The sequence below is a fragment of the Pinus tabuliformis genome, chromosome 2_1 (assembly GCF_031772625.1).
Source record: "Pinus tabuliformis cultivar Carrire ecotype Pingquan chromosome 2_1, CPIR1, whole genome shotgun sequence".
In the NCBI taxonomy this organism is placed as follows: Eukaryota; Viridiplantae; Streptophyta; class Pinopsida; order Pinales; family Pinaceae; genus Pinus; species Pinus tabuliformis.
In genome coordinates, this window is record NC_142299.1 from 976,412,868 (window position 1) to 976,484,956 (window position 72,089).

Below are 72,089 nucleotides of genomic sequence, written 5' to 3' on the forward strand. Positions count from 1 at the left end.
GTTTACAATAAAATAAGTCTCCATTTCATCAATGAGCCTATAAATCGATGATTTAGTCAAGTTGAGTTATTGTAATGATTCCTCCAAGAGACTTTTCACTCACCTATGATAATAATGTGCCAACCATGGTTACTCTAGTTTCAATTTAACCATACTGAGGTAGAAATTATCAATAAGTAGGACCCTCAGAAACCCAACATTCGATCTAATAAACCCAAGGGATATGATTTAAAAAGGCTAATTATGGCTTCAAAGTGAATCTACCATTAATGAGCAATGATTTTTCAAATTCAAGGCTACACCAGGTGTTTTATTTTATTCATTTACACAATTATCTTAATATAAACATAACTTTATCCTTCACAAATGATAATACAAATCCATACAACAACATGCACATATGAATTAACTAACTACTACTACAATCCAACAACCAAAATGCTATCTAAATACAAATATAGCTAAATACAAAGAAAAACACATTTAATCTTAGTGGTCAGCTACAAATAACAAGATAGCTGGTGGATTAAGATTTGTAATAAAAATGATTGCATTAAGAGAAGAAGATAATTTTCATGTATAGCAACTCACATATACATTGGTTATTGTGAAATTATTGGGCCGAGAGGCTCGTTCTACAACCCAGTGTGATGTTTAGTACATCCATCATCAAAGTTGAAGTTTTGCTCATGTTGGCTAAAATAAAATAAATAAAAAATCTAGAAAAAAAAAAAAAAAAAAACTATATAAAAAAATTAAATAATATTTACTTATAGAAAAAATTTGCACATGAAAAAATTAAAACCTTCTCAGCTCATAATAGGTCCGTATTTAAAATGGATTTATACTAATATTATTATAAATACATAAAATAATTAACATTATATATATATATATATAATTTATGAGTTACTAAACCCATTACACACTAATTCTAAACAAATAAATTAGTAATACAAAAAATTTCAACAATATTACCCAAAAAGAAGATATTGGAATAACTCTTAAGAATTATTACTCTTATAAATAATTACTTTAAGATAATATGAAATATCTTTCTCAATTATAGTTTTTAATTTATTTTTCAAATTCCTAAATAATAGATAAAATTAAAAAAATTTCTTACCTATGATGATTTTTGAATTATGATTTTTAAACAGGTTATTTCTCGGAAAAAAACTAAAAGGTATTTAGATCTAATAACTCATAATGCAACCACAATTAATTTGTTGTGCACTGATGGGAAAGAATGTGATATAGAACCAAAAGCTTCTTCAACATTTATATATAGGTCACTAGTATACACTACAATAAAGCAACCTTTATTGGAAGGAGTTTGTTATACTTGGATATATTCAAATTGAATACCCTACGAATTAGTCCTCTAATTTGTATACTTTGATACATACAAATTTCACATAACATGGACCAGCTCTAATCTGAGGAGACAAAATGTTGTAATGTATTGCCATGTAAAAAAAATACATAAAAATTTCCCATAACATGGACCAGCGGTAATGTATTGTCCTGTTAAAAAAGTACATACATATTTCACATAGCATAGACTAGCACTAAGCATCTTACAGCATTTAATAGTATAGTTAAGTGGAATCAGTTGCATTTCATATTGTGGTGATGATGCAGGAGCATGAGGCTTGAAGACAAAAGGCTTCAAATTTATTCCAAAAATACAAAAAAAGTTTACAAGAAAAGGAGTGGGATCCTTTAGCTGTCAATGTACAAAGTTTTCTAAATAGGATTTGAGCTAGAAATTAGGGATTGGAGTAATTTTGTAATTAATTTAAGAAGTTTAGACTTAGTTGAGATTCTCGAGGAGAATATCAAGTAGATTAGGTATTTTCTAGGATTAGGCAGATTTGATCCATTAATCAAAGATCTAATTGTTAGAATGAAATGGTATTTATGTAAGTTCTGAATTATTGTAAAGGGATTTTGACTGATTTTGGTTGATTTGGTTGTATAAGATTAAGTTGTAGAAATTGTATCTCTGTGTGTGTAACATGTATAATTCATCAATCCCGAAGGTTGAATTCCTTCGAATAATATCTTTGTGTATTACTGAATTTCAATTTGTCCTGTAAATTTAGAGTTCTATATGATCTGGTGTGATCACGTTTAATTCCTCTTTCGTTGTGTATTAAGTTAAATCAAGTGTGTTTCAAAACACAGAGCTTAATTAGCTAAGCTTTGAATTACATAGAGTAGATCTAAACCTGGTGGAAGCGCTAAAATCATAGCAGAACAGAGGGAAGCCTAACAAAACCATGCTAAACCCCAAAGAAGAGCAAGAGTTGTTTGATCTACAGATCAAATAGATCTAACGGTCATCGCGCACCAATAAGCTCATGCGCTAGTCAAAGAAGAAAAGAAATTTTATCAGTGAAGTTGTTTATCCGGTGAGGAAAAAGTGGTAAGCGGTCTTTTAAAATTCTAAGCGATTCCATTAATTGACCGACGCGTAGGACTCAGGTGGAGAGAGAAAAACACTTTATCGTGCAGTAACCATCATGCAAGTGGTCCACCCAATATGGTTGTGAACCATTGGATCAAACGGAGGTGATCAATAGTGGAGATCGTCCGATTAGTTTTGATTGGGTGAAGCGTCAACCGTCAGATTGAAAGGTAAGATCAACAGCAGAGAGTTAGCGCGATAATGTTTGTGGAAAAGGCGGACGCGATAAGAAAATAACCCAAATTTTAAATTCCTTTTGATTCCATGGCAATTGAAAGGTTTGTCTTATTCCGGGTAAAATTAAGAAGTTCTGCTAAATTAGCAGAATAGCCTAGTTTGGAGGTTGATGACTGAAATCCCTAAAGAAATTGAGGAGCAACTCTGTTATGAAACTAGCTCACAAAAATATAGAAAAGATAGATTAATGCCTTAGAAATCAGCCTCTTCGAGGGGCAACCTCCTTTACATTACAAAAATGAACAATTCTTCAATGATACAAATGACAAGACCTCCTTTCTATATATAGGAGTCTAAGGGGTCATAATATAATCAGAGCCAACATAATAAAAATAATAATGTAAGGCCACACTAATAATAATAGTGGGATTCTATGGGGCACAATAATAACAATATGGGGACTACATGGGCCAACAATATAATAAGGGGGTTATACTAATAACAGTAAGGGGTTACACTAGTAGTATAGGGACCTATAATGCCCCTCTCCTTCAAAAAGAGTTGTCCTCAACGCTTGAATAGTTATTGATGCTTCTGTATAAAATTCTTGTCCTCCCATGTGGAATCTTCAATGGGTAAGTTCTTGATCGATTTCATAGCTCTCAAGTTCTTGTTTCTATGACTGCTCCAGGCTCCAATATGACTTTTCCTTCCTCATCAAGTTTTGGCAATATTGTTTGAACTCAGACCTTCTACAACTTTTGAATGAGTGACCACACTTCTTCGTCCTTCTTCCATCCATCCCTTGTTTCGTTTATTGAATTTGGTTGGATAATTCTATCAACCTCTAGCATTTTTGTAACCATATGTTCAGTTTTACTCCTTTGGGAATATGGATATTTGTAAGGCTTGATGTTTGGAGGAACACTTCCTGGTATCAAATAAATAGCATGATCATGATCACGAATAGGCGAGAGGCCTTTGGGATTCTCAAATAACTTGGAATGATTGTCCATGACTTTTTGAAGATCTGAAGAAATAGATGATTTCGATGTGGGAACCTCTAGAAAACCTAATTGTGAAATTACACCTCTTTGTTCTTTCTTTAGAAGCTTTGTCATTCTGTTAGAGATGATTATCTTTCCCGGTTTCCCTGTGATACCCCTTAATTCAACTTTATTTCCTTCCGAAGAAAATTTCATGAAAACTTCTTGAAAATTAAAAGCTATTGTACCCAAGGATTGTAGCCATGGGACTCCTAGTACAACATCAAAACCACCCATTGGAATGGAAAGCATTGGCTATTCAATACATATTCTCCCATGGATAGCTTGATATTATGGCACTTTCTAGAGGAATTTATGGTTCCTCCATTTTCAACCATTACTTGATACTCTGGTGCTGGATATAGGAAGAAATTAAATACTTTGGCTATCTTACAATGAATAAAATTATAGGTACTGCCCGAATCAATCAACACTATTACCTTTTTCTTCTTGATATGTCCTTCTATCTTGATAGTTTGAGGAGTGGTAATTATGGCCAATGCATTACAAGATATTTTTAGATTCATTTCTTGATGCTCGACGTGATCTTTCACTTCTTGAACCTTTTTCTTCTTGATATGTCCTTCTATCTAGAGATTTTGAGGAACTATAATTTCTGCCAATGCATTACAAGATATGGTCGGATTCATTTATTGATGCTCAATGTGATCTTTCATTGCTTGATTTTTTTTCTTCTTGATATGTCCTTCTATCATGAGAGTTTGAGGAGGGGTAATTTCTTCCAATGCATTACAAGATATGGTCAGATTCATTTCTTGATGCTCGACGTGATCTTTCACTGAACATTTTTCTTCTTCATATGTCCTTCTATATTGAGAGTTTGAGGAGTGGTAATTTCTTCCAATGCATTACAAGATATGGTCGGATTCATTTCTTGATGCTCGATGTGATCTTTCACTTCTTGAACATTTTTCTTCTTGATATTTCCTTCTATCTTGATAATTTGAGGAGGGTTAATTCCGGCCAATGCATTACAAGATATGGTTGGATTCGTTTCTTCTTTCTCGATGTGATCTTTCACTTCTTCAACCTTTTCTTCCTCCTCTTCATAATCTATGTAAAATAATTTTTTCTCAACACACTTATGACCTTTAGTGAATTTTCTATCACAATTGTAACAAAGCCCTTTTTCTCTTTTTTCTTCCAATTTTTGGGGTGTAACCCTTGTAGGTTGTAGAAGGCTAGGAAAAACAACACTTCCATCTTTATAGTTGTGAGGAGTAGACTTCCTTGTTGCCATAATTTTGCTTTCCAATTTGTAAAAAAGCCATTTTACTCTTTTTTTCTTCCAATTTTTGTGGTGTTGCTATAAAGAAGGTGTTTCTCTTTGTATACTCATAATGTGCTATAATTTCCTCCGTGAAAATTGACCACATAACAAGTGGTTTATGAGAAAAAATCCCTTTATACCATAAAAATTGATCTTGTTCTAAATATGAAGATGCGATACATACCTTTTATAACAGTGGTACACCATGTAGATCAAAATATTTCTCCATATGTAGTATCCAATTTACCAAATCCTTGCCATCAAACTTCCTCATCTCGATTTTCTTTATTTTAGTAGCTCGATCTTGAAACGACTGTAACTCTATAATTTTAGATCTTCTAATTCTCAAATCAAGATCTGCAGTAGTCCTCTGCGTCCTCTTTCTAATGCCACTAGTCTGATCGAAATTGGATTCTCCAAGAAAGGGTTATGCACAATCTCCCAAGATGTCCTGATTATACACCTTTTCAGAATAGCGAACTTGTATGACATGCCACGCGTCACTATTTTGACCTTCAGATCTGAGAAATACACACAAAAAACTACACTTTTTCCTCTTACAGTAACTTCTTACGAAATTTCAATCTGATGCTCAGAGAGAAAGTTACGATGATTTTCCCAAGGTCACCTATTTAGGATGTAATTTGGAAGTCTGCAAAAACATTAACTTCCTCAGATCATATATCCAAAAATATAGCAAGACAAGATCTGAAACGCGAACCCAAGATGTAGAATGATTTCTTCTCAGATTAGTTTTTTCTTTAGCTTCTGAAACTTTGTAGAGAAAAGGTTATATGAAAATACCACGATGACCTATTTTAGATGAAATTATGGAGCTTGCAAAAATGCTAACTTCCTCATATCATATCTCCGACAATATAGCGAGACAAGATCTAAAATTTGGATGCACGGTTCAACAAGATTTCTTCTCAAATGGGTTTTTTTAGCTTCTGAAACATCACAGAAAAAAAGTTAGAGTGAAAATACCATGATTACCTGTTTGGAGCAGTGAAACCCTAGAATCCAAAGCTCTGATACCAAATGTTATAAAACTAGCTCACAAAGAGATAGAAAAGATAGATGAACGCCTTAGAAATCAGCCTATTGGAGGGGGCAACATCCTTTACATTACACAAATGAACAAATCTTCGATGATACAAATGACAAGACCTCCTTTCTATATAGGAGTCTAAGGGGTCATAATATAATCAGAGCCGACATAACAACAATAATGTAAGGCCGCACTAATAACAATAGTGGGCTTCTATGGGGCACAATAATAACATTATGGGGACTACGTGGGCCAACAATATAATAAGGGGTTTGTACTAATAACAATAATAGGATACACTAGTAGTATAGAGACCTGACAAACTCCCACCTGAACTTGAAGCAATTGTTTCTGGATTTGAATGATTATCCATTACACCCGCACCCACACCACCAGGTGCAGTTCTTTTGATAATAGTATTTATAAAACAAAATAAATAATATTTATTTAATCTTAGAATTAAGATTAATTATATTTCATTTTTATTTTAAAATAATATATATATATATATATATATATATATATATATATATATATATATATATATATGAAATATTTATTGCTATTTCAAGTTAATTGGTTTTTAATTAAAAATTTAAAATATATATAATCAATATTTAAATTTAATAGGACTAAATATACAAATAATAGATGTTTTTAATCAAAATTTAATCTACACTTAAGTATAAGAGAGAGATATTGTCATATAATATTATATTAAAGTAAATAAAATAATAACTATATTAAAATATATATATATATTATTAATAAAAACCTTTCATAAACATTAAGTAAAAATATATATTTCAATGTCAGCCATAAAAAAACATCTGGAAATATTTTATTGCTTCACTACTCAACATAAAGATTCTATATTAAAATATTATTTGATATGAAAGAAACTTGAAATGCATTCCCCACACACACAGACATATATATAATTGAAATAAAAAATTCCTTATATTTTTATTTTTACACAATTTCCTATTTAGTAAACATAATTATATAGAAATAAATATGTGTGAAGACATGAATGATTAGGTACATGGCCCTGGTCTCTACAGGAAATTCTGACCAATTCATCTCACATCCTCCCTAAATACTAGTCATTTGGGTTCACATACTCCAGAAATGCTAGTCACTTGGGTTCCTGGATTGGGCATGTTGTTGATTTCCTCGTCATGTCTTCAATGAAGATTTTTAAGTTATGAAAGGATGAGCCTCTCGGTAGCACCGTCCTTTCTGCAATATTATTGAAATTGATAGCGTTTTCTCTCAACTGATTGGGAATACACACCAACCAAATTTCGTGGCCTTGATGATCAGGATGGCCACATCTGGAGATGAGGGAAATAAGAGAATCAATCATGCGTTTTTGGATTCATTCAGTATTGAAGAAGGTGATGAAAAATCCTCGCACAATGAGTAGTTGTGCCAAATCCATGGTCACATTAACATGACTTGGCTAAGGAAACGACACAAGCACTTTGTAACAATTTACATGGATTTGTGGGTTCCCATTTTCAATATCCATGATAGATGTTTAATAGCCCACTTTCCGTGAATGACAGGTGGCAAATCGGGTGACCTAACTTCCTAAGGAAGTTGGAAAACATTTTCCACCACTCTTTTTATAAAAATTAAATCTATACCGGACCAACAAACTAAATATATACTTTAAAGTTTTTAGCTATGAATGAATGATATTTTAACGAGACTAAAAGTAGTTTATGAGACTACCAGCGTCCTTGTTTTTTTTCTTTTGAAATTTAATCTTTTTCTTACTCAAATTGATGATGAGTTCACTCAACCTTCTAACAGTCCACTCACTCAAAAGACAATGCCAAGGAATTGATGCTAACATACTGCCATAACTGTCTTTGATGTCTCTAAAAGCATCACATTCCAAAATGAAATGTTTTTCCAATTCCACATCCCCAAAAGGGAAAAAAGTACACACTTTTTCTTCCCAAGATTCTTTAGGTATTTTCTACCATCTTGTTTCACACCGAACTTGATGTGAGTTTGTTCTTAATTGAATAATAAGGATCTTTTCTCTCCATGAAATTTTGGCTCCAATGTACTCTTTTTGTTGGAGATCACAAGTGGGGTTGAATTCTTGAATAGGGTACTTCTTCTTTCTACCCACATCTTTTCCCCATATACACTTACGAAACTTCTCCATAACAAAATTTTTTAACTCCTTGCTATTTGTGGGACATGCATTGAGGTAAATATTCCATTTTTTCATCCATTTGTTTTTTTGTCTCATCCATGGTTTTTTTCTTTCACTCATGTCTTCATTGAAGACAACTTTCAACCATCTACCTACACCTATTTTCTCAATTATTTTTTGATACATTATAAGATGCACCATAGCAATTGCTTCAATGTGAGTTTCTCCTATTTCACTCAACATTAATGCATAAGGAACCAAAAATTTTATTTCAAACTTGGTCATGATCAAGCATTTTTGGATTTTCTTAATTTGTTTCCATTTTGAAACAAGGATGTTGTTAGCCCACAATTCACACCCATATAATATCATTGAACAAACTAGGAGTCCAAAAAGAACTTTAATCATTTTCCAATCCCATAAATCTGCTTCCCTACATTTGTTTTGACGTCCATATAATTCTTTCCACCCTCCTAAAATTCTCTTGTTATACGTCAAAATTTTGCCAACTATTACACGTCATTTTGTCGCATTAGGAAAATTATCGTCAGTTTAGATATTTCGCTATCCATCAAAGTGTTCCAAATCATCCCTCGATAAGGCTAGAACCCAAAATATCCCAAAGAGAATGAAATTCCTGGATCCCAAGTCTCAAAAACCTGTTTTTGGCTTCCTGCATAGTTCCCTAGCCCATTTCTAGCATATGCGGAAGAGTCCATTATAAACTGTGCAAAAGTGCACTCGGTCTGAAACTATGACTTGCACACATGACTTAACACAATCAAAAATAAAAAGTAAAGCCTAGAAGAGTTTTTAGTGGAATCTTTCCCAACTAACAAGCTTCGAATGGATGCATATTTAGCCCTGATCCCTCCCATCATGGAGCTACTTCTCTCTCTTTATAGAACCCCTATCCCACATTTATGGATCTCATCCCTAAGGAAATGGTTCCTAAACTTCCTCCTTTTGGCCTATAAAGCAAACACAGGCTAGAGGATTGGGGAGGACCATCGAAGGTAGGCTTATGTTGCAGAAATAAGGCGAGAGAGGCTTTTCATCCAAGGAGAATGTTGGAGATTGTGAGAAGAGGCTTGTAACATCAAGGATTTGAGGTTGTAAGTTTGTTCTCCATTTTACTTAATAAGAAAAAAATTATTCTTTCCTAATCATGTCTTCTTTCATATCATTGTGGGATTCCTTCATCTCCCACATAGGTTATGATTGATTATTGATTCAATTTATGATATATGTTGAGTTAATTATTTCATTTATCTTTTATTCTATATACTTGATGCTTTAATCCTTTGTTTGTTTATGTCTATGCTGGTTTCCTTCGAGACATCATGGAGAAGTCGTGGAAAGAATTGGAACAATTTCTAAAGCATCAAGGGGATGTTAACTTCCGAAGGCAAGGAAAGGGACTTCATCAGGAATTTTGATAAAACAGTAAGTGATCTATCTCATATTGTTTGTTTCAATCAATCATAAGCCAAGGAAAGGTAACAATTCTTTCTTGTTTGTTACTAGATTTCTTTAAGGTCTAGGGAGATCCATCTTTTTTGCAAGAGGTATTAGATCACTTAACAAATTGGAAACTCCACTAGGATCGTCTCACTCTCCTTCATTCTTTTTGTTTTTACCTTTGATGCTTTTGTTGTAGCCCTCTCTGAGTGTTCAGAAATGTTGAAAATCTAGATTTTGTGATTTATTTGACTTGTTTTTATTTTTTCTAAAAGTTCCCTACATGCGCACTTTAGCTTTAGGCACATGCCATATTTATGTGCACTTTTCTCTTTGCAACAATGCGTATGTGTATTGGATTATTCTATGACTTGCATACACATCTGGAATTTTTTAAATTTCCAGTTTTTGCCTCATCAACTCTAGAGATTTTGGTTTTTCCTATTTAGTTACACGTGTCTATGCCTTCATTGAGTCTTTGTCACTCAGGTTGAGTGTTGTGAAAGACTTTGCTTGTAATTTTTTTGTTTTCACAAATTAAGGTAAAACTACATCTGGTTTGTGTTTGATCTATCAAAATAAAGATCAATTGGTCTTGGTTTGTTGTCTTGTTGTCTTTCTTCTTTCAAACAGATTAGATCTTGTGTTTATTTTTATCTTGTGTGAAATATTGTCTTGTGAATGAAAAGCAATGATTTACAAGAATGAGTATTGTTTATGAAAAGTGCTACTTATGTTGGTGTTGAAACAAAAAGTTATTTTTCTTCCATTGTTGAAGTGTTGTTGAAATGTACTCTTGATTGCAGGGAATTCATAGCATTCATTAGAAAAAAATTCATTTTAGTGTTGATTGGTTTCTTCATACATTTTAGAAAATTTTCAAGTGATTATATGTTAAAAAGGAATTTTTCTTGATTTTTTGAGTTATTTGGAAAAGTGAAATTTTAAAAGTTAATTTCAGTATTTGGGTAATTCAAAATTGAAGATCTACACGTGGAAATAGGATATAGTGGGAATTTAATAGTTTTTTTTATTTTCTTTGAAAGATTGAAAATAATTTATCCTTACCTCAGTTAGAAATTCACTGAAAAGAGAAATATTACATTTCATATTTGCTTACATTAAGATTTGCGTCAAGTCATAATTCCATCAATTTTACATCCATTACCTTTGAGTAAATAACGTCTCTTAAAATCAATGCTAATAAAATCAATCTATAATTTTTTATTATTTTAAGGCTCTTTTCCACCTACATTAGATAAGGTTGTAGGGCTTTGCAATAGGGAAGTGAGTTAACTTTCCAAATCTACAAACAAAAATTAGCATCTTGCGATAGGGAGTAAATCTATTTACTACAATTTGGCTCTGGGAAGCTCCCATTACAAAGGAGTTAAGCACGAGATCATGTTAGACCCAATGGAGTGATCAACCCCACTTCATTAGTTACGATAGATTGATTTACACTTATTAAAAATGGTGTCAAAAGGAAATTGGGAGTCACTTGGAAGTAAACCCTAGATTAACCATGTTGAGGAACTTTCAAGGGGATTAAGCTTTGTTACTCTGCCTTTGTGTGTACGTCTGATCTCCGACAACCCCCCCAGGTTAAATTGTTTTATGTGGTAACCTTGGAGACCATAATCTTAGGGCTATTACCCAAGTTGTCGATGGAGGGGAAGTCTCTGTTTTACTTGGAATAGACATTGGATAGACTCACTTGAACCTTTTTAAAGGGTATTCTTCATTCGAGATGGCATAAAAGAAGTTTACTTGCACCATATCATGTACATTAAGTAGGTTGTTAGTGTAACTAGTTCCACCCGCTTTATCTTTAGCCACTTTTGACTTTGATCTCTTTGAAGTTGGGTTTCATCACAACTAGTGATTTCGATGTGGAAATCTTGTTTGCATGGTTTAATTCCTTAGATTTACTAGCGCATGTTATTTTCTTAGTTTTACTTTTTATAGACCTTAGGTTTGGATTGTGAATATTATTTGGTTTCTTGATTAAATTTCATCATGGTTGATTCACCAAGGCATTAACATAGAATGTAAGGTTTATCCCTACACCTAGACAATTGGAAAATATTAAAACTCTAAGGTCAAAATCAACAAGATCTAGAACCTCATAACTACCTGAAACATCTATAGTTTTAGAATCTAAGATAGTAGAAACTAAAGTGAAAACAATGCAAGAAGTAAAATTAGGCTTAGTTAATTATGGCCCAGAAGTTACAAAGTTTGTTCAAAGTGAATATGATACTATGAAGTTTTAGACAAAAAACAAACTGAACTAGAAGTAGAAGAACCCGAGTATGATATTTCTCAACTTGAATCACCTTCAGCTATTATAGCTCATACTTTGGCTCCACCTTCACCTCGAAGGAAGATTATAATTATGATTGGATTACCATCTAGTTTAATTAGCATTGAATATATTACTGGGAATGAGGAGGAAGAATCACCTCATGCTCCAGTTACCACTGTTGAACCTTTTGATCCAAGAGAATTTCCAAGAGTTCCTTTTGATCCTTTCTAAATTGATCCTTAGTATTCTACCCCTTTGAACTTTTTAGGTCCAAGTTTTCCACCTCACTGCATTCCTTTTTATTCACCGAGATGAACCATGTCAGAAATTCCTTTTGGGAGCCAACCTACTAACTCATCTATGTTTACCAACTCTCCAAAGTCACTATTGTATGGTGTTCCTTCAGTTCCTCCTAAATACCAATCACTTACTGGGACTTTTTCAGGAGCTACTCCTTCTCCTCAAACTTCCACTTGGTCAAATTGTTTATCTATATCTATTGTTCATAGCATGGCATCCATGCTTGAAGCACCTTTCGCATCACACCAATATGTTCACACTGTTAGCACTTGAAATTTCACCTCAGGCTGAAAAGGCAAACCTCAAAGCTACATCAAACCATTCAGCCTCGTAGCTAGCCCTACGGGACAGGAGAAGGCTCTCTCCGGTCAATCTCGGTATATTTTCAATAGGATGAGTTGACCAACAAGGTAACATTGATATTAGGCTAGTAAACTGATTATAAAGGTTGATTTGGGGGCTTTTGGGGTTTTTGGTGGCAATTTGAGGAATTGCAATTTTGGGTGCGGGGATTGGACACAGTTTCTGCAGGGAGGTCTTTGAGGCGAGGTAGGAGCCTGTATTGATGCCTTTAACTGAAATGAATGGTCAGGAATGAAAGATGAGGAGCTAAAGAGAGAAAAAAATCACTTTGAATTCTCTTTATACAGAAGAAAACATTGAAATTAAACAAATTTAAAAGCAGAGCATGGCTAGCATGAATTCATACTTTATCACTTCATTTGTTTAATGTGCAGCAGTAAAGAAAGGAAATGAATCACATAAAAAAGCTTACAAGAACATTGAGAAACACACCATCAACACATGGGTCCACAAGAATCCCAAAGATGACTGCAAAACCCTGGTCTTCCTTAGCCAAAAATTGCAGAGATACAAGTGAAATAATACAATGATAGCTTCTCCCTCAAGAGTCCAACCATGAAAATGAGCAAAAGAGTGCATAATATAGATGATCTAACCTCTTTCCCCACCTTTAGGGGTCGATCTCCCCTTCCTAGGAGCTGTTTCAACTACTTCTAAATTGAGCACTAGATAATAGGCAGTCAAAACGACTTTCCTCTATAAGCTAGGAAACCTATCCATACATTAAATATTTACCATTTACATTCAAGAAACTTCTAGAAGAGTTAAAGAAGAGTAAAAGTGTCTTTAAGTCATGATAGTTACATAAAAATCCATCATCTAGAACCCCAAAAAGTCAAACTAGGTGAAAACAGTGATTTTCTGGCCGAACTAGTAAAATCTGGCACAAATTCCTCAACGGGTCGTGCACACTTTCTCAACGGGTCGCGCACTTTGGAGCTCTGTTTGGAGGCCTTCCCAGTGTCATAATGAGGTGCAGGATAGCTCGTTGGAAAGTTCTCTAAGTCTAGTTTCCAACCCAACCAGAATTTTTGGATTTGGAGGTCATTTGCCCAGCCAAAAATCAATTCTCCCAAGACTACTTCTGCAGCTCAAAAAAGGGGCAAAAAGTCAAAATTTGGCTGTATTTTGACCTTTTGGAGGCCCAAAACTCCATAAAAACTCAAGTCCATCCATAGGCATGTGTAAATTTGCATGAGAAATCCAAAAATGTTGAGTTTTTTCAAAACGGAGCTACGATGACAAAGGGTCTCACCGGGGGTGAGACCCATTGAGAAACCAAAACCTGTAAATTTCCCAAAAATACCAAAATTACCCAAAATTCTCAAAAAAATTTGGGATTTGTGCTGTAGATGATGCTAGTGAGTGCCATAATCCTTAAGGGATGCCTCAGCCAAGATACGGAGTGGATTGGTCTTCTTCCTCCGCCTAAGAGCCTCGGACAACCTCCTTTGAAACATTTTCATTTTGGCCTTGTACACGTGCATCCGTGCCCAATAATGGTTCTTCATGTTTCTTAGCAACTTTTTGTCTTGGTTGGCCTTAGCCAACAGCCTCTCTAAGTGTGCATTCACCTGGATGAGTATGGACTCTCGTTCCGCAAGCAATAGGTCACCGGGCCTCCTTCTTTTCAAGATTCAGTCTCCTCGAATCCTCCATAGCTCATCAAGGACTTTCTCATATCTCCCCAACATTTGGAATCCCTGTAGCCTATGCAATCATATCGGGTGTCAAAGTGAAATCCACCCCGGCAAGGTTGACATGTCCTTCATGCAAGTGCAAGACAAAGAGGCAGGCCAACTCTCGGTGGTGTTGAATCCGAGGGATCCTCTCACAAAACTCATAACAGGACATGTACTGAAAGCAAGAAACTTCCAAAGGACAAGCTTGTAGACCTGCCAAAGAAGTAGGCTCCTCTCTCCTGTGATGGCCACCTTTTCCACCTCTATGTGGCCTCCTCTGTACCTGAACCTCTGAAGATGATGAATGGTCATCACTCTGCTCATATGTTTCAGTGTCTGACATGTTTGAGGAGCCATTTAAAATTTCATCCACTTGCACAATTCAACTTTTGCACACGAGAGCCATCAATCATGACAAACCACCAACTGAAGTGTAGAAGGCCTACCTCAAACAAATTTGATGATTTGGAGGAAGATTGAGCAATTTTGTGGTCACTTGGCAGCTCACTGGCAAGTTTTTTTGGAGAAATCCTCAACGGGTCGCGCCCCTCCCAACGGGTCGCGCACGTTGATTTTTTACACTGCAGGAGGGCTCTCAACGGGTCGCGCACCTCCCAACGGGTCGCACTTTTGCAGGAGGCTTTTGGAGGCCTTTCCGGTGTTGGAATCAGGCGCAGGATGGCTCGTTGGAAATTTATTTGAGTCTACTTTCCAACCCAACTAGAATTTTTCAATTTGGAGTTGATTTGACCTGTCAAAAATCAAATCTCCCAAGACTGGTCAAAAAGTGCCAAATGAGGCTGCCTGAAAGAAGAGTGTTGTTGCAGTCAACTTTTGAATGCCTTCCTTAACCCCAAATTGAGCTCATGATAGCTCATTGGAAATCTCTTTGTGTCTAGTTATCATTTTACCTATCAAGCAAGTCATTTGGCCAACCAAGCTAGGAGAAAACTTGATTTTCCCAAGGTCACTTCAGAGGTGCCTTTGATTCTCCTGAGGCAACGGTATTTTTGACATTTCTCTCAAACCATGACACCTGTGTAAAAAGTGAAGGCGTTTTTTCTTCCTTGGCATGTTGTGAACAAAAACCTCTCTCATTTTCCCAAAATTCATCTTTGATTGATCTGAAACATCTTTTGAGTGAAACTTGTCCCGATGTGTGGAACAAGGGATTTTGCCGAAATGAAGCGAAATGAAGGGGATAGGGGGCTTCTAAATTCTTGGGGAAATTTTTGGGAGTGGGGAGGGATGTTAGGAAGCAGGGGAAAGTGGAATATTAGAGATTGAGTGAGGGGAAGGGGTCCAAAAGGGCGAAACACAGGCCCAACCTAGAAAATTGCCAGGTTGTAGCTAAAAACTAGGGTTTGTGCAAAAATGAGGAATTTGGCGGATCTAAGGGATGGGAAGTGTTTGATAAAGAATTTAAGGATATGGGAAGGTGTATGAACATCAGGATACAAGTTTTGCCGATGATTTGACCGTCCAAGAGAAATTGCCTTCAAAACCCTAGGAGAGGGAAATGAGCTTGCTTAGGCACAACTGAAGCATGAATAAGGTGTAAAATGACTCATTCGACACTGACATGATAATGAAAACCCTCTGAATGATGATAGTCTCAGCTGAATGATTACATGGACTGACATTTGGGCAAACCCTAGGCCTAATGCCTAGTGACCAAAGTTTGCTTGAAGACTCACTGAAATGACAAAATTTGACCTTGACACTTCAAAATCACTTTGTAAGAGCACATTTGGTCACTGGAGGAAGGCTGGAAAGACTGACACTAACATTGGCTCCAATGGGGATGGTAGCTCCTTGGAGGTGCCAAGAACCGCAGATCTTTGGGAGAGCAGACCAGTGCTTTCATCCATTGGGCGATGGAGTCAAAAACTCAAACTAAAATGCATGACTGAAAACCGACACAATCTTAACAACAAGACTAAAAATTGACTCACAAAGGACTCATGACTCAACTAAAAACTGACTCAATACTTAAACACAACTGACAAACTGAAAATGATGCTCAAAGGGGAGCTTATTCATCACAACCTACTCTAACAGTTTCATTCATCACCTGATCAAGTGAAATGAAACAACCAATGCAACCAAGTAAGTATCTCATCTGCTGTTTGAAATCTCCGCAAGTTCTCACTTATGACCAACAAGAGAGAACTACTGAAAGGAAACTCCCATGACAACTTAGAAACAGATCCGTGGAATGATATGAACTCTCTATCCGCCTCCAAAAACACTGTATAAGGATCTTGAAATTCATGCACACTGGAACTTAGCTCATCCAATGGATTACTTCTCTTTCCCTCATACCATGAATGCAAACTTTGATTTGAGCCTTGTGATGAGACCTCTGCTGAAAATGACAAAGAAACCGGCTGCCGGATCAAGTTCATATCAGTAAATGTTTCAAGCTCACATGTAGTCAATGGAGAAAGACTTTGACTGCAAACCTCATCCAAAACATCAGCTATTGGATCATGAAAAAATTGAAAAGACTGTTGCAATGTATCCATTGAAAATGTATGACATCCTTCTAGCTGTTCATCTTTTTCTTGAGAGATTTTACAAAGATTCTGCCTTATAAACTGAAATGCTTCGAAACAAAAGGGCATAGAATCTTCCTGCATCATCACATCATGTATTTCATCTTCCACAGCTTCATTTGTAATTTGACCTTCATCCTCAACATTAAAACTGAGTGATTGTTGATTTCCTATAGGTTGCTCATTTGAAGATTTACTATGCAATCTACCCTTCAAAAACTGAAATGATTCGAAACAAAAAGGTATGGAACCTTCTTGTATCATTTGATCAAATATGTCAACTTCCATGCCTTCATCTGCAACTTGACAACCAATGGCATTTGGGGGCTGCAAATCTGAATATGAGAAGTCTTGAACAAGGTTTTTATTGCCTTCAAGATGGTCTAGATCAAGACTTGTTGACAGCTGATTCCTAATTTCATGGAAGTTGTCTCTGATGAACTGAAATGAATCAAAACAAAGAGGCAAAGATCCTTCACTTACTTCCCAATTTTCTGCACTTTCCTCATCGATGTCATAGCTGATATGTGATGGCTGAACATTGTATTCAAGCTGCTGAAAATGAATTTTTTCCTCCCACAAACTAGCTGCTGGTTCGTCTGCAAGATTAGCATTTGTTTGGAGAATATAATCATCATCATACTGATCATAATGAGGCAAATCATCATCAAACATACACATCATATCAACAGCTCTCTCTTCTTCACAATGATCTATAAAACAATCACTACGACAACTAGGGTAAGAAACAAAATGTTTTGGGTCAGCAACTTGTTCTTCTTCAATCAGCGAGCCATGAGTTTGAACATCATAATCATTCCTTGCGTTGATCTTGTCCATCATCTTTTCCACTGCACTTACCAAAATGTCAAGTTTCACCTCTAAAGATGTTGATTCGGCCGGATCTACGTTTTTCATCTCTTCTTCCTTCATTCTTGCCCTTCGGATCAGCAAATGAGCCTCTACATCTACTGCATTGTTCTGCATCTCGTGAAGTGTTGCAATATTCTTTTTTCTCAGCTGAAACTCCATCTCCGGATCAAAGGCACCCGGATAGTGCAAGAGAGAAGATCTAGGAGAAGGTCTTATATCAACTGGCATCGAATAATAAACTTGATTAAATCTGGCCGAAAACTGTTGTACTGTCTCACCTGGCAATCTTTTCAGCTGGTTATACTCTTCTACAATCAAGAAAAGGTTCTGCCCAATCATCCACCTATCGAGAAAAACTTTGATGAACTGCTGGAAATCTGAGATGCTCGCATCAGGCAGGGCTTTAAACCAACTCTTCACTTTGGCTTGCAAAGAAAGAGCAAAAAGCCTTATACTAACATCTTCTTCATCAACTTCAAAAAGATCTAGAAAATTCTCAAAATTCTGGACATGTTGCTCAGCGTTGACATTCTTACTTTCACCATCAAACATCAGCAAATATAGATCATAGTTTTTGGGGAAAGCATGAAGAAAAGAAGGTATAACAAGAGGTTTGTACCAATCTGGAATTTTACAAGGTGTAGGGATATGTACAGCAGGTATAGAATCAGTCTTGGTCTCTTGGGGTTCATCAATCTGGAGATGGTCGTCACAAAATTCGGAAAAAGGATCTTGATTAAGCTCAAAGGCATGCAAATCTTTGGTATTCACAATCTTCAAAGGGAAAGAATCAACTGCAGGCCAAGGATCTCTTCTCAAATACAATATACTTTGCAAAGCCTTCTTGACATTCTTGGGAAAAGAGAAGAAATAATTTATGACAAAGAACAAAATGTCTTGGATGAAATTCCAACTTGAATACCTGATTTGTCCTTTCATGTTTCTGCTAGTCGGGATCATCCTCCAGTGGAGTCTTTGGATCTGATCTCGAAACTGATTTAGAGTCGCCAAGTGAATGATTTCAGCCTTTCAAGTGTCTGATTGTTGTCCACTATCAACAATCAGATCTGAACTTGATACATGTACTAGGGTGAAGTGTCAATGAAGCGCTACGTTCACAAGCTCACGGAGATTGACTGAAGCAGCGTTTATCTACTAACGCTGATGTAAAACAAGAGCGTTTTCGAAGGCTACCTGGCGTAACTTCAGGCTCCGTCTAAGACTTATGAAATAACACGACAATGAGAAAATGATTAATATGTTCTCCCCAGTATGGTCGCTAGTATGTTATCACTTGAAATTTCACCTCAGGCTGAAAAGGCAAACCTCAAAGCTACATCAAACCATTCAGCCTCGTAGCTAGCCCTACGGGACAGGAGAAGGCTCTCTCTGGTCAATCTCGGTATATTTTCAATAGGATGAGTTGACCAACAAGGTAACACTGATATTAGGCTAGTAAACTGATTATAAAGGTTGATTTGGGGGCTTTTGGGGTTTTTGGTGGCAATTTGAGGAATTGCAATTTTGGGTGCGAGGATTGGACACAGTTTCTGCAGGGAGGTCTTTGAGGCGAGGTAGGAGCCTGTATTGATGCCTTTAACTGAAATGAATGGTCAGGAATGAAATATGAGGAGCTAAAGAGAGCAAACAATCACTTTGAATTCTCTTTAGACAGAAGAAAACATTGAAATTAAACAAATTTAAAAGCAGAGCATGGCTAGCATGAATTCATACTTTATCACTTCATTTGTTTAATGTGCAGCAGTAAAGAAAGGAAATGAATCACATAACAAAGCTTACAACAACATTGAGAAACACACCATCAACACATGGGTCCACAAGAATCCCAAAGATGACTGCAAAACCCTGGTCTTCCTTAGCCAAAAATTGCAGAGATACAAGTGAAATAATACAATGATAGCTTCTCCCTCAAGAGTCCAACCATGAAAATGAGCAAAAGAGTGCATAATATAGATGATCTAACCTCTTTCCCCACCTCTAGGGGTCGAGCTCCCCTTCCTAGGAGCTGTTTCAACTACTTCTAAATTGAGCACTAGATAATAGGCAGTCAAAACAACTTTCCTCTATAAGCTAGGAAACCTATCCATACATTAAATATTTACCATTTACATTCAAGAAACTTCTAGAAGAGTTAAATAAGAGTAAAAGTGTCTTTAATTCATGATAGTTACATAAAAATCCATCATCTAGAACCCCAAAAAGTCAAACTAGGTGAAAACAGTGATTTTCTGGCCGAACTGGTAAAATCTGGCACAAATTCCTCAACGGGTCGCGCACACTTTCTCAACGGGTCGTGCACTTTAGAGCTCTGTTTGGAGGCCTTCCTGGTGTCAGAATGAGGCGCAGAATAGCTCGTTGGAAAGGTCTCTGAGTCTACTTTCCAACCCAACTAGAATTTTTCGATTTGGAGGTCATTTGCCTAGTCAAAAGTCAATTCTCCCAAGACTACTTCTGCAGCTCAAAAAAGGGGCAGAAAGTCAAAATTTGGCTGTATTTTGACCTTTTGGAGGCCCAAAACTCCATAAAAACTCAAGTCCATCCATAGGAATGTGTAACTTTGCATGAGAAATCCAAAAATATTGATTTTTTGCAAAACGGAGCTACGATGACAAAGGGTCTCACCAGGGGTGAGACCCGTTGAGAAACCAAAACCTGTAAATTTCCCAAAAATACCAAAATTACCCAAAATTCTCAAAAAAATTTGGGATTTGTGCTGTAGATGATGCTAGTGAGTGCCATAATCCTTGAGGGATGCCTCAGCCAAGATACGGAGTGGATTGGTTTTCTTCCTCCGCCTAAGAGCCTTGGACAACCTCCTTTGAAACATTTTCATTTTGGCCTTGTACACGTGCATCCGTGCCCAATAATGGTTCTTCATGTTTCTTAGCAACTTTTTGTCTTGGTTGGCCTTAGCCAACAGCCTCTCTAAGTGTACATTCACTTGGATGAGCATGGACTCTCGTTCCGCAAGCAATAGGTCATCGGGCCTCCTTCTTTTCAAGATTCGGTCTCCTCGAATCCTCCATAGCTCATCAAGGACTTTCTCATATCTCCCCAACATTTGGAATCCATGTAGCCTATGCAATCATCTCGGGTGTCAAAGTGAAATCCACCCTGGCAAGGTTGACAAGTCCTTCATGCAAGTGTAAGACAAAGAGGCGGGCCAACTCTCGGTGGTGTTGAATCCGAGGGATCCTCTCACAGAACTCATAACAGGACATGTACTGAAAGCAAGAAACTGCCAAAGGACAAGCTTGTAGACCTGCCAAAGAAGTAGGCTCCTCTCTCCTGTGATGGCCACCTTTTCCACCTCTATGTGGCCTCCTCTGTACCTGAACCTCTGAATATGATGAATGGTCATCACTCTGCTCATATGTTTCAGTGTCTGACATGTTTGAGGAGCCATTTAAAATTTCATCCACTTGCACAATTCAACTTTTGCACACGAGAGCCATCAATCATGACAAACCACCAACTGAAGTGTAGAAGGCCTACCTCAAACAAATTTGATGATTTGGAGGAAGATTGAGCAAGTTTGTGGTCACTTGGTAGCTCACTGGCAAGTTTTTGTGGAGAAATCCTCAACGGGTCGCGCCCCTCCCAACGGGTCGCGCACGTTGATTTTTTACACTACAGGAGGGCTCTCAACGGGTTGCGCACCTCCCAACGGGTCACACTTTTGCAGGAGGCTTTTGGAGGCCTTCCCGGTGTCAGAATCAGGCGCAGGATGGCTTGTTGGAAAGGTCGTTGAGTCTAATTTCCAACCCAACCAGAATTTTTCAATTTGGAGTTGATTTGACCTGTCAAAAATGAAATCTCCCAAGACTGGTCAAAAAGTGCCAAATGAGGCTGCCTGAAAGAAGAGTGATATTGCAGTCAACTTTTGAATGCCTTCCTCAAACCCAAATTGAGCTCATAATAGCTCATTGGAAAGCTCGTTGTGTCTAGTTATCATTTTACCTATCAAGAAATTCATTTGGCCAACCAAGCTTGGAGAAAACTTGATTTTCCCAAGGTCACTTCAGAGGTGCCTTTGATTCTCCTGAGGCAACGGTATTTTTGACATTTCTCTCAAACCATGACACTTGTGTAAAAAGTGAAGGAGTTTTTTCTTCCTTGGCATGTTTTGAACAAAAACCTCTCTCAGTTTCCCAAAATTCATCCTTTATTGATCTGAAACATCTTTTGAGTGAAACTTGTCCCGATGTGTGGAACAAGGGATTTTGCCGAAATGAAGCGAAATGAAGGGGATAGGGGGCTTCTAAATTCTTGGGGAAATTTTTGCTAGTGGGGAGGGATGTTAGGAAGTAGGGGAAAGTGGAATATCAGAGATTGAGTGAGGGGAAGGGGTCCAAAAGGGCGAAACACAGGCCCAACCTAGAAAATTGCCAGGTTGTAGCTAAAAACTAGGGTTTGTGCCAAAATGAGGAATTTGGCGGATCTAAGGGATGGGAAGTGTTTGATAAAGTATTTTAAGGATAGGGGAAGGTGTATGAACATCAGGATACAAGTTTTGCCGATGATTTGACCGTCCAAGAGAAATTGCCTTCAAAACCCTAGGAGAGGGAAATGAGCTTGCCTAGGCACAACTGAAGCATGAATAAGGTGTAAAATGACTCATTCGACACTGACATGATAATGAAAACCCTCTGAATGATGATAGGCTCAGCTGAATGATGACATGGACTGACATTTGGGCAAACCCTAGGCCTAATGCCTAGTGACCAAATTTTGCTTGAAGACTCACTGAAATGACAAAATTTGACCTTGACACTTCAAAATCACTTTGTAAGAGCACATTTGATCACTGGAGGAAGGCTGGAAAGACTAACACTAACACACACGATATCCAGTAAATTAGGTCATCATAAAGTAACCCCAACTGGTATTTATTACTCGCCTGGGGGGCAACCACCTTATCCTCCACCTGGAGGACAACTTGTTGTCATCATGGAAAATTTTAGGGGCTAATGTTTTCCCAGTGGGCTAATTTTCCATGATTTTTCAACAAAAAGGATTCACTAATTTCCAATTTTATAAAAGACGATTTGCCCAAATTTCAAAATATAAAATTATTTTACCTTCAAAATCCCCAACATTATATAGAGGCTATATATAAAATAATTATAAATTTGAATAATTTTACAAATATATCAATAAACATTTTATAGTTTTCATATTAGGGATTAGTGAGATTCGCCAATGTTTTTAAACTTAAAGAAAATTTTCCATCCTTAAAGTTTTCCTTGGTTTTTAGATCATATCCTATGGTAGGAGGACAACCTTTTACTAGAAATTATAGTCAGATAACACAGCTTGATCTGGGTCAACCTATTGTGCCTCAACCTTTTATTGGTACTCCTTACCCTGGGACAAATACTATTTGGAACCCTGCTTTTTGTCAACAACTTGTTCCAGTTGCTACACAAGTGAAATTTTATTAACTTGTCCAACCTACTAGAAAATCTATTCCTCAAATACCTATTCCAGTTATTTTTGTACCTATATAGCAACATGTTCAAGGAATTATGCAAGCACCTATTCAACAACATGTTCAACAACCTGCTCAGAGTGGACCTCAAACACCTGCTCAACAACTGGATCCAAGTTCACCTCAGACACCTATCCTAGGAGTATCACAAACGACTGTTCAAGTAACCCCTCAAATACATGTTCCACAAATTACACAGGCCATCCCTTGGGCATCTACTTATTAAATTGGTCCTACCATCCAATCTACAACATAGATTCCTACTAGACAGCCTGGTATTGGAACAATGCAAACACCTTTTCAAGCCAAGATTTTCAAAGCCCACCTTTTCAAGGTAAACTTTTTTATTTTCCACCTTTTCAAGGTCAAATTTTTCAAAGTCCACCTTTCCAAGGTCAATATTTCCAAAACCAACCTTTTTAAGGTCTATTTATCCAAAGTCAGCATGTTCAAAGTTAATTTTTCCAAAATCAACCTTTACAAGATCAACTTGTATAGGGGAAATATTACTTGGGTGAAATGGATCAAAATCAACCTTTTCAGAGTCAACCATACCCTGGTCATACTTATCAACTTCCTCTTCAACCAAAACCTGGTATGATTCACCATGGTTACCCCAGAGGAATGCAAATTCCAACTGCACATGATATTCCAGGATATGATGGGTATCCTCCTCTAGGAGTTGGACTTAACCCTCAAGGTTATCAAACTATACAACAAGGCCCCAATCAATAGTTACCATTCATTGCAACCCTAAATTTACCAGATTTATACTAGCCAACGAATGATCCTATTTATGATTATCTTTTTTGGTTAGTGATTCCTACCAATTTACCAAGTGATATAACAAAGTTTGAAGGAAAATCAGGAGAGGACCCATCAAATCACGTGATGGCATATCATCTTTTGTGTGCATTGAATTCACTAATTGATGATTCCGTTAGACTTCGCCTTTTTCAACGAACTTTAACCAATTTGGAAACTAAATGGTACATTGAGTTACCTCACACCTCTTTCCATAATTTTAACTCTCTAGCGACAACATTTTTAACACACTTCCAACTAGCGATTCGATACAACAATGGTATCGAACTGTTGATTTCCTTAAAACAATCAAAAACCACTTAAATTTCTAATCATATACATAAATGGAGATGTGGACGTCGACTAGTCAAAGTTTTTATTCCATATCATATTTTAGCTGAATGGTTTACAAAATCATTGCTTCCTGATATTACCAAGGATGTTGTTAAGGGAGGTGTTGTATCAAAAGAGAAGTTAATTGTTTGTGCTCAGTATTTATACTTAATCTATACCCAATCTGGCACCTTGTACAAGAAACTCCCAAATTTACCTCGCCGAACAATTTTAAATGATTAATCAGTTTCAACTCCTACAGGATCTATTGCCACTAATGGTGTAATAGGTTCGGTCAACCAACATTATAAGGGTAACATGAAGAATTCTAAATGTACTCTGAATTTGGCCATACAAGATTCACCCACTGAAATAATTTCTTTTTTTTTGTATGGGGGTTACGCAGTGCATTATATTAGATATTATTTTTTGGATTCAACTGCGTTAAGTAAGTCATTCATGTATGACCATTTCCATGAGAGGTAGTCATAACTGAGTAATTTCTCATGATTTTTGAATAGTTCACTTAGCACTCATTGCATCAGGGTGAAGAAATGGGATTGAAACCAGTGAAATGAATCACATAGCATCAATCATCACTTTTGAGGCTTGCACCCGACAACCAGGACTTCCCGGGAGCTCACCCATCCCAGATCGCCTCTGGCTCAAGCGTGCTTAACTTTGGAGTTTTCCCCACAATCAAGCCCACTTAGCTTGCTACCCCATTTGCAAAACCTTAGCAAGTATTGTGCCTCATGAACCATTCAAGTAGAGATCCCTTCACTCTTTTCGAATTTAAGTATGGCGGTTACGCAGTGCATTATATTAGATATTATTTTTGGGATTCAACTGCATTAAGTAAGTCATTCACGTTTGACCATTTCCATGAGAGGTAGTCATAACTGATTAATTTCTCATGATTTTTTAATAGTTCACTTAGCAATCATTACATCAGGTGATGCTCACAGGGGTGAAGAGGTGGGATTGAAACTAGTGAAATGAATCACATAGTGTCAATCATCACTTCTGGGGCTTGCACTCTGTAACCAGGACTTCCCGGGAGGTCACCCATCCTAGATCGCCTCTAGCTCAAGTGTGCTTAACTTGGGAGTTTTCCCCACAATCAAGCCTACTTAGCTTGCTAACCCATTTGCAAAACCTTAGCAATTATTGTGCCTCATGAACCATTCAAGTAGAGACCCCTTGACTCTTTTTGAATTTAAGTATGGGGGTTATGCAGTGCATTATATTAGATATTGTATTTGGGATTCAACTGCATTAAGTAAGTCATTCACGTATGACCATTTCCATGAGAGGTAGTTGTAACTAACTAATTTCTCATGATTTTTGAATAGTTCACTTAGCACTCATTGCATCGGTTGATGCTCACAAGGGTGAAGAAGTGGGATTGAAACTAGTGAAATGAATCACATACCATCAATCATCACTTCCAGGGCTTACAGCCGGTAACCAGGACTTCCCGAGAGGTCACCCATCCCAGATCACCTCTAGCTCAAGCGCGCTTAACTTTGGAGTTTTCCCCACAATCAAGCCCACTTAGCTTGCTACCCCATTTTCAAAACGTTAGCAAGTATTGTGCCTCATAAACCATTCAAGTAGAGATCCCTTCACTCCTTTTGAATTTAAGTATGGGGTTACGCAGTGCATTATATTAGATATTATTTTTGGGATTCAAATGCAATAAGTAGGTCATTCATGTATGACCATTTCCATGAGAGGTAGTCATAACTAACTAATTTCTCATTATTTTTTAATAGTTCACTTAGCATCATTGCATCGAGTGATGCTCATAAGGGTGAAGAAATGGGATTGAAACTAGTGAAATGAATCACATAGTGTCAATCATCATTTCTGGGGCTTGCACCCAGTAACCACGAATTCCCGGGAGGTCACCCATCCCAGATCGCCTCTGGCTCAGGTGCGCTTAACTTTGGAGTTTTCCCCACAATCAATCCCACTTAGCTTGCTACCCTATTTTTAAAACCTTAGCAATTGTGTCTCATGAACCATTCAGGTAGAGATCCCTTCACTCTTTTTGAATTTAAGTATGGGGGTTACGCAGTGCATTATATTAGATCTTTCGAGGCTTGCACCCAGTAATGAGGACTTCCCGGGAGGTCACCCATCCCAGATCGACTTTGGGTCAAGTGCACTTAACTTTGGAGTTTTCCCCACAATCCCTATGTGATTCATTTCACTAGTTTCAATCCCACTTCTTCACCCCTGTGAGCATCACTCGATGCAATGAGCGCTAAGTGAACTATTCAAAAATCATGAGAAATTAGTCAGTTATGACTACCTCTCATGGAAATGGGCATACGTGAATGACTTACTTAAAGCAGTTGAATCCCAAAAATAATATCTAATATAATTCACTGCGTAACCCCCATACTTAAATTCAAATAGAGTGAAGGGGTCTCTACTTGAATGGTTCATGAGGCACAATACTTGCTAAGGTTTTGCAAATGGATAGCAAGCTAAGTGGGCTTGATTGTGGGGAAAACTCCAAAGTTAAGCGCACTTGAGCCAAAGGCAATCTAGGATGGGTGTTCTCCCCGATAGTCCTGGTTACCGGGTGCAAACCCCAGAAGTGATGATTGACGCTATGTGATTCATTTCACTAGTTTCAATCCCACTTCTTCACCTCTGTGAGCATCACCCAATGCAATGAGTGCTAAGTGAACTATTCAAAAATCATGATAAATTAGTCAGTTACGACTACCTCTCATGGAAATAGTGATACATGAATGACTTACTTAACGCAGTCCAATCCAAAAAATAATATATAATATAATGCACTATGTAACCCCCATACTTAAATTCAAAAAGAGTGAAAGGATGGTTCATGAGGCACAATACTTGCTAAGGTTTTGCAAATGGGGTAGCAAGCTAAGTGGTCTTGATTGTGGGGAAAACTCCAAAGGTAAGCACATTTGAGCCAGAGGTGATCTAGGATGGGTGACCTCCTGGGAAGTCCTAGTTATCGAGTGCAAGCCCCGGAAGTGATGATTGAAGCTATGTGATTCATTTCACTAGTTTCAATCCCACTTCTTCACCCCTATGAGCATCACCTAATGCAATGAGTGCTAAGTGAACTATTCAAAAATCATGAGAAATTAGTCAGTTACAACTACCTCTCATGGAAATGGTCACACATGAATGACTTACTTAATGCAGTTGAATACCAAAAATAATATCTAATATAATACACTGTGTAACCCCCATACTTAAATTCAAAAAAGAGTGAAGGGATCTCTACTTGAATGGTTCATGAGGCTCAATCCTTGCTAAGGTTTTGCAGTTGGGGTAGCAAGCTAAGTGGGCTTGATTATGGGAAAACTCCAAAGTTAAGTGTGCTTGAGCTAGAGGCAATCTGGGATGGGTGACCTCTCGGGAAGTCTTGGTTACCGGGTGCAAGCCCTGGAAGTGATGATTGACGCTATGTGATTCATTTCACTAGTTTCAATCCCACTTCTTCACCCTTGTGAGCATCACCCTATGCAATGAGTGCTAAGTGAACTATTCAAAAATCATGAGAAATTAGTCAGTTATGACTACCTCTCATGGAAATGGTCATACGTGAATGACTTACTTAATGTAGTTGAATCCCAAACATAATATATAATATAATTTCTTTTATGAAACTATTTCTGAAATTAATGTCATAGAATCATCTATTGGCAAAATCCAACTCTCCGAGGGTAAAAAGAAGGGGAAAGATAATAAAGAAACAAAATTCTTCTCAGAAAGAGAAACCCACTAAAAATTAACCTACTAAAAAGAAAAGGAAACCTCATTATCCTTGCCTTATATGTAATGAAGATCATTATATGAAGGAATGTCCACATCGGGTAGAGGTTACCAAATTCATAAAAGGTTCTCCAATTCCAATTGTTTTGAAGGATCCCTTTCCTTCTCAACGCAAGAAAATGGTTTCACATAACACATATTCTTCTTCCACATTGCAAGATATCATGATCATGTCTTCGCAACAAGTTATGATAGCAGCAAGATCAAATGATTATGGATCTAAGGGTCCTGTAGTCAATTGGAATAGACTCTAGTCAACCTTCTAGTTCAATTACTCCTCCTTCTGAACCATTATAGATTGAGAAACCAAATTTTGGCATGATGATTCTACAAACTCTCAAATGTGTTCTTCAGAAATCATCTTTCAACCCACATGCTAGAGTTTCTCAGATCTATAATATTGTTGAAGACCTAACTATGTCTCCTTCAACAATGTCAGCTCTTGAAGTGTTGCAAACATGTCTAGCACAAAGAAAGTTATTGTCATCTATTTTATAAATTGATCCTCATGATTCAAACCTTATTATCTTTTATCTTGAAATTCATTGAGCCAAGAGGCTCATTCTATAGCCTAGTGTGAAGGCAATGTGTAAGTATGTACGTGCTCAACTTGGAGTTAACATGTGTCCTCTTAAAATAAAAATAAAAATAAAATATTCTCTAAATAAAAAAACAATGTTGGCCATAATAAAAAATAGAAAATAATATGTTATGAATGTTTAATTAGTCATCCATATGACCTAATATAATTTATGTAAAGTAATTAAAAGAAAAAAAATACACGAGTAAGATGTTTAAACCTTATACTTTTTAAAAATATTTGAACACTTTATTTAAATAAATTATTACCAACTTCTATGATTATCAACTTCAAATATATATATATATAGAAAAAATTATTAAAAGAAAATATTTTAATGTTGTATATAATAAAATATCTCATTTAGGTTATGAATAAAATATTTTAATATAAATTAATATTGATGTATACTTAAAAATATATATGATTCAAAAATACAATTTAAACAATGAAAAATTACACATTGTTTTCTTTCATTCTAAAATAAGTTTGCACATGAAGAAATTTGATCCCTCTCGACTCATGTTAGATCTGTGCTTAATATGGATCTATGTTGGTATACCTAGACTCCTGCATCAAGTGGAATTCCAGATTCCATTTTTTGTCAAAACCAAACAAGTGTTTCACACAGTTATTCACGAAGGAGATTCTATGTGTTTCATGTCTATTTATTGTTGGAAAGCCATAGGTTCTTCAACTATCAATCGGTCTCCTACCACTCTGAAAGCCTTCGATGGAAGAGGTTTTCATCCTTGTGTAATTCTAAATGATCTACCCATATATTTAGAAGTTAATATGGTCATGATCAAAGTTGAAGTTTTTGATTCCCAGCTCGATGACAACCTCTTGCTCGATCGAAGTTAGACTTATGTTATCTCTGCAGTGGTCTCATCACTTTTTCGCATGATACATTTCCCCATCAAGGGAGAATAGTAAAAGTATACTAGTTTTCTTACTACACTTCCGACCCTAACTCTACCAGCAGCGTACCTTTTATCAGAAAAATGATTACTCCTTATTAGGATATTGGTGTTTATTTTCTCAAAGACTCATCACTGATGGGAACTTTTGCAATCCCTCCACCTAATTTTCCTTTCAATGTTTCCCAACTTAACATAATCACATCAAGCAGTATGGAATCTTTTGATCCTTGGATAGTGACTTTAGAATATAAATTGACCTTTTATGGCAATGAGATTCCTTTGACCCTGCTTAATTGGCTTACCAGGGAATCTAATTGTTTTCTAATCCACCATCTTCTGAAATTGATCGAGTGAATGCGATCAATAATGATTATTCTCGATTACCTTGTTTAGAACCAATTTCACTTCCTAATCCTTTCGAAAATACATTTCCAACAGATGAAAATATTATGGATATCATGACTTTAGATCAAATTCCATGGGACGATTATCATCATTATTCATATTTTCTCCCTAACCTTGATAAAATTGAGAATTATTTTTTAACTATGTTTTTTATTGAGATTGTAGATAGTCTTGAATGGCCCATGGCAGTTCCTTAAGTTGAATCTAAAAATAATTTGGGAACATATCTACAATTATTGCAATTGAAATCTCAGTCAAAAAAGGGATTATTAAAAACATTCACATAGGTGCTTCGTGCTCACTTGAAGAGATTCAAACGTACAAAGCCCTATTTCAAGAATTATGTGACATTTTTGACTAGTTCTATGAGAAAATGCTAAGAATTGATGTGGCCATTGTTGTTCACAAAATTAAGACTTACCTGGATGCAAATCCTATCAGATAATGACTACGTCTAGTGCATCCGAGAAAGGTTTCTACTATTAAAGTTGAGGTCAAAAAATTGCTCAAAGCAGGTTTTATCTATCTGGTTCCCTTGACTGATAAGTTTCTAATATCTTACCTATTAAAAAAAAGTAGGGAACCATTAGAGTATGAATAGAATATAGGGATCTTAATAATGCTTTTACCAAGGACAACTACCCTACCGCTTATATCGATCAAATCATTGATGATTGTGCCAACAATGAAATCATTTCATTCATGGATGGATTTTCCGGTTACAACCAAATCAACACACTTCCAGCTGATCAGCACAAAACCACATTCATTTTTCCATGGGGGACATTTTCTTATTGAAAACTCCCATTGGGATTGAAAAATATTGGTGCAACCTTCCAACAGGTTATGCCTTATGCATTTCATGATATCAAGCATATTGTACAACCTTATTTGGATGCTTACCATCTCATTCGCTAAAATATGAAGATCATCCAATGCATTTGAGAGCTATCTTTATCATATATTATCACTAGAATATATGCTAAACCCTCACAAATGCAATTTTTGTGTACAATCTGGTCGATTACTAGGATTTTTCATATCTAAGGAAGGTATGTGTGTTGATCCACTCAAGGTAGAGGATATTCTGAATTTTCCTCCTCCTTCCAACCTCCTCCAACTCCAAATTTTGCAAGGGAAAGAAAATTTTCTATGACAATTCATCCAAAGCTACACTGAGTTAACTGAAGGTTTTACTTGACTATTGAAAAAGGGCATCTCATTTACTTGGGATGAAATTGCTCAACAAGCCTTTGATGCACTTAAACACCCGTTGACCCCTACACTATTGTTGCATCCTCTTCATTATCATTGGTACTTCTTTTTGTATTTAGTTGTGTCTGATGTCACAATTGGCATGGTTTTAGTTCAAGAAGACAAATTGAACGATGAGCATGTGATACTGTTAAAATTGGAAACCAGGGCAAAACTTCATGTGGGTCATCTTATTCATGGCTAATAATATTTTTATTAGATTCCTCTCGTCTAGAGGTGTAGGATTGATATAAAGATCATCCAATTCCGATAAGTATTCATGGAGATATGAATTTATTTTGATTATGGAATTATTATCAAGCCGACCTACAACTCATGTAGGCTCAGAAGCGCAACAGTTGCATCTATTCACCCACCAACGTTGTGTATAAATATAAGAGGACTTTTCCTCATTTAGACTCACTCATCTCATCACATCTCTCTCTCTCTCTACTGCGCAGATATGAGTCTCTTCTCTACTGCGCTGAAATGGGTCTCTCTCTCTCACCTAGTTTGAAGCCGGAAACTGCTAAAACTGAAGCTGCAACTGCAGAAGTAAATATTGACTTGCGTGGCCTAGAAGATCTCCTCATTTGAACTGCGCTGTAGGTTCATCTGAACCTCCTCTGGAAGCCGAAACTTTTGGTGGTGGAATGAAGTCAATCCGACTGTCGGTTTGTGAGATATGGTCTGCCCTAGTTTGATAATGAAACCGCTAATGTTGATGCTACTAATCTAGGGTTTGCTACTGCTGATATGAATCAAATTTATTGTACTATTTCTCTCTGCTGAATTATTGAAGATAAAAGAAGATTTGATCAAAGGGTTTCCCCACACATTGTGGGGTTTGTCCCTGGCTAGCCGCCACATCTTGTGTCTCTTGTCTTGGCTTGTTTTTTGTCGATCGTTTAATGTTCTATCTGCACTTTACTTTATGTACATGTGATTGTTAATCGGTGGAATATAATAAGAAAAAGAAGTAAACTGTTATAAGCATAGAACATACCATAACTTAACATGGTATCAGAGCTGAGGTGAAGACAAAGCCCAAGCAAGAGCAAGAGCAATCATTGAAGAGAAGATTGGCAAGGCTATCCTAAAATAACTATGGGGTCCTCAACACTCTTTCCTACCGAAGACAAGCTCCGTGAGAAAGCTGGCTATCACGGATGAAAGATGTCTATCGATCTAACCCTTGAAGATCAAGGAGTGCTGGACCATGTAAGAGGCAATATTGTTGAGCCTTCATCAAATGCATCTGCTGCTGCCTGGAACAAATGGAAAAATGGAGAAATCAAAACAAAGAAGATCATCTGGGACTCTATCGACAAGCGCTTGGTGGCCTACATCTCTAATCTAGACACCTCCAAGGAAATCTACGATAGACTGGTGAGTTTATTTAAAGTTAATGATGCAAATCAAGTTTTGTTTCTTAGAAATAAGCTGAGGGAAATCAAGAAGGGTAAAGATGAAAGTATGCAAGCATACTTCTTAAGAATCACCGAGATCAAGAATGATCTCCTATCTATTGGGGAAACTATTACTGGCAGAGAAATGGCACTCACAACTCTTGAAGGATTACCATCTGAATGGTATGTGTTGAGGACTACTCTTCTGAACTATAATGTAATTCATGGTTTCGAGGAATTAATGGCTAGATGCATTCAAGAAGAAACAAGGGAAGAAGTGTAAGAAATGCCCATGCCTAAAGGTCCTCCTGCTGCCTTTTCTTTTCATGCAAAGAAAAGAAATAATTCTGGGACTAAATCAAAAGGAAAGGTTGGACCTAAGGCTAGAAGAAAATGACGATGTTACATTTGTGATAAAGCAAGTCACTATGCAAGGGAGTTCCCTGATAGAAAGGACTCACTCTAGGACGATGATCAAAATCCCTCTGATGGCAATCAAAGGAATGACAAATTCAACAGCAAAGGTAAGAGGAGAGCTGGGAATCAAGGAAGAGGACAAGCATTCAAGAAGGCCAGAAATTCCAGGATGTATTAAATGCACCTGACCTCAAAAAGAACCTAATGTCCATCTCGGGAACGGAAGACAAAGGCTACAAGGTAACCTTCAGCGATGGCAAGGTATGTATATGGAAAAATAATGTTAAAGATGCCTTTACTCTTGGGTTTAGTGTTGATTCATTATATCAGGTCGATGGAAGTCTACTAGGTGTCATGTCTTATGACACATCTCTTCAGTCCGAACTTTGGCATTAGAGGTTTTCCCCCCTTCATTATAAAGCTATACTCGGTATAAGACAAATGGTGATAGGGATTCCCGAATTCTGAATAGAGAATGAAGGTGTATGTCCAGGATGTGCTGAAGGAAAGCTCAAAAGGGGACCATTCCCCTCAAGCCAAAGCAAGACCTCTGATATATTATAATTGGTTCACTCAGGCATACCTGAGGTTGGCATTAAGAGGGAGACTACTACACCACATACTCCTGAGCAGAATGGTGTGGTGGGAAGGAAGAACCGCACGATGATGGAAGAAGCTCAAAAGGGGACCATTCCCATCAAGCCAAAGCAAGACCTCTGATATATTACAATTGGTTCACTCAGGCATACTTGAGGTTGGCATTAAGAGGGAGACTACTACACCACATACTCCTGAGCAGAATGGTGTGGTGGGAAGGAAGAACCGCACGATGATGGAAGCTGTCTAGGCCATGCTACATGATCAAAGACTTCTGATGTTTCTATGGGCTGAAACTACAATCACCGTCGTATATGTACAAAATTGATGCCCTCATCAAGCATTGGGTTCCAAGACTCCTAAAGAAAAGTTCACCGCAAGGTGAACAATCTTTCGACTTTGAGGAGCTCTCAAGAAGCCAACACCAGGGAACCGAAAGAAAAGGATGATGAATCAATGCCTAATGTAGAAGAACCCATGGATCTGATAGATTCTCATCCACATGAGCCTTCCTCTTCTAGGAAGAGGCCTTCATGGCTTAGGGGGATACTTGATGATGCTAAAGGACATGCTGCACCCTGAGGAACCTTCCGTCAAAGTAAGAAACTTAATAGGTATCAAGGATACCTGACCAACATGAGCACAATCATACAAAATGAACCTTCGTCATTCTTAGATGCCGTCAAGCATCAAGTATGGAAGGATGCTATGACCGTAGAATATGAGTCTATTATGGAGAATGATGTCTGGGAAGTAGTTCCCAGACCCTGGACAAGACAATTGTTACTTCAAAATGGCTTTACAAGATAAAGCATGCAGCAGATGGAAGCACAGAAAAGTATAAGGCTCGTTTTGTTGCTCGAGGTTTCTCCCAAAAGGAAGGTATAGACTATGATGAGATATTTGCACCTGTTGCCAGATATATGACCATCCGCTCGATCATAGCCCTTACCGCTTCACAAGGATGGAACCTACATCAGATGGATGTCAAGACTGCATTCTTGCATGGCTCGATCAAAGAAGAGGTCTACATGGAGCAACCCGAAGGATTTGAGATTTATGATCGAAAATCTCATGTATACAGGTTGAAGAAAGCTCTCTATGGGCTAAAGCAAGCACCCCGAGCATGGTATGAGAGGATCGATAGCTACTTGATGAAGCTGGGATTCACTAGGAGTGAAGCCGATCCTAACCTTTACTTTAAGGTTGAAGATGACAAGCCTCTCATACTGGTATTCTATGTGGATGACCTCTTTCTAACAGGTGCAGACCCTCTCATTCACAAATGTAAGAGGGAGCTAGCCTCTGAATTTGAAATGAAAGACCTAGGACTGATGCACTACTTCCTAGGACTTGAAGTATGGCAGAAGCCAAGGGAAATTTTCCTATCTCAAGGGAAATATGTGGTAAAGATATTGGAAGGATTTGGTATGATGGACTGCAAGCCTGTGACTACCTCGAGGATCTTAACTTTTAGAAGTTATATGGTAGTGATGTCGGACTAGATTTGGTAAATGCCTCTGAGTTTCATAAACTCATTCGCATTGATGTTCTTGGTGAACCTTCGTCCGAACATATTTTTTGCAGTTAGCATTGTGAGCTCATATTTGGTTGAGCCTCACTGGATTAATGTCAGGAATCTTCTGAGATGTCTTCAGGACACAATCTCTCATGGATTAAGATACACTGTCGGAGATGTGAGACTACTTGGATATACTGATGTTGATTGGGCAGGCAGTGCGGTGGACCGTAAGAGCACTTCCGGGTGCTATTTCACCTTGGGATATGCTTCGATATCCTGGATGAGTAGGAAGCAGAAGTCGGTTGCTTTGAGCACAGCCGAAGTAGGATATATTGTTGCTAGCATAACCTCATGTGAGGTAGTCTGGTTGCGAAAGATCTTCAGTGAGCTGTTTGGATTTACATTGGATACCACTGTGATTCTCTATAACAACCAGAGGTGGGATTCGATTATTGAGGAATCCTGTATTCGTCGATTGCTCCAGCAGATAGACATCATCTTGGATATGGTAAGTTGATGAGCAAGGAGGCTCCATCGCATTAAGATGATGTACAGGTTGATACACCTTGTCAAATCCCCAAGGAAAGATCTAATCTGTGATTTTCCCAAACGACTTGGAGTCGGTAAGAAACCCTTGTACAAAGGGTCCTGCATGTTGCATACATTGAGCTTTGGGAGCTCTGAGGGCTTGCGGTTATTACTGGAGCAACATACGACCACAAGGTGACTCACCCTCCCCTGGTGGTGCACACTGGAACAAGATGATTCACTCTCTTGTGGGATAAGATGATTCGCTCTCTTGTGGAACAGGATGATTCGCTCTCCTGTGTAGCAGGATGATTAGTTCTCCTTTGAGGCCTGGATTGATGTGTTCTCCATGGCGATTGTAGCAGGATTGATGTGTTCTCCTGTGAGGCCTGGATTGATGTGTTCTCCATGGCGGCCTGGATTGATGTGTTCTCCATGGCAATTGTATCAGGATTGATGTGTTCTCCTGTGAGGACAGGATTGATTAGTTCTCCTGTCGAGGCATCCTACCCATGCAGTCTGGGACTCATGGGAAGTACCTCTCATCTGATCAATGAGCTAGGAAATGAAGTTAGGGACCACAGTAGTACCGATGGACGCATCGTTGTAACTACCGTACTCCCTACGCTAGGATGACCTCCATTGATCTGGGATCAATGATACTTGTCTGGGACCAGTGGTAGGAGTTGTACCATACTATGACGCTGACTTCGGGTCGGTTGAGACTGGTCTGGAATCAGTGGTACATACTTTGAGAGTGACTTTGAGTAAGTGGAGGATGATATTGGTCTGGGACCATTGGAGTTGTACTCACTATGACGCTGACTTTGGGTTGGTTAAGACTGGTCTGGGACCAGTGGTACATACTCTGAGACTGACTTTGAGTCAGTATGATACATCCTCGATCATTTCTTCTTCTTCATAGTTCGGAAAAAAGCAGAGTAGAACAGAACAATGCAAGAGCAGAGCAGAACAGAACAAAACAGTACAGATCAGTGCAGGGCAGAACAAGACAAAGCAGAACAGGAAAAATAGAGCAGAGCAGGGCAAGGGTCAGGCTGTACAAGGCAGTGCATTTGATGGATGAATAGTAACGACCGATAGACATATTGCAGATGAAGTTCTCCATGGTTGAGAAAGAGTGTTAAAATTGGTAACCAGGGAAAAACTTCATGTGGGTCATCTTATTCATGGCTAATAATATTTTTATTAGATTCCTCTCGTCGAGAGGTGTAGGATTGATATAAAGATCATCCAATTCCGATAAGTATTCATGGAGATATGAATTTATTTTGATTATGGAATTATTATCAAGCCGACCTATAACTCATGTAGGCTCAGAAGCCCAACAGTCGCATCTATTCACCCACCAACGTTGTGTATAAATATAAGAGGACTTTTCCTCATTTAGACTCACTCATCTCATCACATCTCTCTCTCTCTACTGCGCAGATATGAGTCTCTTCTCTACTACGCCGAAATGGGTCTCTCTCTCTCTCACCTAGTTTGAAGCCGGAAACTGCTGAACTGAAGTTGCAACTGCAGAAGTAAAGATTGACTTGCGTGGCCTAGAAGATCTCCTCATTTGAACTACGTTGTAGGTTCATCTGAACCTCCTCTAGAAGCCGAAACTTTTGGTGGTGGAATGAAGTCAATCCGACTGTCGGTTTGTGAGATATGGTCTGCCCTAGTTTGATAATGAAACCGCTAATGTTGATGCTACTAATCTAGGGTTTGCTACTGCTGATATGAATCAAATTTATTGTACTATTTCTCTCTGCTGAATTATTGAAGATAAAAGAAGATTTGATCAAAGGGTTTCCCCACACATTGTGGGGTTTGTCCCTGGCTAGCCGCCACATCTTGTGTCTCTTGTCTTGGCTTGTTTTTTGTCGATCGTTTAATGTTCTATCTGCACTTTACTTTATGTACATGTGATTGTTAATCGGTGGAATATAATAAGAAAAAGAAGTAAACTGTTATAAGAATATAACATACCATAACTTAACAGATACACTACTTGATAAAAAATCTTACAAAAACTAAATTCAATATTCACATGTGGAGAAATTGGCCTTGGAAGTCGTTCAAGCTTTCTAACAATTTCATAACTACATCCTATTATGCAAAACAACAGTGATTTACGATTACAACCATATGGTTTACATTCTTATGAGACAATTTCTAGGGGAAAGTATTCTAAATGGATAGTTATCCTGCAAGAATTTGATTTGGAATTCATAAAATCCAAATCTAAGAAATTATTAGTATTCATTGAATTATTATGTGATTTTCCCTATATTGATATGAAGACCATGGTAAAAGATTCTCTTCTAGATGAATCCCTCTTTCTGATTAGTACTTTAGACCCTTGGTAAGTGTTATCGGGAAATCTAGTGTCTATGCAGAGCTGTTAGTCCCACTAAGACTGGTAGCTACCATAGAAACAAACAAACTAAAACTACTTTCGTTTTCCTTTATGAGAAATAGATAACAGGAGAATAAAGGAGACCGACCTCTGTCTTGCGCTTGGTTCCTTGCTTGATTCCTCTCCCTTCTGATAGATCTTTGCCACTCACTTCCTCGTCTACCCAGCTTCAAAGAGCACCTGTAGAATCAAAGCAGCATAACACTATCCAAGAACATAGATCTATTATCATAAACAATATAGGACCAGATATATATTGACCACACAAATGCATATATCATCAATCATACAAGAATGTAGAGGAAAACTTGAATAGCTTTATTGATAATCAAGAAATAGCAAAGAGGATTACAACCAATTGTTCTGACCCAGCATCATCCTCTCAGCAAGAAATCCCTTCTTCACCTCATGAAAAGCTTAGATCACCCAACACTATGATATTGCACCAAGAAACTAGCAGCACTTCCTTACAAGATACAAAATTCCAGCCCCCTGGATCTCTGGGATGAGGGATCCATATATAGATGTTTGCAAGGGGGGTGAGTCAGCTTTTGAGATTTGATTAGTGTCCTCTCTCTGATAGTTATTGATTCCACTTGGAGATTGATGATCTCTTACTCATCCCTGGGCGAATGCAGAGAGGCAAGTGTCACAGGAGAAGTTTCTAGAAGATTCCATGATCCTCCACCTTGCAGATTGACCCTGCCATTTGTCCACTCTCGCCCATCGCACCCCATAGAAGGGATTTTCAAGATGCAGCGCACCTCCTATGTGTATTTAGGTGGGATGCAGCGCACTTTGACCATGGAGCAGGTGAAATGGTCCAAATTTGACCAGTTCTTAGCAATTTTTCATGGAGAACTTCTGGGAGAAGATGTAATCAGTTGACCTTATTCTTTTAGAGGTTGGAAAAAAACTTTAAGGGACTTAAGATCCCTTGGTTTATGGACATTTATGATTGGGGTTTCAGTGCCCAAAAATGTCTATAACAGTTTCCCCCTAAAGCATGAGGTCGTTAATCTGTTGATGTCGGGTGAAATGCTTTATCATGAAGATCTGAAGTTTTTTCAAGCTGGAAGGCGACCTGTAATAAGATACAATACAATACATTATCTTCATAATATTTTCATGATCTAGCTGAGGCTGGCATTCCCATGCTCAGCTTTATAAATTCATTTTCGTGTACATAAGATAGACAATCGTCTGAGCATAGACTGATGATTCTGGTAGAGCCATCATCCCTTAGGTTGGATGACTATCTATGCAGTAATGATGTACATTTGATGTCTTTATTTTCCTGAATATATATCGCAGCCCGGATGGATGAAACTAGATCCGGGGTCTTCAATCTCGTTTGATCTTCACTCAAAGTACAAGTCGATCCATGTGAGAGATGTTCTGGATTCGAACATGGAAAGACATCGCCTGATTACCAGCCAATGATGTAAGTTGTTAACAAGCACAAGAGGAATCACCGTTAATGATGATGACCCTCAAGGTACTACAGTACAATTCACATGGTGTGAATAAGGGACTTGGTGTAAATCACCACGCAAAATCTTTCGGTCGAAGGCCATTGATGTAAACCTGTCGCCGGAAGTGAGAAACTTGCCATTGATGCATGCAAGCTTCAAAGTACTGAAAGGGTTGTTCCTAGATCGACTTATTGGATAATGAGCTGATGTCGACAAGAAGCGATCTATCATAGGAGGTCCTTAGTGAATCCCACATCAATGACACGGAATGGAGCAAATGATTTTAATGGAAGTGAAAATGATCTGGTGATATAAGGTTCAGGGTGGCGGTCATGAAAGAATGGAGCGTAAATGTATTGCAGTGGGTGAGACATAGGTGAATTCTCTGAGCGACTTCTCTCGAACATATCGGTGACACTGACATGATGGATCGATAGCATTAACCCCAAATATGGATGGTGTGACAGAACCATGGTGATGTGACCAGTGAATGGAACAACCCAACCCGACTCAGATGCGGAGTGAAAGTGTCATGTTCAAGAGTGACTTGCTACCAATAAAGTTTTTTCAAGTTTTCTTCCCAATTTTTCCCCAGTCATTTCTGACTAGTACCCCTTTATTTTTGTCAAGCTTGAGGAGGATAACATATGCTTGTTCTATAATTTTCCCTTTGGGAAAACCCATCGCTATGTTTTAACAAGCCTAGCAATAGTGAAACTCGTTCTTGTCTATATGGACAAGTTTGTCGCTATTCGGTTTTAACAAGTTTAACAAAAAGTATAACTCGGTCCTTTTCAATTTTAGACAGTCTGAAAAAGGGACGTAAAGAAAACTCCAATAATCCTTTTTCGTCATATAATCCCTTGAGTCCGAAAAAGTATAAAACAATACAAAAGGGATGAATTTTTGGTACTTTTAACGAGCCGAACAAAACAAGTGCTCGATATTTTTGTGTAATAATCCCTCAAGTCCAAAAAGATTAAAATCTAAAGGAGGGATAGCACTTCTGGTCCCTTTAACGAGCTGGAGAGGCCAATTGCTCGGCAATCTTTTCATATTTTACGAGTCAGTTGAAAAGAGCTTAAAGGAGACTCATTTTTTGAGGAACGAGTGATAAATTCGAGTAGCAGCTGATTCCAGGTAAGGTTTGGAATTTTCCAATCATGGCAGTGTCACAAGGATGGCTAACAGGATCACTCTTCGCAGCTATTCCTCAAAAAGGGTAAACAATCAAATGGATGTGAATGATTGGCCAAAACAAAGTGGAGGTGATGATGAGAACACAACCAAGGCTTCAAAGGTTGATGACAATACATTCATGAAGGTTATTTACCAGAAAATGGTTCATTTTTTAATGAGCTTAAACTCTGGGGGAACATTTTCTCATTTCTTATGTTTATTTTTTAACGAGCTTGAATTCCGCATTAAAACTGCTCAATTAATCTAGTCGTATAATAAGGATGTCTCATATATAAATGGCATCTTTTCAAAGCTTTGCCCCACATCCTTTCTTTATGCAAGTTAGGAAACGACCAGTCCTACGAGTTTAAAGGGTTAGAGGACCTATAAATTTAAAAAAAATAAATGGTCGCTCTTCGCTTGCATGCCAAAAGGTTTGCATGCCCCCAGGTATAGTGAAGCAGAGTTTCGAGGTTACCCCTCAATTTGCAGACAAAACATTTGTTTTATCAGGAAAGGCCTACCTTTTCAGGTTACCCTTCAATTTGCAGACAAAACATTTGTTCTATCGGGAAAGGCCTACCTTCTAACGGAGGTATCTTATTCTGGTCTAATCCCATTTTCCAAAATGGACAGGTGTGTCAACCAGTCATAACCAATCATATATCCTCGCGGAAACCTACCCTATACCCAAGGTTTTCCTGTCGAAACAGGCCAGGGTGCATGCCCCCTGGGTTTCAATCATATCCTCTGAATCACTCGCGTTCATCAGGAGGACGGACTGGCGATTGATGAGACATTCCTTGCATGAAAAGACCATTCAGGGTTGGTATATGGCTATTTGCTATGTGTGAACCGGGGAATGAAAGTTGGTCTACGAGCTTGACCACTCTTCCTTCATGCGGAAAACACATTACTCTAAAGAGTGAGGAGACAATGGCTCCCATGAAATAAATATAGTCTCGTCCAAGGAGTATATTATAATCAAGGGGTCCTTGGACTACCATTAGATTCATGTGAACGGTTTTCCTTCTCAATGTTATCGACACATTGGGAAGGATCTCTAACGGTCGACTGGTTCCTTTTTCAAAGCCTGTTAGATTTCTCATCTAAGGCAAAAGCGATGGCGAACCAAGCGCTTTCCAAGCAGTTGAGGAAAGGATACTCACAGAAGCCCCTTCATTTATGATGGTACCAGCCATGACCATTCTATATATTTGAGCAATGATTCGAAATGGTATACTAGCCAGTAAATGGGGTTTGCCTAGTAGATTCCAATCGAAGGAAACAACCAGGTTGCTTGGAGGTGGGACCGAATAGACGGCCGGGTATGACCCTGACGAACTTCCTTCCTACGGTAAAGGAAAGGGTATACTGCTCCCATGTTGATCGGAGTATGTGCTTACGAAGAAAATTTGAACGGTGTCGTTCTTGTTTTCTTCGGTGACTGTATCATCTGAAGATGGCTCCTCTAAATGCAAGACCGAGTCAACTGCCACCTCGACCTTTTGACTTTGGTCTGGTGTGGATTCAGTCATTGATGATAGACGTTTCGGCCGACCACAAGGGCGTGTCAGCCGGATTTCCAACTAGTGACTGACTCGGTAAGAGCTTCTTATATCCAGGAGGAAGCTGTAACGGTGAAACCGGATGGTCGTCCAAAACTCTTTTAGCCTCATCTAAGAAGGGACAATGGTGGACGGCGTGATCGCCTTCACACAATTTACAAGGAAATTTACATCTTTCTTTTTGTCTAGGGGCTTCACTTTCACTAGTTGACGGTGTATTTTCAACATGATCGTCAGAGGTTGACGACACTAGATTGTCCAAACGAGGAGACCAGTCCCTTAAGATCCGAGGGATGCAAGGACAATCTCGATGATAGTGGTCTCCTTTGCAAATGACACATGGCGATTTAGGCCTGGACGGTGTAGTGTGTGGATTTTCGCTAGACGATGCTTGGTTGCCCCTTTTCGCCTTTGGCTCCTTCTTCTTCTTCTCTTTCTTCTTCTTCTCCTTCTTCTTCTCGGTTACTTGATTTTTGGCTTTACCAGCTTCATCAAGTGAAGAGGAAGGAGGAGAGGAAGAATTGGACAAAGTAGAAGGTTTGGGGGTAACTTTGGTATCGTTTAGTGGCTGACTTGATTGTTTAGGAATCACGGTGTTCTGAATGACAGAGGTTGAGAAGAGCCATACGGGCAAGCCGATTGTCAATCCTGGAAGCGACAATGTGGCCATATGGGGTGCACAAACATCTCCCAAAGAGGAGAAGGGACTAGGATTTCCCCCAAGGGGAACTCCTTGGTTGGTGGGCTCCATTTTTCTCAACCTAAGACCAACGTAGGAAAGGTGATATTTAGTCCAATTAAAATAAATTTTAGACGCTTTGACACAACTTGTTTTTTCAATTTTTAAGAGTCGAGAAAAAACAAAAGATGACTCTAGTCGCCTTCGATTTTTAATGAGCCTGAAGTGACAAGTGCTCAGATGGACCTTTTCCTTTAAGGAATCTGAAAAGGAATGAAAGAGACTGCTCTGGAAATCTAGACAGAGGGATTACCAAACCAATCGCAAAACTGTAGAATACTTTTTACGGTACGCCAGTCAATCTTCCCGAATGTTGTGTTCAGTGCATTGCGATCGATAGGGCAACAGACACGGCTTCCTATGGATAAAGGATAAAGCCTATTGTGGTCTCCCAATATATACTCGACGGTATTTGGGAGCACAAGTCCGTACTGGCACTTATCGTCTCAAAGTGGAGGAATCACCCAACCATCAATGAAAACAATAGTTACTAGGCTTTACGATGCTAGAATACGCCTCTAGCCTAGACTTCTAAATGTTGTGTGTTAGGTTCCAAAGCGTTTTTAGATTCATTAAATTTATTTTACAGTTGATCTTGCTTAAGAAATTTTCCTTTTAGGTTCACCGCGTGATGTCGATGTACAATTCCTAAAATGAAATCTAAGATGATAAACAGTCTTTTAATCTTCTTTTTGCAATGAAAATCCTAGCTACTAAGGAAAGAGAGATGATATTCTTTCAACATACAGTAGAGAGCACACACTATATGCACTGTCCTAAATCAAACCAACAAACATTCTAAACACAAATGCACCTGCATGTATTTGTTTTCATCTTTCTTAATGTGTGAATGATAAAAAGAAAGCTAAGCGCAAATCTGAATTATTTTTCAAAGCGACTTTACTAGCAAGTTTCTTTTCAAGACAAAATGAGGACAATGATGACACTTTGCGATTTGGAATTGAAAACTTGCTTTCAACACTTGAAAAACTACTAATTCAAATAAAATACAAGAGTAACAGTGTAATCAACTATCAAGAACAATCAGATTCTCTTCTATGACTGAAAACGCCACTTGCGACACTTTCAAATCAAGAAACGACAGTTCAGTTACGCTACTTCTTTGTAAAAGAGAACTGAAAATGGCTCAAAATACATAAAAAATTTACAGTTCTTTGCACAATGGAGGTGGAATAATGGCAAGGAAGGGGGTTTCAACAGAGATGTACTGACTACAGGCAGCAAAACTCTTGAATAGAGCTGAAAAGAGTGAACATAGAAACCAAAATATAGGAGCACGAAAGGCCTTGTCTGATCAGCGCACCTGTAACATAGTGAAAAAGAGATGCAGCGCACCTACTACACTCAGGAAGTGCAATGCATCCAGAATTCACGGAAGAGACAGTGCGATGGACCAGGGATAAGATTTTAATTGGGTTCCGGGTCACAGTTTGCAGCTCAGTTCAGGGATTTAGGCCGATCAAGTGGTAATTAGTAAACCAATCATAGGGGTAGATATAAAGAGGTTACTAAAGCCACCACAAGGGAAATTAGAGAGCTTGTAAGTCAATTGTTCAGTTCATAAACAAAACCCGAAGATAGACTGAAGCAGCATTGATCTACTTTGCACTTGCATAGTAAATGCAGTTCGAAGGCTAGCTGGCTTGACTTCAGGCTCCATCTATAAGTTTATAAAGCAAACAAATGTAGATAAAAAAACAATCTATTCGATCCCCAATGGAGTCGCCATTTTTTTATCGGGAAATCTAGTGTCTATGCAGAGCTTCTAGTCCCACTAAGGCCAGTAGCTACCTTAGAAATAAACAAACTAAAACTACTTTCATTTTCCTTTATGAAAAATAGATAAGAGGGGAATAAAGGAGACCAACCTCTATCTTGTGCTTGGTTCCTTGCTTGATTCCTCTCCCTTCTCATAGATCTTTGTCACTCGCTTCCTCGTCTACCCAGCTTCAAAGATCACCTGTAGAATCAAAGCAGCATAACACTATCCAAGAACATAGATCTATTATCATAAACAATATAGGACCAGATATATATTGACCACACAAATGCATATATCATCAATCATACAAGAATGTGGAGGAAAACTTGAATAGCTTTATTGATAATCAAGAAATACCAAAGAGGATTACAGCCAATTTTTCTGACCCAGCATCATCCTCTCAGTAAGAAAGCCCTTCTTCACCTCATGAAAAGCTTAGATCACCCAACACTATGATATTGCACTAAGAAACCAGCATCAGTTCCTTACAAGATACAAAATTCCAGCCCCCTGGATCACTGGGATGAGGGATCCATATATAGATGTTTGCAAGGGGGGTGAGTCAGCTTTTGAGATTTGATTAGTGTCCTCTCTCTGATAGTTCTTGATTCCACTTGGAGATTGATGATCTCTTACTCATCCCTGGGCGAATGCAGAGAGGCAAGTGTCACAAGAGAAGTTTCTAGAAGATTCCATGATCCTCCACCTTGCAGATTGACCCTGCCATTTGTCCACTCTCGCCCATCGCACCCCATAGAAGGGCTTTTCAAGATGCATCGCACCTCCTGTGTGTATTTAGGTGGGATGCAGCGCACTTTGACCATGGAGCAGGTGAGATGGTCAAGATTTGACCAGTTCTGAGCAGTTTTTCATGGAGAGCTTCTGGGAGAAGATGTAATCAGTTGACCTTGTTCTTTTAGAGGTTGGAACAACACTTTTAGGGACTTAAGAGCCCTTGTTTTATGGACATTTATGATTGGGGTTGCAGTGCCCAAAAATGTCTATAACAGTAAGGAGATATCATCATTTATCTTCAAACCCATACTTTTAGGCCATAATTGAGTTGAATCAATCGTCATCGTATTAGGTACCAATCCCAACAATACACTATTGTTGGTGATAAACTTTATCATTGTGGTGTTGATTCCATCTTCAGATGATGTTTTACTCATGAGGAAGTCGAAAAGGCATTAAATGACTACCATTATGAAGCTTTTGGTGGTCATTTGTCAGGGTTTTCCAATACCCAAAAGATCTTGCGTGCTGGATATTTCTGGCCTTCAATGTTCAAAGATTGTATAACTGCGGTTCATAAATGCCACAATTGCCAAATCTATGATCGAAAAATGTGTGCACCCCAAGCTCCTCTTCACCCAATCATTGTAGTTGATCCTTTTTCTAAATGGGGCATCGATTTCATTACATGTAACCCTCACTCGGTCTGGGGGTATGGGAACATTATCCTAGTGGTAGATTATTTATGAAATGGGCCAAGGTGATGCCCACATATAAGGATAATGGCGAAACAAAAACCATTTTCATATTCAATCATGTGATTTCTAAGTTCGGGGTTCCGCAAGCCATCGTCACGGACCATGGTAGCCATTTTCAAAACCTTATGATGATTGAACTTACTGCAAAGCTAGGCCCGCATCATGAAAGTTCTACTCCATATTACCTGTAGGAAAATAGCCAAGTAGAATCCGTTAACAAGGTCTTGACCACCATGATTAAACTAATTTTCATAATTCATAAATGAAATTTTCATCTAATGTTTTTTCCAGCCTTGTGGGCATATCATACCTCAACAAAAACTTTGATTAGTTTTACTCCCTTCCAACTGGATTACAGTCTAGAAATAGTTTTACTTATTTAACGTGAAATACATCTTTGAAACTAGAAATTGAATTATTACCAACCACTTTTGCAGAGGAGGAATTTTTTATGTACTTAGCACAACTAGATGAGACTCACCATGATGATATATTAGCTAGCAAGGCTCAAAAGAAATGAGTTAAGGCACAGTATGATCAAAATGAAAAACTTCATTCATATTTAGAAGGGGATCTAGTCTTAGTCTACGATCAAGAACATGATAAGTTAGGTGCTGGTAAATTCGAGCCCATGTGGCATGGCCCTTATATTGTAAAATGTGTACTAGAAAAAAGGGCCTATGAGCTAGTTGATTATGACAAATTTTCTTTAGGAAAGACGAGAAATGGTCTTTACATGAAGAAATATTATGCTTAAATCGCTCAATGAATAATTTGTATATTGTTGTATCACATTTTATGTGTGGCAATTTTTAGCTTCTTTTTACCATTTTCTGCTACTTCTCCTTCTTATATTGTGTTACACTTGATTTACAGATGTCGACACTCCCTCAAACTTACATTGGCTTTGATTATGGTGCTATTCGTAGTACTTGGAATTTGTCTTCTGTAGCCTGGGCCATTTATTCACCCACACATGAGTTAGTTTCTATTCATGGGATATGCCTCTATCAAACAATGAATAACATTATAGAGTATATTGCAGTGATTGAGCTATTATCTGATGCCATTCATTTTCCATTCTTTGATTGATCATTAGGTTAGATTCTCAACTCATAATATTACATTTAAACAATGTTTATTCAGTAAGAAGTGCTTCAATGTTAAGAATGTTTATGCGGGTTCATCTCTTGGAGAGAGAGTTTGATTACATCGAATATCAAAACATTCTGAGAGGTTTAAACAGATTAATTGATGCATTAGCTAATTATGTGTTAAATTGGCATTTGTAAAAAACCTATAAGAAATCAAAAGCAATATTCATCCATATATTGTACAAGATAGACTGAAATAGAAGTAGTACTTTTCATTGGTCAAATATCTCTAAAAAGTGTGGATTTTACAAAAATGTCATCCAAATACATGAGGTCTCGTGGCCTTCATTATTCAAACATGCCAACACATCATCAAAAAACAAAATCTAACCCTAAGAATAGCAGCTACACATGATTATCATTGTAACAAATAATAGCACAAGCTACTCATCGTAGCAAGCAATTAGTCAGTCCAGGAATCCCCATGGTGTGACTTTGATAACGAAGAGGCAATTCGCCAATCCCAACATCTGGGATGTCTAGGGTTAACCTCTCTAGGTTGGCTCCATCTCAATCAATGCCTTTGTTGTGTCAGGGTTATTTACTATGAGAGCTACGGGTTGCTCACCACATCTGTCAAATCTGCGTAGTCCTGCCAGTCTCGGCGGGCCCACATCTGCATGATCATTTCTGACAATTAGTTTTGGATGCCAAAAAAACAAAAAGTTTCAAAATTCAAAAACAACCAAAATGTGAAGTTTTTTACCTAGGTCACCCCACAACATCCCAACTGGTAGTGGCATATTTGGATCACTTGTGTAGTCCATGCTTGCACATGGAAAGTCTTCAATCATGATGATTTGATGTTTTAGCCATCCAAAGAAATCAAGAGTATAGTGAATCATTGGCCCTTCACCACCTCCATGGCATGCCATCAGTGTGACCCACTTCAACATTCAAGGATCTCTCGGTCCTCTTCCATCTATGACAAAGGAACCATACCCAAAATTCTTTATTTTTCCATTTTTTACTCTAGTTAGTTTCCCTTTCAGGTTGGAAACTACCCCTTCGCTCTAGTTCAATATTGTAGGTTACATGCACTCTACGATGATTTTCATCTAGGCCTTGGTAAGCAAGTGAAGAGCTACACTTTCGCATAGTCGTGTAGCAGTGAAACCGATATCTTACAAAGGAAGAATCTCTATGTTTTTTATATCAACTCTCCCATCTTTGAGAACAGCCCCTCGGAAGCAATGTTGCACTATAAAGGTGGCAGTTGTTTCACCACCTCGTCTATGTCCATAAAAAGAAATATCCACCCCTCGGCATGGGAGACCATACAAGAAGTAAATTTCATTGACATCAATAGTGAGTCTATGGTCTACAATCATGAAACATTCTTCTTGTACATTCCACTTTCTCACCATCCATTCCAGCAAGTCTAGCTGGGCCTTCATACCTGGAATAGTGAAAAATTTATACAAGCCATAGTTTTTCAATGCATGTATTGTCTCTAGATGGTTCAAAGCAACTATATGTTGTTCTTCATGTTCACGCTATCTCCACTCCATTTTTATAGCTCAAAATCCTGCAACTAAACATGGAGGATCATTAGAAGAAATTTTGGTAAATTTTTGCAAATAATTTAGGCATTTTCAATTAATTTTTCAATGCCCTCAGCTCTATTCGTGGTTGCTTGTGAATACCAGTGCGGATTTATGTAGTTATATCCCTAGAAATTGTGCACATCCCCGTTTTTAGTGCAAAAAACTCAATTGTTGTGCGTAGGCCTGATGAAGTTGAATACATACACTGAGGGTGATTTTGTCATTTGATAAACCCCCCCAAAAAAACAAAAATACACAGTCAAATGAAAAATAAAAATGATGAAAACGAAGATATTCGAGACATGATTTACCTGGAAAAGATAGTTCATGATTTGGTCAAATGTTTTTCCTAGAATTTGCCTCTGAAGTTCTTGGTGAAAAATGAACTCTATCACTCTCAAATGGTAAAAAACACAAATGGTAAAAAAAAATAGAAATAAAAATAAAACAAAAAATAAAATAAAAAATATTTGGATTTTTATAAGTTTTTAGGCCCATTAAAATATTAGTTTTTTCCTATTAGCCTCTGAAATCAAAATTTTTAATGTTTTTGAGCGGTGATGATAATTCTTAAGTTTAAGTGTGTAAATCACTGGTTATTTATGAAAATGAAGCATTCTGGTGTTGAGTATACTTTTATCACCTTTTCGAACGCAATAAAAACTTACGAAAAAAGTGAAACAAGGATTTATCTTTATTTCCTTTTCAAACTCCCTAAACATGAAAACATCGTCGAGTACTTGACAATTCGAACTCGTAAAAGTAAATGAGCAGTTGTCTATTTAGTATAAGTTTACCCCTTTTATAGGTTGAACTACACTATTTACAAAAAAGGTACACATTGAATAATCATGGTCAATAGATTTCTCTCCTGCATTATTTTACCCTTTTTTTGGCCTTAAGGGACTAAATACATGAAAAAGGACATTTCGAAGTCTACTTATGTTTTTCTCTTGACACTCTAAAACTGATAAACATCGACCTTTACTTTCTCTGGCCTCATTAAAACTTTATGTTGAAAGAACTGAATGAGTTTTTTTTGTGTCTTTTCAAACTCTTTAAAACAAGAAAATGACATCAAGTTATCCCTTCACAAGACTCGTAAAACATAAATATTGCAAGACTCATCAATCATGACAAGACTGAAGCACTCCTTCCTAGGGTTCATTAAAAATACTTTGAAGGACTCATCTGAAAGACGAGCTTACAGGACAAGCATATGGTATCCTCCTCAAGATTGCCAAAACTAAATAGATACTTGCTAGTAATGGTGGGCGAAAAATTGGAAAGAACCTTTGTTTTCGTATTGTAAAAGGCAGTATGTCACTCTTGAACATGACCCTCCATCACTTTTGTGTCTAGGATGGGAAGTCCATTTTCCTCTTAGTTCTCCATACCTCATTTAAAGTCTTAATTTGGTTTGGGTATCATTTTTTAGTCATATGTTGCCAAATCAGTATGTTGTGTCACCAATATGTTCAAGAGAAGTCAAACCTTAGTTCAAATTACTTTTCCATTCATAGTCTTCAATCACGTTGACCATCCCTAAGTTAGTCATGGATTACTCCAAACTAATGTTCTTCAAAACTTGACATGAGTTTCGTGTCATGGGCCCTTTTACGACAGGTCGCTTCCTATTGACTTCAGCTCATTATCTAGGAAGTTGATCTAGAAAAATTCAATACCTTGAGGCCTACATGCCTTAATGGAAGGTTTATCTCCTTCGACGACAGGTTCTCATCATTGACCTTCGATCGAATGATTCTATGAGTGTTCAACATCAGCACATCTATTCACACTTCATAGATTGTACTGGAAGTACCTTGAGAACCATTGTCATTATTGGTGGTTTCTCTCGCACTTGTTAATGGTTCACATCATTGACCAGTAATCAAGTGGTTTCTACCATGTTTGACTACGAGACATTCACTCACATGGTTAGATTCGTACTATGAATCGAGAGATGGAGATCAAGACTATAGATCTAGTTTTGTCCATCCAGGTTGTGTGGAGCTATTAAATATTCATGATTTTAAGCATAGATCCATTGATGGTTGTGTCTATACTATATTGTCTATTGACATGGATCTTCATATTTATTTTTGTACTTGTTCTCTAAGAAATTCATGTTCTAAGTGTGGGAATGCCTACCTGAGCGATGATTTTATATTGTCTTGTAATATTTGATTGATTGTTTCAAGTATCCAATTGTAGTCTCTAACTCGAACCTTGGCATGATAAAGCACTATAGTCATCAAACATCTTTTATGATTTTTCACTTTAGGGGGGGAATTTTTTACACGTCATTTTGTCACATTAGGTAAATGACCATCAGTTTGGATATTTTGCTATCCATAAAAGTGTTCCAAAGCATCCCTCTACAAGGCTAGAACCAAAAATATACCAAAGAGAATGAAATTCCTATATCCCAACGCTCAAAAACCTATTTTTGGCTTCCTGCATAGTTCCCTAGTCCATTTTTGCGCATATGTGGAAGTGTCCATTAGAAATTGTGAAAAGTGTGCTCTGTCTGACATTATGGACTATTCACATGACTTAACACAAGTAAAAATAAAAATTAAAGTATAGAAGAGTTATTAGTCAAATATTTCACAACTAACAAGCTTCGAATGGATTCCTATTCAACCTTGGTCCCTCCCATTATGGAGCTAGTTCCCTCTCTTTGTGGAATCCGTATCCCACCATTTGTAGATCTCATCCCTTAGGAAATGGATCCCAAACTTCCTCCTTTTTTCCTATAAATAAAACACAAGCCAGAGGATTTGGGAGGACCATTGAACATAGGCTTATGTTGTAGAAATAAGGCTAGAGAGGCTTTTAATCCAAGTAGAGGGTTGGAGATTGTGAGAAGAGGCTTTAAACATAAATGCTTTGAGTTTGTAAGTTTGTTCTCCGTTTTACTTAATAAAAAGCAATTATTCTTTCCTAATCATGTCTTGTTTGATATCAGTTGTGGGATTCCTTGATCACCCACATAAGTTATGATTGATTATTTATTCAATTTATAATATATGTTGAGTTAAGTATTTCATTTATCTTTCATTCTATATACTAGATGTTTCTATCCCTTGTGTGTTTTTGTCTATGCAAAATCATCTCCTTCGAGACATCACCGAGAAGTTGTTGAAAGCACTGGAATGATCTTTGAAGTATGAAGGGGAATTTAACTGTCGAAGGAACCGAAAGGGACTTCATAAAGTATTTCGATAAAATGGTAAGTGATCTCTCTCATATTGTTTGTTTCATTCAATCGTACACTAAGGAAGGGTAGCAGTGCTTTCTTGTTTGTTGTTAGATTTATTTGAGGTCTAGGGAGATCCATCTTGTCTGCAAGAGGGATTAGTCCTCCTAACACCAACTTCCTTAGTACGTTAGTTCACAAAATTGGCCACATGTTCTTCACTAAATCACATATGGTAATCAATTCAAAGTGATCACATCTTCTCAAAGATCAATTCATTCAACAACACTATCAAATGTTATTATGTAAGGTGCTTCGTACTATTTCATGCTATTAAAATTTGTATATATTTTTCATTAGTTTCTAACAAGGTAGATTCTAGAAACTAATTTATCAATTGATTATTATTAGTTTAATATTAACCAATACAGTTTATAATTTAATTTTGATTTTTTTTCAATAATACTAAAAAAAATTATTTTTTAAGCATTTGATTCTACCATAATAACTATTTTTTAAAAATATTGTATGAAATGGTATGAATATATTTATTTATGGTGTATATAGTCATATTATGTTTAAACATTGATTTTATATATATATATTCTCTGTAAAGTGCTTAGTGCTAGTTCATGTTATGTAAAATTTGTATGTACTTTTCATTAGTGTCTAGGAAAGTAGACTCTAGCAATTGATTGTTATTAGTTTAATATTAACCAACATAATTTATAATTTAATTCTGAAAAATCATTTTTTTCAATATTTAAAAAAAACTTGTTTTTTAAGCATTTGATTCTATCATAATAATTGTATTTTTGAAAATATTATATGAAATTGTATGAATATATTTTTTTCTTTTGTATTTCTTCAGATTATGTTTAAATATTGATTATATATTTTATAACATTTTATGTAAATATTTAATTACCATGTAACATTAATAATAAAAAACAATAAATAAATAAAGAATCAACATAGAAGGTTTAAAGAAAAGAACAAAATTCTAATTAGGTTTTGATGGAACCAAAAGTCATGTTAGATCTCTATGCTTAATAGGAAATTTATTTCACCAGAACAACCATTACTCGTTTCTTCTTAGCCTAGGATTGGAGCCCAAAACTAATGTTAAAGAAGAATTAATTGGCCTTTAGCTCATCTTTGACTTTGCAATGTTCAGGTGAACTTATTACAAATATTTAGTGATCCTCTAGTGGTTATTGATTGGTTCTTCTAGATTGGTACATTACATATCTTAGCCCTAAATTCTTGGCAACAAATAATTCACCAATTACAAGAATTTTTTAGGAGCTCAAGGTATCACATATCCACAAGGAACACAGACAAAAGATCAAAGGAAGCATTATAGGTCTAGCATGTACAAAAATTAGTAATTAGAAAAATTAGTTGACAATTACAACAATATTTACTGAAATAGAAGCTATTGTAATCATTAGGACACATTGACAAATACAACTTATAATGTTTAACTTTGAAAAATAGATATTTATTTTTTAATAATATTACAAAAACTACTTTTTCAAACATTTGATTCGACTATAACTTGAAGGTTTTATTGCAGCCTTTACATAGTATAATTCCATGTGGATAATTGTCTCACATATTTTATGCCATCACTTATGGATATGGTTTCAATATGCATGAATAATTTTTATATATTTTTGTTGTAATTTTTTTATTCTTAAGCTTTCTAGGAAAACCATTCAAAAATAAAATCCTTGAAAATAGCTCTTACTTTAGCAACAATTATTTCCTAATTTAAGGATCATGATTTAACATTTGTTAATTCCCCCCATAATTTAAGGGTGTTGTCTATGGAGGCCATAATTTTTCCAGGACAACAAAATTCAAACAAATTTCGCTTCAGGATCTAGTGAAAATATTTTCGAAAAATCTCAATGTGGTAGTGTTCATGTTGAAGAATGTGACTAGATTTGGTCTTCATATCTATATTTGAGTCAAAGTATGAAAAATAAACTTGTATTATTATTACAATGACTTATTAAAGCATGGGTTTCATGCTTGGGTCATCATTTTATAGGCCAAATTACCTATTGCGGACTTCTAGGTTTTATACTAAGTCATTAGAGTCATTATCCATCTAATGAGACCCTTCTTGGGCTTTTGAATCATGTAAAAAGAATTAGTATTGAGTCAAAAATTATAGTTTATCACCTCCACACCAATTCATCCCTTACTTAATGAAGTCGACCAACAAGAGGACAATTTGAGCCATGGAAAAGGCTATATATACAAGAGTAGTTTGATCTATTTGGACATCAACTCAACAAGTTCGAGACACATCAAGGAAGTGCCGAAAAAGTGTGAAGTTCAAGGAGAAGAAGGAAGAATTGTGAGTGGATGTTTCTGGGCTATCTCTCTCTCTCATTTATGTAAATTTACTGGGCTATTTGCTGGATCAAAGTTATGTTGTTGGGAAGGTCAAAATTATGAATGTGTTGGGTTGAAGTTTTGTTATTGGGAAGGTCAAAATCCTGGATTTTTTGGATCGAAGTGTTGTTGTTGCAAGGTTGAAGGTCTATATCGAAGGTTTTGGAAGCAAGGTTGACTTAGTGGTTGGAGGAGGTTTGTGTCTAGGTTGAAAAGTCTTGAATTATCTAGTATTAACTATTGAAGGAAGAAATTTGACCTAGTTTTCCCCTAGCAGAGTGCTTACATCTTGTGTCTCTTATTCTTGTGATCTTTATACACTCATAATTTGGCAATTTTTTGATGAAAGATAATATAATAAATAAATAAAATAATACAACATAATTCTCAAGTAATTATCATATAAGAGAAATCTAACCCTTATTCTACTAGCATTGATTTCTCAATATGGTATCAGAGCTAAGGTCAAGGAATATTGGAGATTACTCTATTGGATTGAAGGAAAGGACTACTCCCTCTATGATAATATACTTTGCAATGGGATTCAATATTGTAGGAATTTGGATCAAAAGAATCATCTACAACTTATTCAACAAGGTCAAAAGCAAAGGGTTTTGGATGCACTCACAGGTTCACTCAATGATGACAATGCATGGATTATTGATAGTGTAGCATCAAGACACATGACAAGAGATAATAAACAACTTCACACTCTATTAAAGGAACATTATTATCATATAGTGGAAGTGGGAGACAATAAAAGCTATGATGTTAAAGGCTTGGAATCAACTTCTTTGAAGCGTCACAATGGAGAAAAGCTACATCTCAACAATATACTCTATGTTCCATGTTTGAAAAAGAATTTACTTTCAATTTCTTGCTTAGAAGATAAAGGTGATAGAATTTCTTTTGTAGATGAAATTTGTTTGGCTTGGGGTAAAGATTCAAGCATTGATAAAGCTAGGATTATTGGAATATGTGAAGAATATATAGAGTCATAACACCCTCTCCTCAACCCCTAGTTCACATGGAAACAAATCCCATTGCACTATGGCATATAATATATGTACATTTACATTATAAGGTTACTCCCTCTCTCAATAAATTTGTAAATGGCATTCCCAATATCAAAGAAGATCGTGAAGGAATATGCAAGGGATGTGCCTTGGGAAAGAATACAAGGAAACCATTTGCAAGCAGTGAATCAAGGTCTAAATAAATATTGGACCTCATTCATTCAGATCTGTGTGGGCCTGTGTCTGAAAAATCACTTGGAGGTCATCTTTATTATGTAACCTTCATTGATGATAACTCTAGAAAGACATGGCTCTATCTACTCAAATCAAAGGACGAAGTATCTGAAAGTTCAAGGAATTCAGGTTTGAAGTAGATACCTAAACTGAAAGAAGAATAAAAACTTTGAGATATGATAATGGTGGAGAATACACTTCAAAAGAAATAATTGCATATTGCAAATAAGTAGGAATTAAGAGGGATCTTATTGTTCCCTACAATCCTAAACAAAATTGAGTTGCGGAAAGGAAAAATAGAACACTTGAAGAATGTATATGAACAATTATTTTTTATCAATATATACCAAAATTTCTATGGGGAGAAGTAGCAATGACCACTGCATATATACAAAATATAAGTCCTCATATAATCCTCGATAATATGACACTCAAAGACGCATTCATAGGAAGGAAGCCATGTTTAGACCATCCCCGAAACTTTGGATGTCCTGCCTATATCCATGTTCCAAAGGAAAAATGAAAGAAGCTAGATTCTACAAGAATTAAAGGGATTTTAACTGGCTAGAGGTCTTTCTTCAAAGGAATGTAGAATCTACATCAAGGAAGGAAGACATATTGAAGTAAGCAAGGATGTTATATTTGATGAAAATCATGCCTAGAAAATATATAAAGATATTCCTATAGATTCTGACAATGAAGAAATGCCACTTTTCAAAGAAGAAGAGCATCACACCAATCCTATTACAAATCAAGAAGAAGATGAAGAAGAAGGACTAAGTGAGCCTATTCAACCTATGATCATACCTAACACAAGGAAGAGACCAAATTGGTTAAAAGTCACTCTTGAAGATGTCGAAGGACATGGAGTTGCAAAAGGAACTTTTAGAGAAAGAAAAAGACCAAAAAGATATTTTGGATATGATGCATACATAATAAAACTAATAGAAGTTCAACCAACTACATTTGAGGAATATTCTCATCAAGAAGTATGGAAGAAGGCTACGCAGGAAGAATATCAATCCATCATGAAGAATGGGGTTTGGGAAATCATTCCTAGACTAAGTGACAAATTGTTTGTCACTTCTAAATGAATCTACAAGGTCAAACACGCTTTGATGGAAGCATAGTCAAGTTCAAAGATAGATTCATGGCAAGGGGTTTCTCTCAAAAAGAAGGCATAGACTATGAAGAAACCTTTGCACCTATTGCAAGCTATACTACTATAAGATATTTATTTTCATTGGCTGCAACAATGAGATGGAATATCCATAAAATGGATGTAAAATAACATTTCTTAATGGAACCATCAATGAAAAAATATACATTGAACAACCTAAAGGATTTGAAATAAATGGAAAATGCACTCATGTTTGTAGACTCAACAAGGCCCTATATGGTTTGAAGTAAGCTCCTAGGGCATGGTATGCAATAATGGATGCATACCTTTTAAGAATCAGGTTTGTCAAAAGTTCAGTTGATCCAAATCTCTATATCAAGGTTGTGGATAATGATCCAGACATTATTCTAATATATGTGGATGATCTATTTATTACATATGTAGAGCGAAGGATATAAGAATGCAATAAGATGTTGGAAGTCGAGTTTGAGATGAAGGATCTAGGACTAATGCATTATTACCCAGGTTTGGAAGTATGGAAAAAACTTAGGGAGATATATCTGGGGCAAGGAAAGTATATAATTAAGTTGTTGCAAAAATTCAGTATGATGGATTCCAAACCCATGACTACTCCCATGATAAAAAATATCATGAAGTTGATAATCTCTTGCTCAAGTCTCATAGATCCTACCACCTATTGAAATTTGGTCGGTTCTCTGATGTATCTGGTAACACTAGACCAGATATATGTTTTGTTGTGAACATTCTTAGTCAATTTTAGTTGGAGCCTCATCATGATTATTGGATAGTTGTCAAGAATATATTAATATATCTATGTGGTATTATTAATCACTGTATAAAGTATGATAGCAAGGAATTCAAGCTAACAAGTTTTACAAATTCTGATTGGGGTGGCAGTTAGACTAATGGAAGAAGCACTACTAATGGATTTTTTAGTTTGGTATTTGTGATGATTTCATTGATGAGTAGAAAGAAATATCATGTTGATTTAAGTAGTGTTGAAGTTGAGTATGTGGCTACATGTGAAGTAGAAAAGGAGGTTGTATGGTTGAGGAAAATTTTGGCAGATTTGTTTGAGAACCCTCTAAGTCCTACTATGATAAATTGTGATAATCAAAGTTGCATTAATATGTGTGAAGATCACGTGTTCCATGCAAGGACAAAGAATACCAACAATAATTACCAGTATATTAGAAGTTTTCCACAGGATCGGATCATGAAGCTATAGTATGTTTTGACCGATGAACAGGTAGTTGATGTGTTAAAAAAGTATCTTCCTAATAACAATTTTGAGTATTTTAGAAGCATTCTTGGTTTGGTTGATATCATTCATTTTGTTAACAAGAATTTTTTGGAAGAGACTTGAGGAGGCATCTTGTGTGATAAAAAATGACTCGAAGGACATCTTGTCAGCATATGTGTTGATGCATTTACTTCCCAAAGTAGGGAGGTTAGTGTTGGTCATAGATTTCTGACCTTGAATTACGCACCTAGTTCCCTGAGTTGATGATTAGCAAGTAAGCCTAATTGTACTTAGAGAGGCTAAAATATTTAGTCCATCTTAGTCCCACCTAGATAGATTTCACTCGTCAGGAATCTAGTCCATGGAAGCTTGTGTGCCTAAGTTCTTCATAGTTCTTATGTTTTGAGACCTTCCTTGTACTTGTATATACATGTGTAAATTATGAATACCTCCCAAGTTAAGAGGGAGTGTTAAAGAGCATAACTATGTTCGGTCTTCATATCTATATTTGAGTCAAAGAATTTTTTTATTATTATTACAATGACTTATTAAAGTATGGGTTTGATGCTTGGGTCATCATTTTATAGGTCAAAGTCTCCATTTAGGACTTCTAGGTTTTATACTTAGTCATTAGAGTGTTTGTCCATTTAATGAGACCCTTCTTGGCCTTTTGAATCATGTAAAAAGAATTAGTATTGAGTCAAAAAATGTAACTTTTCACCTTCACACCAAGTCGTCCCTTCCTTGATGAAGTTAGCCTACAACAAGAAAATTTGACCCACATATAAGAGGATATATATACAAGATAATTTCAAACTATTTCAACATCAACTCAACAAGTTCGATACACATCAAGGAAGTGCAAAAAAAGTGTGAAGTTCAAGAAGAAGAAGGAATAATTGTAAGTCGACGTTTCTGGGTTATCTCTCTTTCTCTAATTTATGTGAAGTTACTGGACTATTTGCTGGATGAAAGTTATTTTATCGGGAAGGTCAAAATTATGAATGTTGGGTCGAAGTTCTGCTGTTGGGAAGGTCAAAATTATGGATTTGCTGGGTCAAAGTGCTGCTACTGCAAGGTAGAAGATCTAGTTTGAAGTTGCTAGAAGGAAGGGCTCACTTGGTAGTTTGAGGAGGTATGTGTCTAGGTTGAAGAGTCTTGGATTATCTCATGTTCACTATTTAAGGAAGAAGTTTGACTTGGTTTTCCCCTATATAAGGGTTTTTCCTTGCCAGAGTGCCTACATCTTGTGTCTCTTGTTCTTGTGATCTTCATACACTCATAATTTGGTAATTGCTTCATGAAAGATAATATAATAAATAAATAAAAGAATCCAACATAATTCACAAGCAATTATCAAGTAGAGTAATCTAACCCTAATTTATTACATTTATTTCTCAACAGTTTAAATATGTTTTTTGATAGCAGAAATGGATTGGGCACCATCAAGAACCTAGGGTATCCAAAAGAATATATTTTCAAGAAATATCAATGTGGTAGTGTTTAAATAGGTTTTTTGATGGAATAAATGGATTCAACACCATCAAGACCCTTCTAATCCATATTTTCAAAAATAATCATAGAATTTTCTCAAAATCATGTTGGAATTTTTAGGTTTTTAAGGAAAAAATTTGGCATCTTTAGACTACGCCTAATTTAAGAATTTATTTGCATAAAAATGGATAGGAATAATATGTAAATAGATATACTTAATTTCCACCATTATTTATGTTTTCCTCAACGCTTATGTAGGAGTAGAAATATAAATGTGTAGACTTACTAGTGGTTACTAGGCACAAAATTTATGCAAGTCCTTGTGCCTCAGCAAAAAATTTGTTTATCCACTTCACATCTCAACATTCTTAGGATTGGATTTTCCTATTGAACACTATAAGTTCTAGCATTGAAAAACATAGGTTATAATTTTTTATGCAATTCTTCCCACAACATAATTTCTAACTTGAGTGATAGGATTAAGCTACCCTGCAACACTTGTTTACATTATAGTGTTGAGAGATGCTATAAAATCTATTAAGGAGGAGATGTTGTATAAGTGTGTAAAATGAAACATTAAATCAAATAATGATAAAGCATAATGTGAGCATAATTAAAATAATAATAATAATAATAATTATAAATTGATTCAATTCAATTTATTATGCTATAAGTTTGTTTTTCTGATTAAGTTACAAATAGTATTTTTTGAAAAAAAATTATAATATCCATATGACATTAAAATAAATTTAAATAATAATGATTCCAATTAGCAATAATGATGTTTCAAAACATTTAATAAATAAACTTATAATAACCTAATAAATATAATTTATAAATATATTATTAGAAATAAAAATATTTTCATAATACAAAAATATATGTAATATCAATCATATTATTAAGAACTAGCTTATATTTATGTTAATTCTGAATCTATTAATCATTTAGAAGAATCAAATCTCTATAGATGTAAATCTTTTTTTCAAGTTTTACACTAAAAAATGATTGCTTTTTGAAAGATTGAATTCCTCTAAATGCTTAGTAGATATAAAGTTAAGATAGATCTTTATTATAAGTGTATCATATTGATAGCAATAATTTAAATTAATATGTAAAGGATGAATGTAAATTTTATATATATTAATATGACATAAGGATTGTAATTTTGATACTTAAATATTCTTATTTTCATTGAAAAAAAAGAGAAGATTGATAATTTATAAAATTAATTAAAGTTTATTTATTTAAAAAACTCAGGATAACGTTTTTTTTTTAATTCTATTCATTTAAAATATATATATATATACATTTTAACTTTTTAATTCTATCCCTTTTAAAAATATATATAAGCATTTTAATTTATATTATATTTATATTTTCATTCAAACTAATCAGATAATATACTAAAAATAGCAACAAAAAAAAATTAACTATACCAATAAAGTATAAAAATATATATTTATAAAATCATTATGAAATTAATCTTATTAATCTTTTATGGGTGCACATGAATCCGTTTTCAAATTACCCAAAGTTTTTAGGCCTTATTTCATTTCATATGATTGTTCAATTTATCACATTACATATGATCGCTCAACCTATCACATAGATGATGATTTTATAAATCAATAAGATTTTTTATCATCTTATTTGGCCTCTTGTGGAGGCAGAGAGAATATTTTGATGCTATATTTTTTATATAATTTCTTCAGTCCTTCGTTAAAAGGATTTAATTGATTTCATATTTTTCAAACCCAAAAGTAATGCTAACATTAGTTTCTTAGCATTAAATGTTGTGGTTTGTATATATTTGGTTTGTATACATCTCATGGTAGGTAATAGCCATATGGCACTCTGCATGTTCTAGACATTAAGCTATGGCCATTGGGTTATTGCAAAGGAGGGTGCATGTTATGGCCATTGAGATATTGTTGAGGAGGGGAGTATGTCGTTCTCGGTGTCGATTGTAGATTCTCGAAATATTCAAGAATGATTGTATATTTCCAGAATATTCAAGAATCCGACAAACATGAACCTGGTCAATTTTGTCGCATTCTTGAATATTCCGGAAATTTACAATCTACTTAAGGATGGCCTATAGTTCTATCATTTCATTTTATGTATCTCCTTCCTACTGGCACGAATGTCCCGGCACTAGCTGCTTGAAGATGACATTACTCGTATAATGGAGCTCTACCCAAGTGATGCATGAGACATTAGAATGACTTATTCACCATAAAGACTCGAGGACGGGACTGGCTCTTCTATTGGCACTAGAGAAGGTGCTCAAGCTATTGATGGGACTACATATCGATGTCGATATCGATATTTTACTGAAGCTAATGGTTGTGCTCCTGGAGGAACCTGTGCACTTAATTTGGCTCATATAGACCTAAGAGATTTTAACTATTGACATGATTGTGAGAACGTCAAGGTAATATATAGTTTTTTAAAAGAAATTTCTATCCATAAAATTCAAACCACTCCAGCAAATGTTGCTTGCTTATGTTATAGCTATTGATGGGACTACATATCGATATCGATATTTTACTGAAGCTAATGGTTGTGCACCTGGAGGAACCTGTGCACTTAATTTGGCTCATATAGACCAAGAGATTTTAACTATTCACATGATTGTGAGAACATCAAGGTAATATATAGTTTTTTTAAAAGAAATTTCTATCCATAAAATTCAAACCACTCCAGCAAATGTTGCTTGCTTATGTGCTTGCTTATGTTATGGTTTATAAGACATAAGTATTACTTATATGCATATTAAAAACAATTCTTTTGTAACAGATCAAGTGGAAATTATTCAAGAATTTGAAAGGAACCATGCACTGCAAAATACAGTGTGGTGGGTATGTCAAACTCTCTGGTATGTCACTGCTTTATTAGATATATTTGCAAGAACCTGTGTTCAAAAACTTTGAATACATGTTATCGTGTTAAGGTAGCCAATTTGTCGGTCTGTCAATTACATTCTGATAAAAGGAGTCTTTTACATAAGTAGGTTTCAAAGGAAACTAAGCGTGAAAGGTGAATGGAATTTTAATAGATCAAGGCTGATCTGAAATAACATTCCCTACGCCAATAACAATTCAGCAACTCATATCTTTCAATGAATTAAATGCTTAACTTGCTTTCATACTGCTATACACTAAGATTGTGTTTGACTATAGCAAGGAAACACAAAATATCCCTGATTCAAATGGATTGAATTCAAACTACAACAAGAAGGAAACACACGATTCCCTTGATCCAAGCTATTTCGGCTGGTTGTAAGGAAGGCCCAGAAGGAAGGAATTTTGTTTACCTCCCCTAAGAGAAAGCCCGAGATCCATCATATTGCGCATATAACAACCAAGCGAAGAGCCACCTTACATCTCATCCTTGCCTCTGTATTTTCCTTTTCCTGTGGCTCTCTTACTTATTGTGATGCTTCTTGATATCGAGCTACTGCATGCAGGTGAGACTGGTGCTTTTTTTCAGAATTCAATCAGATCTTTATTTGGGAGGAGGTGCTTTAATCCTAAAATAAGGATGAAATTAAAGGAGAAGAAGATAAGGACATTCTCTATGCCATCGACAGATTGATAATTAGCTCATTTCATTTCAATTCCCCGAGAACAAAGAGCAAGAGTAGGTGCTTGCCTCTTCAAGAAATACCCAATTTCCAACCTGTAAATTCTATGTGGCCAAGAGCATATCACATCAATTTCTCTCATCCGTCTTATTTGGATCTTGCTTACTACACTCGGTGAGTAATAGATTCACTTGAGCCGTAGCATGTTGGATTTGTAAGTAGAAAATTGGTTATAGTTTTTGGAAGCATGTGGGCTACATGGAAGCCTTTCATGCTTACTTTACAACTTTCATATTTTTATTAGACTTTTTCATATTTTTCATTATTATTTTATGTGGAAAATAACATTATTATGTACACCAAGGATGGCCATTTCTTAGCCCGCATGTTAACCACTTTGCTTCTATTTATGCTATTATGTAATTTGGGTTTTATACCTATAGGTTGATTCGTTGAAAACGAGCATATGGGGTAAAAGTTTCAGTATCTTCTATGCATGGAGACATGCCACAAAAAATAATGTGATGCAAGAAATTTTTTGTGCAAGAAAAACCTTTATTTTAATCACAAAAAATGCTTGGGCTCTTTGGCTTAATGTTCAACCAGGAAAGTTATCTTGCCTTTTGTCCCTTGCTTTATTATTTTTCATTATTTCTTAGTTGATTGACATTTTACTTTTGTGTATATCATCAGGTTTCCTTGGTGATAAAATTATTATCTTCATAGAAATTGTGAACTTTACAATCATAGAATTGGTCGTTTAGGTCGTTTTGATTGAAAGTGTTAGACGCATATGGAATGTGAATAAACATGAATGATAAAACAATGAATTGCATTTATTATTAACATAGATGTACATTTATAATACATTGGAGTGACAATTGGATTCATATTCCAACGTCTCTTGGAATCCTTTGATTGTTTATCTTCCACACCATAACCCTTAGACGATTAGGTTTCCAACATTCCCCCTTTAATCCGAAGGGGTATGTATGAATCCAAGAAGAGATTTGTAATACAAACTGTGAAAAATGCATGTGCTCTCTGAAATGTTGGTATAAGGTGATGGTTTAAGGATGACCGCCAACACTAGAATGTTTAGTGCAATTCCCGGAACTCTTCCAAATCTAGAAAGAAACTGAAATCTTCTACTAGAGGAAGTGTCCCTAATTATTTGGAGAGAGAGACCTTCAACCTAGAAAAGGGAGGCCTACAACCTCAAGTGGTTTAAGGATGACCACCAACTGATGAATGCTTAATGCAATTCTTGGAACTCTTTCAAAATTGGCAAGAAGTTGAAGTCTTATGCTAGAGGAAGTGTCCCCAATTCTTTGAACAGGGATAAGCTCAACCTAAAAAGGGAGGTCTCAACCCCGCATAGATGGTTTAAGGCTAACCACCAACCAATGGAATTTTGAGGGGCATCTTTGTTTTTGGCTACAACTCTGAATCTGGTATGATAAGTTGTAGCTCAAGCTTGCTTGATGTGGCTTTGAAGCTTGTAGATGACCATCATTTCCCCCATGTCAGATACAAGGTGAGAATATGGAGAAAAATCAACAACAAGACTGTTCAATACTCTAGTTTATTTCTGACATATGATTGAAATATCTTCTTGGTCGTTGAAGCCCATCACCAAGAAGTGATCCATCCAAGTTGAACTTTTTTCTTGCATGAAACTTGTTTTTGAAGCATTTGTGCGAAGAATGCGTACACTAACCAAAATGATTACATGGGTGTGTTAGTGTCAGTCTTTCCAGCCTTCCTCCAGTGATCAAATATGCTCTTACAAAGTGGTCTTAGAGTGTCAAGGTCAAATTTTGTCATTTCAGTGAGTCTTCAAGCAAAATTTGGTCACTAGGCTTTAGGTCTAGGGTTTGCTTTCACTCTTTTCAAAGTTGTCCAAATGGCAGTCCATGTCATCATTCAGCTGAGTGTATCATCATTCAGAGGGTTGTCATCATCATGTCAGGTTCCAATGGGTCATTTTACACCTTGTTCATGCTCCAGTTGCATCTAGGTGAGTTCATTTCCCTCTCCTAGGGTTTTGAAGGCAATTTCTCTTGAATGGCCAAGTCATCAGAAAAACTTGCATCCTGATGTTCATACACCTTCCCTTATCCTTAATGTACCTTATTAAACACTTCCCATCATTGAGATCCCCCAAATTCTTCATTTTCACACAAACCCTAGTTTCTTGCTACAACCTAGCAATTTTCTAGGTTGGGCCTGTGTTTTGCCCTTTTGGACCCTTCCCCCCACTCAATATTTGAGATTCCACTTTCCCCTGCTTTCTAACATCCCTCCCTACTTCCAAAAATTTCCCCAATAATTTAGAAGCCCCTTATCCCCTTCATTTCGCTTCATTTCGACAAAATCCCTTGTTTTCCACATCGGGATAAGTTTCACTCAAATGATGTTTCTGAGCAATCAAAGATGAATTTGGGAAAACTGAGAGAATTTTTTGTCCAAAACAGGCCAAGGAAGAAAAACCTTCTTCACTTTTTACACAGGTGTCATGGTTTTTGAGAAATGTCAAAAAATACAATCGCCTTGGGAGAATTGATGCACCTCTGAAGTGACCTTAGGAAAATCATTTTTTCTCCTAGCTTGGTTGGTAAAATAAATTTCTTGATGAGTCAAACGATAACTAGGCGAAAATATCTTTCCAATGAGCTATCATGAGCTCAATTTGGAGTTGAGAAAGGCGTTCAAAAGTTGACTGCAACAGCACTCTGTCTTGAGGCAGCCTCATTTGGCACATTTTGACCAGTCTTGGGAGATTTGATTTTTGACAAGGAAAATGAACTCCAAATTGAAAAATTCCAATTTTTTTAGAAAGTAGACTCAAATAAATTTCCAACGAACTATCATGCGCCCAATTTGGACATCGGGAAGGCCTCCAAAAGCCTCCTGCAAAATGCGCTGCGCATAGAAAGTGTGCGCTGCGCATAGAGAGGTGCGCTGCGCAGTGAGCCTCACTGGCCAGTGTAAATTAACAAGGGCATTGTGCATAGAGGGGTGCACTGAGCATTGGGTTTGTGCGCTGTGCATTGGGTTACAGCAACAAGAAAACTCTGTCCATGCAACCAGATCATACCAAATCCACTCCAAAACTTGCAAGTAGGTATTTCCTTGCTGCTCAGTCAATGTTATAATGTTTGAAATGTGTTTCAAGATGGGAAATTTGTTGTATTGGCTCTTGAAAAACTGAAACCCTATGTTCATGTCAAAATCACTCCTTAAGGGTTTTTTTAAAGGACATGCGGGTGTTTTTGTGAATATTTTCCATCCTCTATGGATGAACAACAGTCCCATACTCATTTGTAAACTCTAGTCAACGTTGCAAAGGGTACACATTATATTTTTGTCCATTTGTCAAACAGTGACTGTTTTATGCCAATTCATTGAAACGGAGCATTACCATTATGGCTTGGTTTTCATGATGCTTTGGTAAACATATTTGGGTTTTGAGTATGCATTGAAGTTTTGATTTCAACACACACTTATGGAGCTGCGACAAATCCGTGAAGACCGACAAGCTGTCCGAAGACATATACATGAGATGACACCCATTGAGCAGGAGATAGAAGCTGACCGGGAGACTTGGCTTGAGAGGGTCAACATCTACTTGGAGGAACGACTGAAAAAGGCCAATAGAGACAATGCATTATTGAAACACATGGCTATGCATTACAAGGCCCGGAACCTAGTTTGCAAGGCGCGAATTAGGAGTCTAAAGGCAAAATTGAAGAAAGCGGTCAAAAAGCAAAAAAGACAAAAAGAGCTTGATCGTCTTCGGATTTTGGCCGAAGCCTCTTTGGCTGAGCATGATACTTGATTGGGGACCCCCAGCCCAAATTTCAAGGAATTTGGAGAAAATTTTGTCAATTTTGAATTTTTTGGCTCTAAAAACAGGTTTTTTGGCTCAACGCACAGCGCGCTACCCATAAGATTGGGAGGTCCAAATCACAAATGGTTTGCATTTTTGGATTTTTCATGATGAAATATACCTGCTCAGCTATTGCCAAGGAATTTCATCAAGGTTTGGGTCCCTAAAGGGTCAAAAAACATGCAAAAAATGACCTCACTGCCCCTTGTTGGACACACAGGAAACAGTCTTGGGAGAATTAACTTTTGGAGGGGAAAATGGACACCAAATTAGAAACTTCCACTTGGGTTGGAAAGTAGACATCCAGGGCTTTCCAACAAGCCAACTTGAGCTCAATTTGGATGCCAGGAAGTGCCTCAAAATCAGCCTGAAAAGTGCGATGCGCGTAGAGATCAGAGCGTTGCGCATTGAGGATTTTGGCCAATTTTTCACCTTCCAGCTCAGAATTTCGGCCAGTTTTGACCAGTTTCACCTCTTGATGTAATTTTTGGTTTTCCTTGATGTAATTTTATGTATATGATGTAATTTTGGCACTATATTACCTATTCTAGATGATTCATTCACAAAATAGCAAAAATTTAATGAATGAATCAGTTTCCCAGCATATAGGGGTTAGTTGTTTGACTACCTAGTTTTCAATTCCTTGTTTAGAATTGGTTGAAACAGCTCCTAGAAGGAGGAGCTCGACCCCTATAGGTTAGGGAATGAGGTTAGCTTGATCTATATATGTAAAGTTTCATTCAGTAGCAAGTGTTGGACTCTTGGGAAGATTTTGGACACTATTGTACATATTTTTTCATATTTTGGCTAAGGGAAGATCAGAGATTTTGCAGCACCTGTTGGGATCCTTGTGGCTTTGTGTGTTGATGGTTTGCTTCTTTCTGTAATTGTAATTTGTTAATGTGTATCATTTCCCTTGTTTCATCTTCTGCAATTGAACAAATGAAGTGTTAAGGTAGAATCCATAGATTGTTATGCTCTGCCTTTAAGTTTGTTTAATTTTCTATGTTTTCGTCAGTTTGAAGAGGATCCATATTCTCTTTTGCCCTCTTCAACTCCTGGTCATTCTGATCCGTCCATACACCCGATCAAAAGGCATCAAGACTATTGCCTACCTTGCCCCAACTCGATCTCTGCAAAAATCTGATCTCAATCCCTGCACCCAAAATTGGTTTTCCCATTTCTCCAACAAAAAACTCAAAAATCTAAACAAACCTTCCTATCTCTTTACTAGCCTAAAATCAGTATTAAATTTGAGTCATCTCAACCCCTTTGAAAACCTTTTGCCAAGATAGACCCGGAGAGAGCCCTCTCCTGTCCTCGTAGGGCTAGCTACAAGGCTGAGTGTGGTTTGATGTTGCCTTGAGTTTTGCCTTCCTGAGCCTAGGGAAAATTCGAGCGCTAACAGGGTGAATATAAAAACAATGATATTTCACATTGCCAACTCTTTCACAATGTTGGCATTTGAAAATCTGTTGTAGATTTCGAAGAGGAGCAAGATCTGAAAAAAGTGAAGGTGAACTGCCAAAAAGCAACCCTGTACTTTGAAATTTGATTGGATTTGAGTAGTTTGGAGTATGAAAGGGAACCTCCTTATCATATCCAATACATGTTCTATGACTTTTGTTGACAATCTCTTCTCAAGGTCTGATGATGGGTTTCGGAGGTGTAGGATGAATTTTTGCATCTTTTTGCACATCTACTTTTGAAATTGGTATTGCATCTAAAATTTCTTGCTGTTGAAGGGAATTTGTCTCAATCTCAAATAGATGACTCTTCTGAACAAAAAAAGTTCAGAATGATGTCTTTTCTGTTGTAACTCCACTTGTTGTAGGTGTGATTCAAGTTGCAAAAAATCAAATTTTTCTTGTACATTTTCTAGACAGATTTGAATATCAAAAATGGTTCCCTTGTTGATTTTCACTATACTTTCAATAGTAGACATGATTAGAGTTCTCAATAACTCTAATAAAGTGTCAATTTTAGCCATTTTTAATAAACCAATCAAACTTAGAAAAATAAGGAGATTCAAAAAAATGGAAGCTTGAGATTGCTATACTACTCCAAAAAAACAACTCTATGTGCCCAAAACATGAGCGAGACTTTGATGGTGACTACAATTTTGAAAATGATGGCCATTTTTTTTAGAATTTCTAACTATGGAATTCCCAAAGGAAAATCCCTGCTACTCAAATTATGGAAGACCCAACTTAGAAAACAAAACTGTCTTGGAATTTTAGCAAAGGGATTGCAAATAAATGGTTCCAAATACTCTCTCTTTTAATGAAGAATTATTGTAGAAACCATATACATAAATAATACAAAAAACTAAGAACTTGAAGGACTAATGCAGTTTGTTTTAACAAATTATGACGCAGAACTAAATGTGGGAAAATTGTACCAAGACTCTGAAATTTTATTAGGTGGCTCTTATAATATTTGAAGCTCAAAGAATAAATAGAGGGAGAGTACAAATACACCATGGTAGTTCATCTTCACTTTTTTTCAAATCTTTCTCCTCTTCTAAATCTATAACAGATTGATTCAGTTACCGGAGAATCCACAGTATGAACATTTTTATGCCAACGTTTCAAATCCCAAGTGGGATCCATCATCAGGGCTTATGAATGATGATAAAAGAAGAGCCGCTAAGAAGGAAATAAATAATAATGAGGAAAATAAATTTTAGAATCAGCATAAGTCGGCTGAATATTAATTATTAATTTATTTATTAATTAATTAATAATTCATTCAATTATTTTATTTATTTTATTTTATTTTAATCTTGGAGTTTTATATATTAATTTTTATTTATGGGTGAGTTAATAAATTAATTCAAAATTCAAAATCTAAATGGTAGTACTAATAATAATTTTAATATATGCTAAAAAAATTATTTTATTTTATTTTATTTATTTTATTTAATTTTATTTAATTTTTAATTTTTATTTAATTATTTATTGAATTATTTAATTATGATTCAAAAAGCGAGAAACTTAATTATTCTTATATAAAAGTATTAAAGATTAGAGAAATAAGAATATTGAATCCATATTAAGGTTATTTGATTTAAAATTATAATAATATTAATAATAATTAATAAATTAATATTCATAATAATTAATAAATTAATTAATTGTTATAAACTAATAAATATATTAAATTAATCAATAAAAGTTAATAGAAATTAATAGGGTTAAAATACTAATAATACTTAATTAATAAAGTTAGTAAATATTAATACTTAATTAATAAAATTAGTAAATATTAATACTTAATTAATAAACATTTAATAATGAATTAACAGTAACTAACATTAATAGTAATTAATATATTAATTAATTGCTATACTAATTAATATATTAAGCTAATTAATATAAAAGTAAATGTTAAAATGTTAATAAATCAAAATTAATGATGATAAAAGATATTAGTAGAGTTAAAAATATTAATAATACCTAATTAATGCTTGTTAATATATTAAATTAGTAATCACTTAATAATTAATTAACATTAATTAACATTAATAATAAATAATATATTCATTAATTGCTATATAAATTAATTAATATATTAAACTAATTAATATTAATAGATGTTAATAATGTTAATAAATCAATAATATTAATGATAATGGAAATTAATAGCGCTAATAAATACCTAATTAATTACTTAATAATTAATGAACAAAAGTTAATATTAATACTTGATAATTGGAATTAATTAATATTACGACGTCATTAATAATGTCAATAAATAAACTAGTAACTTTTTATTAAGATTTATATATTTATTAAGAATTTATTTATTTATTTATCATTATTATTATTATTATATTTTATTTTATTTTATTTTTTGGCTTATTTATTATTATAGTTATTATTAATTTTTAGTAAAGAAATTTTTATATAGATAATGATAAGGTAGAAGATATGCTATACCTGGGACGTGTTGGCGATCTTGATCTCCCTGATTAAGGGAAGCCAACTCACGCTAATCTCCACACCATTATCTCTGTTCAGATTATGAGGATGTTTTATAATTTCAAGTGCTTCTCTGATCTTTCGTCTATGATGCTGCTCTTCCCTTGCAACAATTGAGGCACTTTCCAAGCAGATATGGTGTTTAGTTTTTGAGGAGTGCTCTGCTAAGGCTGAAGTACGAGACCTTTCATTCCTAATATCAGCATCATGTTCCTTGAGCCTTGTCTGTAGGGAGCGACCTGTTTCACCAATGTAGCTTTTTCCACATGAACAATCTATTTTATAAACTCCTTTAAGCTGATGTTTGTCAATATCATCTTTTACAGACCTCATACCTTGCCTAATCGTTCTAGGGGCTGAGAAATGCGTGATTATGTTTTTCTTCTTTAGGATTTTAGCGATTTTGTCCGTAACTCCATGGATATAAGGTAGAAAAACTTTACCACATTGAGGCTGGTCTTGAGCCTTAGGTTCATGAGATGACAACCTCCTCTCAGCTGTCTCTATGGCTCTTTTAATCTCATGTTCCTTGTAGCCTATACTCTTAAATGTTGAAACTAAATGCTTCTTTTCTTCATTCAGATGCTCAGAGTCAGAAATTCGAAGGGCTCTGATAGCAAGAGTGTTTAGAACACCCAACTTATGG